The sequence below is a fragment of the Lycium barbarum genome, chromosome 12, assembly GCF_019175385.1.
Source record: "Lycium barbarum isolate Lr01 chromosome 12, ASM1917538v2, whole genome shotgun sequence".
NCBI classification, from domain to species: Eukaryota; Viridiplantae; Streptophyta; class Magnoliopsida; order Solanales; family Solanaceae; genus Lycium; species Lycium barbarum.
Window position 1 is genome coordinate 97,844,909 of NC_083348.1, and position 60,373 is coordinate 97,905,281.

At 34.1% G+C, this 60,373-nt stretch overlaps 6 protein-coding genes across 6 annotated transcripts; 3 read left to right on the forward strand and 3 right to left on the reverse strand.

The window, feature by feature from the left end:
• The first annotated feature begins 11,126 nt into the window (after positions 1 to 11,126).
• Positions 11,127 to 13,472, forward strand: LOC132623375 (F-box protein At1g47056). Its single transcript, XM_060338123.1, has one exon. It carries the CDS (start codon positions 11,305 to 11,307, stop codon positions 12,928 to 12,930), a length of 1,626 nt encoding a protein of 541 aa, XP_060194106.1. The 5' UTR covers positions 11,127 to 11,304; the 3' UTR covers positions 12,931 to 13,472.
• Positions 13,473 to 14,744: 1,272 nt separating this feature from the next.
• LOC132623374 (phosphatidylinositol 3,4,5-trisphosphate 3-phosphatase and protein-tyrosine-phosphatase PTEN2A-like) lies at positions 14,745 to 23,270 on the reverse strand. Its single transcript, XM_060338122.1, has 13 exons — positions 22,945 to 23,270; positions 21,707 to 22,139; positions 20,396 to 20,497; positions 20,256 to 20,312; positions 19,377 to 19,442; positions 17,718 to 17,894; positions 17,534 to 17,620; positions 17,384 to 17,448; positions 17,233 to 17,309; positions 16,473 to 16,519; positions 16,199 to 16,329; positions 15,847 to 15,916; positions 14,745 to 15,684 (listed from the first exon to the last, which is right to left on the reverse strand). Exons 2-13 carry the CDS (start codon positions 22,136 to 22,138, stop codon positions 15,181 to 15,183), a joined length of 1,815 nt encoding a protein of 604 aa, XP_060194105.1. The 5' UTR covers position 22,139; positions 22,945 to 23,270; the 3' UTR covers positions 14,745 to 15,180.
• Positions 23,271 to 24,272: 1,002 nt separating this feature from the next.
• Positions 24,273 to 27,425, forward strand: LOC132621280 (protein RER1A-like). The gene is made up of 3 exons (XM_060335489.1): positions 24,273 to 24,791; positions 26,866 to 27,046; positions 27,159 to 27,425. The coding sequence occupies exons 1-3, from the start codon at positions 24,430 to 24,432 to the stop codon at positions 27,210 to 27,212; spliced, it is 597 nt and encodes a 198-aa protein (XP_060191472.1). The 5' UTR covers positions 24,273 to 24,429; the 3' UTR covers positions 27,213 to 27,425.
• Positions 27,426 to 27,609: 184 nt separating this feature from the next.
• On the reverse strand, positions 27,610 to 30,297 carry LOC132621278 (UPF0481 protein At3g47200). Its single transcript, XM_060335487.1, has 3 exons — positions 29,555 to 30,297; positions 29,004 to 29,415; positions 27,610 to 28,587 (listed from the first exon to the last, which is right to left on the reverse strand). The coding sequence occupies exons 1-3, from the start codon at positions 30,114 to 30,116 to the stop codon at positions 27,939 to 27,941; spliced, it is 1,623 nt and encodes a 540-aa protein (XP_060191470.1). The 5' UTR covers positions 30,117 to 30,297; the 3' UTR covers positions 27,610 to 27,938.
• Positions 30,298 to 31,699: 1,402 nt separating this feature from the next.
• On the reverse strand, positions 31,700 to 35,011 carry LOC132621279 (cysteine proteinase mucunain-like). The gene is made up of 4 exons (XM_060335488.1): positions 34,485 to 35,011; positions 32,690 to 32,925; positions 32,459 to 32,596; positions 31,700 to 32,150 (listed from the first exon to the last, which is right to left on the reverse strand). Exons 1-4 carry the CDS (start codon positions 34,936 to 34,938, stop codon positions 31,887 to 31,889), a joined length of 1,092 nt encoding a protein of 363 aa, XP_060191471.1. The 5' UTR covers positions 34,939 to 35,011; the 3' UTR covers positions 31,700 to 31,886.
• An 18,807-nt stretch (positions 35,012 to 53,818) lies between these two features.
• On the forward strand, positions 53,819 to 55,556 carry LOC132623095 (probable WRKY transcription factor 15). Its single transcript, XM_060337802.1, has 3 exons — positions 53,819 to 54,661; positions 54,946 to 55,071; positions 55,166 to 55,556. Exons 1-3 carry the CDS (start codon positions 53,949 to 53,951, stop codon positions 55,323 to 55,325), a joined length of 999 nt encoding a protein of 332 aa, XP_060193785.1. The 5' UTR covers positions 53,819 to 53,948; the 3' UTR covers positions 55,326 to 55,556.
• Positions 55,557 to 60,373: the final 4,817 nt, after the last annotated feature.

Below are 60,373 nucleotides of genomic sequence, written 5' to 3' on the forward strand. Positions count from 1 at the left end.
GATGAGGCGGCTCGCCGAGGAGACCTGCGAACCCACTCAATTGTGGAATGTGATGATTTTAAGTCCGATCTCCCATGCCAAGAGGCGATGGGTGCAGGTTTGCTCATGGTACATACGAGCATTCCCTGCACCCACATGTGCAATCGAACTGTTTGCACCAAGAGACCATGCTCACTCCACCAAGCAACTGAGATGCCAATTGTCCTCCCGAGTAGATTTAATGGCTGGTCTATTTTCCCCCTTTCTTTGAAAGTCTTTTGTTAATTGTAACGTTTGTCTTGAATTTTAGGTTGTTCCGTACCACCCGGGAGATGGTAACGTCCAGCTAGACAATAATCTCGAGGCTGAACTACCTGCTACCGTGAAAAGGGTTCTTGACAGTGTCTTTGATGAAGAATGAGAAGGGAAAGTTTCTGGGGGAATATTTGAAAGCACTATATTTTTTGAGACTGGTAGCAAATTTTGACAGAGCTTTAACTATGTATTATCCATTCACTACGTAAATATAAAGCTGTATCCCAACTAAAGATTCCCGACTAACCCTTAACTATGCGGGGTTGGAGAAAAGGTGCAGTAGAAATTTTCCGTTTTCCTGTTAATTTTAGTGCTGTGAACATATTTTGTCAGATTCTTACTTAAGGTTCTAAGTAAGGGATTTGATAATAATTGTAGGAGTTAAGTGGGCAATAACAATTTAAAGTCACTACCAATAAGAGGCGGGTCGGATACCAGATTGCAATTAAAAAAATGGAAGAATTACGACATGTCGATTCAAATCACACAATCTGGAACAAAAAGAAAAAAAAATCTTACGACCACAAGGGAACAAGTGGAGAAAATTAAAGCCACGTAAAATTAATTTCGGAGCACGTTCAAGAATTTAAATCCCTTCCTACAGAAAATGAAGGAAAAAAAAGAACACAACCAAATGAAAAGACAATTTTTTTTTAAAAGCACTAGTATAGATAACTTGAACCAAATCATCAATTAAAGAAACAAAAAGTAAACTCCCAAAGTACTCCCCATTGTTGTAAATAGGGTCATTTGGTTCAAAATAATATTATCTCACTTTCTAGACGGGTAATTGCGAAAATTTATCTTGGAATAACTCCAAATCTCTGTAACCAAATGGCCTCATACATATATAGGGTGTTAGGATTGAAGAGATAATAAAGTGCCGACGTATGGGTGGGGGGAGGGGGGGGGGGAGATTAGAAAAGTTTCCTATTTTTTTTATAAAAATAAAAAACATATAAAACAAAAAATTTGGGGAGGGGGGTAAAGAAAAAGTTTCTCACTTATATATATATATATATATATATATATATATATATATATATTTTTACTATATGAAATAGAAAATCCTGGGGGGGGGGGGGGGGGGGGAGAGGAGGCAGGTGGTTGGGGACAGGGTGGGGGAGATAAGAAATTTTTTCTTATTTTTTGTAAAAATAAAATATATAAAACAAAAAATTTGGGGGAGGCGGGGTTTCTTCTATTTTGAGGAAGTTGTTATTGAGTCTAGTGAATTAAAATATGAATACCCATATTTTATGGGTCTAAAAGAAACTTGAAGTCCATCTTCATCACTTTGAATATGAGTGACTCACTAAAACAGACTAATTTTTTAAATATGGACTGAAATTGCACCTCTAAATACAACCCGGTCATTTGCAAAATTCAATTGTTTGACTCTGGAAAACAACTCTGAATGTTTGAGGCTTAAAACAAACTAACATGAGTGCTCGAACGAATTAGCATTTGTTTTGGAGTTCAAACCATTAATTGCCTCAGCGAGTTCCCCAAAGCCTTATTATATAAGGATGTGACCATGTTCTTATAGGAATCTTCAATAATCTTTGTGTTGACCACATGAAAAAGGAAGAAGATGATACTTTTAGGGAACGTAATTAACCTTTTTATAATTCAAAATATGCACTTCAAATTCTTAACTCTTAGGGTTGGCACTTAGCACCATGCATGTCATTTTCTAACTTCTAAGCTATAATTTTAAGAATAGAAATTTATGAGTTCAATAGAAATTACTTGGTTATCTAAATTAAACTTCATATTTACACCGAAGAAAACGAGTGGTCAAGCCTTCGTTATCTCTCAATTGGACATTTCCTTGATACGTGCACCCAAAAAAAAGAGAAGGAGAAACCATGATCAGAGGAAGTTAGAAAAGTCAATTGAACATGGCAACCTTGGAATACAATGTGTCTTATAAACACATGCGAATATATTTTAGTGATTTTTGCACCACACAACAACCCAATAAAATTACAAAAGAAAGTAACTCTAACTTTTATTTTTCACCAGTTTTAGATAGAATGCAGTTTATAATCATTGTATAATTTGTGTATAATCACTCTATACATTAAATATACCCTAGTTATACACTCATTATACACATACGATACCCACAAACTATTACGGCTAGGCGAGTGTAAATTATTTTATCCAGCCAGCTTAAAATATTAAGATCCCATCCGGCTGATTTACGCAACTATCCTCTTTTTAGTCCACTATTGAGATTTTGTTCCTATTTCTAAAAGTTGTGAAATTTAGTCCTTGGACAGACTAAACATTAGAATATTTTCTGACGTCTACAAAACTTAAGACCGTTATTTAACATTTTTTTTTCATATAATTTTCAGTTTGTGCAAAATGGATCTTTAGGCCACGGTCTAAAAAGTCCATAAGTTGTAAGAAAAATAAAAGATGACTATTACTAAATAGTTGTCTCCTCAAGGGCTAATTGACGAGAATTTCTGCAAACTGCCGGCATATATTGGGCCCATGAACTTCTTCTGATGTGGGCTTTTTTGACCCAACTGGAAAAAACCGCAAAAGTGAAAACAAACTACTACTCTATAAGGTCTGGTGGCAATAAATCCAACATGCATGTTGGACATCTGGTTTATCAACTTGAGAGAAAGCTACAGTAAATGATATACTATTTGGTAACGATGTTAATACGTTACATCATACATGTATAAACAATTCCATATTGTATTTCAATTCGTAATACTGAAATAATGTCAACATTATCTCTACAGAAAATAAATAGGCAAACCAAGCAAAGTATTAAACTGACATAATTTTTCAGTGGTATAACTGCGTCGTAGGGTATAAAAGTCAAACATCGTGTGACTAATATATACACAGTGCTGAATCATGCTAACTATGATGCTAAGGGACTACATGAAAATGACTTTCGTTAGACAAAAAAGTCAGTCGAAACTCACGCCAACGCTTATGCTAAGGGACCAAAATTTGCTGGCTATATGTTGAAACTAAACGCAAAATTCATTGTTGCAGTAAAAACAAAAAAATATCAAACCGACAAATTAAGTATCATGAATGGAATTGCCAACTAAAAAGGTATTCCCTTCAATCTCAGGTAATATATATGTTGTTGGGATAAAAAGGTCGTTGGTCCAACAAGAAACTATGATGCCTACCCATCATCATCAATGATCAAACTACGAAATAATGGAGATATTTTATGTATAATTGATTCAATATGTTAATTGAGTCGGATGAGATATATATATATATATATATGAGATGCGTATTTGATAAAGAAACGACTCTTAAGCCTAATTCAACCCTCATCCCTAAATGAGCAAGATGGTGTCAGCTATGTAATAAAGAATTAGAGTTGCTAAGGATGATTATCTGATTGCCTATACCTTTCAGTTCACTTGCCTGCAACCACTGCCACCAAATAACTGGCGTCGAGTTATGTTTTAACTTTTAAGTCGTGTCTATTTTACCATCGCCCCCCCCCCCCCCCCCCCCCGGCCTAAAAACTAGTGGCTATTTCATTGATAGACATAAACACCTTCTTAATTAGGTTCTTTGGTCTTCCTTTTGTATCCTTTCAGTCAATTCATTCAGCCACACTGTACTTATATTGCTGCAGTAATCTAATCATTCCTTCGTCTCCAGGAGCTAGAGTTCTACATACGAATTTAGCAGAATTTAGTAATTTTAAATAAAATTTTGTGTTTGATTAAGAATCTACTTAATATGTATAAATGAATATTTACTTAAAACTCAATAAGCTGTTTTTCTAAAATTCAAAACCCATAAACTCAAAATTTTGAATCTGTCTTTATTTTTTTATATATGCTTTTCCTTAAAACATGTCTTGATTCGAGTTACCCGAGTCAAAAAATAGAATTGCTAATTAAAGTGACTAGGCCACTTTGAATTCTTCTCGAATATGTACCTTGTTAATCTTCCCTGGTCCGACGCATTTGACCCATTATTAAACAAAATCATGGATTGCTTCGAAGCATATATACTATTCCTTCTACTATATTAAATAACACTAATGCTTTTGGTTCAAAACAATGAATTGGAGTTAACGAGATGGTCTCCATATACTTCTTTTCTTTCTAGTCCTTCTCATTTTTTAATCAAACTTAGTGAAAAGACAGTTCCATTACACTTTAGAATATGAACTAATCCCTTTGGAAATATTCGTGATTTGTGATTACATAAATACAGGTTTTTGGCTTAAGCTATTAAGTTCGGTCGAATTCGTAGCTAGATGTCTATCTCAGATATATCTTTCCTGTTTATTAGAAGTTTAAACATGCTTTGGCTATTGTTGGATGAATACAGCGAGAGGCGTGTCCCTTGATAACATGGTTCACGTTGTGAAAGGCTCCGCTAATGTATTACGTCAGACTTATAGTCGTGTTTGATAAATAATGATCCCTGATTTTTCTTTTCAACAAATGCCCCCACCATACGTCTGAAAATAAAGAGAGCATGACACGTTTAAGGAAGAAAACGTATGACTATCCGTAATAACTTAGGCTAGTTTGTAAATATTGGATAAGATATAACTACATGACGAGATGATAAATAATTTTGATGGAGGTTGGGACTAACTCACTTGATGGGTGTTTTTACTTTCACAATTAAGGTGGAGGTCTCAAATCATATGATGAGCAGGTAACATTCCTTCCCCGTTAATGTAATTTAAAAAAAAAAAACAATTTTGAATATTTGGTTTAGACAATACTCATGCATTAAATTTGAAAAAAAGAAAAGAAAGAAGAAGAGGAAGAGGAGGAGATGAGAAAAGGACCAAAATCATCCATAATGTTTGGGTTTGGATCAAAATCATACATATTCTTTCACATGGAGCACTAATAGTACATTATGTTTGCATAAGTGGTGCACTTTTAGTCAAACTCCCAAATAAATTTAACGGAAAAGAACAAAAATGCCCCTGAACTTTTAGAAAAGGTATAAAAATACCCTTTATTCATCTATTTTGCTAAATCTACCCCTCAATTCAAATTTTTGGCTCATTTATTCCCCTTGACTAACGGACAACACTAATTTTTTTTTAAAAATAAATAAATTGCACATGACATTTTATTACTGAAAAATTGATTTATTCTTTTACAAAGAAATCTGAAACCTTGGAATTTTTTTAAATTTGATTTTTTTTAAAATTTGGAAAACTTTTTTTTAACGAGTAAAACCTTGACTAACGGACAACACTAATTTTTTTTCTTTTCAAAATGTGAAAAATTGGATTTTTATAAAAACCTGAAAAAATTAAATTTTTTATGGAAAAACTATGTTTAAAAAAAAACCAGAAAACTATCTTTTTTTAAAATCTAGAAGAAAATTATGGAGTATTAGTTTTGCACATTTTACTTAAAAAAACAATCAGTTTTTCAGATTTAAAAATTGAATTTTCTAAAAAAAAAAAATGGGGTTTCCACCCATTAAAAAAAGTTTTCCAAACTTAAAAAAAATCCACATGTTTTAATGAAAATCCAATTCTGTTTTATATATATATATATATATATAAAAGACTTACTACATTTGTTTTTTAAAGAAACGGATGTTGAAAAATTATTTTTTCTTATTCTACAAATAACGATTTTTCAGATTTCTTTGTAAAAGAATAAATCAATTTTTCAGTAATAAAATGTCATGTGCAATTTATTTATTTTAAAAAAAAAAATTAGTGTTGTCCGTTAGTCAAGGGGAATAAATGAGCCAAAAATTTGATTGAGGGGTAGTTTTAGCAAAATAGATGAATAAAAGGTATTTTTATACCTTTTCTAAAAGTTCAGGGGCATTTTTGTTCTTTTCCGTTAAATTTATTTGGGAGTTTGACTAAAAGTGCACCACTTATGCAAACATAATGTACTATTAGTGATCCATGTGAAAGAATATGAATGATTTTGATCCAAACCCAAACATTATAGATGATTTTGGTCCTTTTCTCGGGAGGAGATAGTCATCATCAATAAGGAGGTTACTACGTTATCAACTTAACAGTATTATATCCCTATTTTTTACTTTATTTTGGAGGGGTGGGGCCTCCCTAGTCCCTATGTATTTTGAAATTTGCAACTAGCCTTCTGTAGCATAAAGAATTAGTCTCCTTTTGTGGTTTAGCTAGAAACCTTCTTTATACTCTGGACTTCTGGGTTCTGGCCAAGTATATTATATGGCTTCATTATCTCCCTGGAAAATTCGTGGTAAAAGTCATAACTAGCCTTCTTTCAAATTATAAGACATCTATATAGTAAACCAATCGGAGTTAGTACTCTTTCTTTCTCTATTTAGTTTAGAAAAGACGTGAATATCACGTCGTGTTAGAAAATGAGGTGTCCTCGAAGGATGGGTTCATAGCCTAATTTGGATTTTGGAGTCATTGAAAAATCGAAGAGAAAATATTGAAAAACATATGGTGCCAACAAGAAAGAGAATGACAAGATAAATAGTCTTCACAAATAAAATTTGTGATACATTTAGAGTTAAACAGATCCAAAATTATGAGTTTATAGATTTTAAAAAATGAAAGTTATTGAGTTTTCAATAAATTATTTATATACATTAAATAGAAAATAATACAAATACATAATTTTGATCAAAGATGCTACATTCTACGGAACCTATAATCAATGCTCTAGCTCCACCTTGCAAGTTAACAAAGTGGTGATTGTGTTTTTAAATATAGTGGGATAATTGTGATCCTCATATTTCGATTTGATTTTTTCAAGAAACAATTTACTTTTAGTAGATTTATTTAGCGCTAATATATTTTAATTGAATAACTTCGAAAGGAAATTACAAGATGGAGAATTGAACTCCCACGAATAGCATGAAAATTCAGACACTCTGAGCTACTAAAATTCCCCATGTTATAAGCATATGCAAAATGCGTAGAGGAATTCTTTTTGAGGTCTCTAGAGTCTAGATAAGTCTTGATCCATTTTGGTGATGACAAACAAAGAAGCATGATGCATGGTCGTGTTAAGTACTGTGCCTTTCGTCCGCCCCAGAAAGACACGTAAAAGAATAGGGGTGGAACAAGTCAAATACCAAAAAGGAAAAAATCTGTTGAAAAGAAAAGATACCAAAAATGGTATCATCTCACAATATAAAACGTGTCCGGTCCGCCAAAGAACAGGCCGCAAATGAGGAATCCTCAAGTCTGCATTCTCATTCCATGTACAGGAAATGAGGAATTGGTCTTGTGGGTAATATTCTCTCTCCAAAGCCAAGTTAATAGTAGTTTGGTTTGGGTCACATCGCGGGCACATTAAGAAATGAATATCTTTATTTATTAAAAAATTCTTAAGAGTGACTGGGTTGGTTCAACGAAAGTTTTCATGTAGAACATTTGGAATCGTTTTTCTCTCGCCAATAACCTTCTTTGTCTGAGCTCATTGCACTAGACTTGACTAATGCGGTTTACTTTTCCTGTATAGTTTGAGGGCTATTGCGCTAGGAGCGGATAAATAATAACCTTCTCTGTCTGAGCTCATTGCACTAGACTTGACTAATGCGGTTTACTTTTCCTGTATAGTTTGAGGGCTATTGCGCTAGGAGCGGAATTTATCCAGAGCGTTTCTAAAGGTGGTGGCTATGAATTTCCTAGTTTGGAAAAAATAGACAAATGAAAATAAATTACTAAATATTTTTGTCGCTATTAAATTTAAATTTAAATTTAAATCTTATAATATTTAAAGTACTTCATTAGTCAATAGACCGGACCTTCTAATGCTTCTCCAAAAACAAATTATAGGTATGGAGAATTGGTGGAAAATGACTTTTAAGACCTTCCACTAAGGAAAACTAGACAAAGGGATTAGGTAAATTTTCGACTTTCAGTAGCCTCACAGCCGTTCAATTAGGCGTCCCCCAACCTTTAAGTAAACACACAAGTGCAATTCGTCCAAATTTGCGTGATACTTTATACATTCTGGAATATTTGCAAAATCGTTGATACTTATCTGCTAATTGAATATGTAGTAATTATTATTTAGTACTACAATACTACTTAGGACTCTATATTACAAAACATAAGGGTACTTTTTCTTATTTATAAAATATACCAATAAAATTATAAAGTATACCAGATTTTGATTTAATGGGATCCCATAATTTTAGGTTTTTTTATAAGGAAACGAATCTGATTACAAATGTGAACTTAATTTTAGGATAGTTACCAATCAACTTCTTCTACTTTTTTAAAAGATTTCTCTCTCCCCACCCCCCCCCCCCCCCCCCCCCCCCCCTTTCTCCCTCTCCTTCTATAATAGACACCATTTCTAGACCTAAAATTCATTTTCTCTCCTAGAATAAATTTTCAAACCAAAATTACAAAGTATTTGTTATTACTGACCTGTGTATTAATTGGATATAAAAATTGGTTTGTATCGTTTTGAGATATGTGTGATCATTGTGTGTTTGAAATCTTTATATATTATATAAACTGTAGTTTTCAAACATGTTGAAAACTAATATATGTATGAAATGTTTATGAAATTTGCTATATATCATTTAGATATATGTGGTATAATGTGTATGAAATGCGAATAAATTCGATATGAATTAGTGTATGGAATCTGGTTTGTATCAATTAGAAAACTTATTATACATATATACTTTCTCATAATCTATACATACTTTGATTAGATTTTATACAATTTATTATATGTACTTTATCATAATCAAAATATACATACAACTTTTACACATATTTCATACATAAAAATTATAACGAATTTATACAGTTATACATATTACATACAAAAATTTATACATATTTATTTTCCGGTGTATGAACTTTGTATGGAATCTGATTTGTATCAATTATAAATTTATTATACATATTTTCTCAAAATTTATACATATTTTGATTATATTTTATGCAATTTAAATGTACTTTATCATAATTAAAATACACACACGATTTTTATACATGTTTCATCTATAAAAATTATAACGAATTTATATAGTTATACATATTGCATACAAAAATTACACATATATATTTTCTGGTGTATGAACTTTGTACATAAAAATTACCTATTAGAATGGACTTTTTGAGTACAAGTTGGAGGAAATTAGGGAACAATATCTCTTAATTTTGAATAGAGAGAGAAAAGTGGATAAAATAAGAAAAATAGTTTATTTAATATGTTTTATTTACTTCTTTTTAATTTACCTGTTTCGTATAGATTTTGTAACAAATCTATTGATATATTTTGTAAACTGAAAAGTATCGTCATATTCTGTAAATATACTCACTTACTATGTACATATATATTTTTTGCCTTTAAAGATCTAAATTTATCTGAGCCTTCACGAAGATGCTTAAGACATAGGAGTAACAACATGAAGAATCCAAGATCATATTCTAGCTACTACACTTAGTCGTTTGGTTCATTCAATAATTACGCGGAGAATATAATGTAAGGATTATTCATAAGACGATTAATAATGAAGTACCTTTTATAAATGAATTACTTACAATAAAAATATATTTTGCCTTTAGATAAGTCTCATTACTAATATATGTATTCTTATTTCAAACTCTATAATACGTAATAATACATACATTTCCATACCTTTGATATTTGCCCATCATCCATTAGTCATACGACGATTATATTTTTCTAATTCGCCCAACCAAACACTACATTACCTTATTTAGAATTTTATGCTGAAATTACCATGTATCACGACCAAATTAATGACCTCTAGAGTAAGCCTATTTGCTCGGGCCTTGATGAAAAGGTCTACCTAATACCCTTGATTGACTGATTGTAGATTATAGCGAGTTCGGTGGAATAGTTGAAAATATGTATTCCCTCCGGATAAAAAAAAGTGTTCACTTAGTCTTTTGTCTTGAGTCAAAAAAGGTGTTCACTTATCAAATCAAGAAAGAATTAACTTTATTTTTTTTCTTCAGATTTGCCCATATTAAGTGTTATATTATCAAAACTCAATGCTTATTTAATTAGGGGTAGTTTAGTCAACTTATTTTTTATAGGAGTTAATATTTTTTTAAGGTGTGTATAAATGGCTAAGTGAACTTTTTTTTTTTTTATCCCGAAGGAGTATAAGCTAATTGGGATCCATAGTCATCACCAAATTAAAAAAAAAAAAAATCCCATTCATCATAGTTCTGGATTTTAGCTTTAATGTGATGGAAAAGGAGGCAGCGGAGAAGAGATATTAATAGCAGCAATTTTGAATTTTCATCTCTGTGTTTGTCTTGACATTTGAAAAGAAGATTAACAAAGGTCACCAGCGATAAAGCTATTCAAAAATTCAAATATTGAGATGACAAATTCCAGATTAGTAAACAATTATTACAAGGGTTTGAAAGGTTATGTGGAAATATGAAGAATTGGTTAGGCTGAGAATTATTAATTGAGGTAGAGATGCGTTAGAATTACTTAATGGAGGAAAACTGTAGCAAAATAATATATGATTAATTAGGGCACGCCTTTATTAATTAAGAATATAAGTGAAATTTCATTTTACCCTTTTAATAATAGGTCAACTAATTTATAACTATCAGTCAATGATCGGAAGTTGAGGTAAGAGGATGAAAATATCGATCCTTCAATATTAAATGAAGTATTTGATTTTTAGAGTAAAGTTGAAGGACGGAAATGATTTTCACCCATTATAAAATGAAGGCAAATGAATTATTTTTATATATACATGTGAATAAAGAAATAGAAAATCAAATATGGGGTAGTACAGAAGGCCAAGGGCATTTTGGTCCATATAGATTCTTACTATATTCCAATTGTATTATTAGTCGGCCATTGACGATATTGACGAGGACGCGCACAATTCCTCCTCATCTTCTTCCTCTCTGTGATATTCCAGCCTTTTAACCAGTCAAATGTCAAACCCTCCTTCATCTTCCTATTAAATAAACTCTCCCCTTTTCTCTTCTCCCCAAATCCATTTTCCAACCCTAGATCTCTCTATTTTGCCTCTTTCAAAATGGGCCAATATTCATCCACCCACTGCGGTGGTGGGCCTAAACATCAACACCACCGTTCCACTTCCGACCAATCCCAGTTAGAATTTTTCTCCCTTGTAAATTCAGATGAAGATGAGGCGACGATTCCATCTTTTTTTCAAGATTACACGTATAACCTTCCCGATGAATGTTTAGCTTTGATCTTCCAGTGTTTAAGCTCAGGTGACCGCAAAAAATGTTCCCTTGTTTGCCGTAGATGGCTTTTAATAGAAGGTCAAAGCCGTCACCGTTTAGCCCTTAACGCAAAAGCTGAAATCCTTCCCTTTATTCCCACTATCTTTTCCCGTTTCGATTCCGTTACAAAACTTGCTCTCCGTTGTGACCGGAAATCCGTTAGTTTAAATGATGAAGCTTTGACCCTTATATCCCTACGTTGTTCTAATCTTGTTCGCTTGAAACTACGAGGTTGTCGTGATGTTACTGATGTGGGCATGTCTGCTTTTGCTAAGAATTGTAAGAGTTTAAAGAAATTCTCTTGTGGGTCTTGTATGTTTGGTGCTAAAGGTATGAATGCTTTGCTTGATTACTGTTCTACCCTTGAAGAATTATCTGTTAAGCGATTACGGAGTATTAATGATGGGTTTGCTGCTGATCCGATTGGACCCGGAGCTGCTGCTTCGTCGCTTAAATCTATATGTTTGAAAGAGTTATATAATGGGCAATGTTTTGCTCCTTTGATTATTGGTTCCAAAAATTTGAAGACTTTGAAGTTGTTGAGGTGTTTAGGTGATTGGGACAGGCTTTTTGAGACAATTGGAAGTAATAGGGAAAATCATGTTGTTGAGATTCATTTGGAGAGGCTTCAAGTTAGTGATATTGGAGTTACGGCGATATCAAATTGTCCGAAATTGGAGATTTTGCATTTGGTGAAAACACCCGAATGCACGGATGCTGGTGTTGTAGCAGTGGCTAGAAAGTGTAAATTGTTGAGGAAGCTTCACATTGATGGATGGAGGACAAATAGGATTGGAGATGAGGGTTTGGTTGCGATTGCTGAGAATAGTTCAAATCTTAAAGAATTGGTGCTTATCGGTCTGAATCCTACGTCGACTAGTTTACTCGCAATAGCTTCGAACTGTCAAAAGTTAGAAAGATTGGCACTTTGTGGTAGTGACTCTATTGGAGATCCTGAAGTATCTTGTATTGCCACAAAATGTATGGCCTTGAAGAAGCTATGTATTAAGGGATGTGAAGTGACTGATGAAGGGATTGAGTCTTTCGCTTTGGGTTGCCCTAATTTGGTGAAAATCAAGGTTAAGAAGTGCAAGCACGTGACGGGTGATGTTGCATGTTGGTTACGAGCTAGGAGGCAAACGCTATCAGTGAATCTTGATGTTGGGGAAATTGATATTGAACCTGTGGATGGTAGTGCAAGTGATGGTGGAGCACTAGAAGAAGCAGTAGAATTTCAACATACCGCGACTACACTGCCCATAATTGGTACCACTGATATTCCATCTACGAGCAATGTAGGTCGATCATCGGTATCTAGGTCATGGTTTGGCCTTTTTGGAGGAAGGAGCCTTGTTGCTTGCAGTGTCCGCAGGTGGTCAAATGGTGATGGTGATTCCAGTGAGAGCTTATGAATATTGTGTGTAAAAGTTAAAACTATCGCGACACAAGTTCATGGCACGTACTGTCCGCTTTGTCTACCGTCTAGGCCACATCGAGCCCCAAAAGCGCGCGTACCATGTGAACTTGAGTTATGCATTATAAAACTCTTCACTTTCCTCTCCCATTTCGATGTGGGATTCGCCTAAGGGGTCATGCACACCTCATCTCAAGAAGCTTGCCAGCCTAGAAGCCTCTCAATCATGCTTGACCCGCCCTCATCAGCCCGCCCTCACTCCTCCTGCTTGACCCACCCTCATCAGCCGCCCTCCGTCGGGGGCGTCACAAGTCAGAGAAAACGTACTGTTAATTTGTTAGCTGTAATTGGTCATCAATGGTCCGCTCTCAAGTCGTTTCATTCATCTTTTTATTTTTTATTTTTTTTTATTTTGGAATTTGTGGTCTTCATTACATTGTGCAGAAATACATCTCACCTCCCAATTTTGTTGAACTTTTGTCTGTATGATAATGTCTATTCAAATTTGGTGTAGCAATAACCTTCATGTTGTTTCTTGGATGATAAAAGCGTATGCCGCATCTTGCAAAGCAAGTTCTCCCTCAACATGCATAACTTATTGGTATAAAACGAATTGCCTAATGTCCCCTTGGTGTGTGTATGACCTAGTGATCAATGAACTAGATTGAAAATCATGAGATCGTGAAGATTTGATATCCTTGTATCGCTAAGTGGTTAATGAACTAGATTGAGTTGTGAAGATTTGACAAGGAAATGGCTTTCGTTAGATGTTTCAGGATAAAGATTTATCATCTACGAATTGTACAATTATGATCTGCGACTCTGAGGATGTGTTGGTTAAGTATAAATATGCCACATCTTGTTTGATGATGTTATATTTTACACCTGTGCTCCACGGAACTCCTCGACGGAAGGAGCGTGTGTAACTTTTTAACCAATTTTGTTATTTTCTTTGCGTGTTGCCATGTGGATTGCTGATGCTTATTCCTTATGCTAATTTCACATTCCAATGTACCAGCTAAGTTTTGATTTACTGTAATCCTGTATTGGTAAACATTGACGGGCTTTAATTATTTCTAGTTTTGAGATTCAGAATGAAAAGGCTGTCTCAACAAGAGAATAAGTCATTAAACTATCTGCAAACTGAAGATATGGGTTATTAATTACTACAAGGATGAATTAGCAAATTTAAGAGTGTTGACTGCGACGAAGGCCAACAAACATTCTGTCAGTTATGTAGTTATTAAATGGATGATCAAGGTTGAATCACCAGCTCGAAAAGAAGAAACGGTCTAAATAATGCGTCTATACTGGCTGAGGGTCTTGGCCGTCTTTGAGGTGGATTTATGTGATTGACTGAGTTATTAAAAGAAACTTCCCTTGTTTTAAATTTAAGAGTAGAAAGTCATAATTCATCGTGTCACTCTAAGTTTAGTGAGAGAATGATCCCCGGTGGCGCTTGAGTAATTAATTTGCCCCTTTCTAATTTGTATGCAACTTTTCTCCGTCTCACAAATCGTCAATATATTATTAGTCCACATGTGGACAACTCACAACTGGATGCTTGATTGAGAAGGGAAGGAGAGAGGTTCTGCCTTTCAAATTTCAGGAATTAGCAATAGACAAATTAAGCATTTTAAGAACTCCCAAGTCATACAATAAGTTTGATTAGTTCAGTTCTTGGTACATGCAGGGGCGGATGGGGTATTATAATTTGGGGTTCAATTGAACCCCAAACTTTCGATGTGGTGTACAAATTTATATGTAAAAATTTACTAAATTTACATTAAATAGTAGATATAAACCCATAACTTTAAAAATATAACGGTTCAATGCTAATAAATTTAAAAGGTTGAACCCAAGAGATTAAATTCTAGATCCGCCTCTGGGTACATGGTCTGTGTGTTCATAAGACAGCCCCCGATATCTAAAAAACAATAGAAAATAGACAGCCCCCGATAATTATTCACCTTGAGGCAATATAAAGATAAAGATAATCTCGGACGAGCCAAAGAAACGGAGGACAATGATGCCAATATGCAGCTTGAGGATACTGTTGCAGGTTCAAATCACTGTGAGATTCACTTAAAGGCGATTGAAAACTAAAGAATGAACTCTGCCAAAAGAGATGCCGAATTCTCCAACTCGAACAAAATAATTACTACCATCTTTATGAGAAAATAAAGATTAGGACTCTCCAATGGATCTAGAGTGGATTTTGAAACAAGGATAAAATAAATTTTGTGGCTTATTCACTTTCATAATCTTCATCGTCTCCAAAACTGAACACAGATGCATCTGCTGCAATGGCCTTTATATCACTTGAGCCGAGATTGGGAAGGGCAGCTCTCTCAACTGTTTCACTCTTGATCTCACTTGCATCAGTTTTAGGCTCGCTTGTCCTAAGAGAAAGTTGTTCGGCATTACGTGTTAGATTGGCTATCTGCTCCTTTTGGGAGCTAGAATCAACACTTGCAGCAGCAGTTTGTGAGGTGCTTGTCTGACTTCTTGTACTCGAAGGTGTACCTTCCTCCCCTTCACTATCTGAAAATACATCATCACCACGATTTTGGCCCCCGGATACTTTGTTCTTGTTCAAATTAGCTTTAGTTCCTTCACTGGATGAAGAAACGTTTCTTTGTCTCGGGTCCTTTCCTTTGGCAGCACCATCAGCCTTGGACTTTACTGGAACACTTCCATCATAATCCACCATCACAATCTCAACTTGGAATCCTGGAGATGGTAGTTTCCTCTGAAAGACGTATAGATTGTGAAAGAAGAGACAAATTCAATTAGAAACTAGATCAACGTAAAACACTATATCCATGGGAATAGAGGATGGATCTTCAGAAAGGATATTGGCTGAGACCCTTAATCATAACAAAGTATTACAGATGAGAAGCATATCAATTACCTTATCAAAGCCATCCAATTCTGAGGCATCTAAAATCAGTCTGTTTTCCATCATTGACGTGTTTAACCAGCTGTAATGGAAATAAGGATGAAGGATGAAATTCTTATGCGCCAAAAAAATTATTCATCTAACATTTTCTTATACCGTTCTTCTCATAAGGAGCAACATATGGGTAGTGCTAGGAAGAACAGAATGCTTCATTATTGATTAGTATAAGAAGTCCCAAACCCCTCTCATTATTTTCTTTTTTCTACTGTGGGTCTCCGTACTTTTAGATTATGATAAAAATAGATCCTTGAATGGCATGCACACGTATAAGAAATACTGAAAAGAATAAGGATCAATTGCAAACCAGTAGAAATCTCCTTGGCGATCATGAAAATAGATCTTGAAGTCGCCAGCCAACTCAGTTAGACCAGGTTCACCTGGTAGAGCAAAAACCATAATTCCTTTTCTCTGTGTTCGTATCCAAAAATCTTCAGGCTGCAACAACCAATGGTACAACAAATAAATATGAGATACCACGACGGGACAAATACTTTGAAACTGAAAATGGTTTTTTAAAATAAATGTAAGCAGAGGAAACAATTAAGCAAGCTCCGTACAAAGAGACTGAACTAATTTACCATAAGGTCCTTAGTCTTTGGATGCTTTTTTGTTGAGAATAGGATGCCTGCAGAAAGTACAACATAAATATTGTGCTGGATTGAGTTTGCTCTGCAAACTGATGGGAGAAAATGCCTCCTACTTAGTAGAAGTATCAATAAAAGCATTCAAACTCAGATCTGCTTCATGAAGCATTTTGACTAATACAATGTGCAACATTGAACAACTCAGCATTTTAAAATAGAAGAACGCAGACTAGCCACTTGACTATCTCAAATAAGAAGCCAATGTCCCAGTATATTGTTCGGTAAAAGGAATCACTAAAAGCATTCACTTGGAATGTGACCCATATGAGGTTTGCTTCATGAAGCATCTCAACAGATACAAGGTGTAGCATTAAATGTCCCAGCATTTAGACTAGAAGAATGTGAAGGCCACTTGATTATCTGAAGACACGTAATTTCAACTACTAAGGCCGCAGCATCCCTAACCACCACATCACACTAATGCTCAGCTCTTTTACAATCAACCGACCCTCCAGAACTTCTAAATCTGTATTGCAAGGAAATTTGAGTGCTCATTTTGTCCGGTCCGGGCTCGTGTGAGATATCCAATTACATGTCACTTTAAGTATGTGATTACTACTTTTTATCATATCTTTATGTGTCCCAGGAATATTACCTAGTGTTGACAAAGAAGAGATATGTCTAATCAATCCATTATTAATAATAGGACTACAGATGGATGTTATTTTGCCAATATTTTGTGCAAAAAACCTACCGCTGTGACTAGATATAGTAATTGAAGGCCTTATCCAGGATGAACATTTGTGGAATCGAAATCCTCTCAGCATGCACCTGCAGCATGATGATGACTTAAATACTTCTTGAAGATTAGATCAAGAACTAACTATAGGTAACAAGATATGTACCTACGGCCAGGCGGAGCTTCACCACCAAATTGAGTCAAGATGCGCTCAAAATATTTTACATACCTCTAGGGAAAGCAGAAAAGTCGTTAGCTAGATCAAATGAAATAAATCACTGTATATCAATATATTTCATTGGAGCTGTTGACTAACAATCTGACTTGGAAGAATAAGAGCCTTCCCATCTATGCATCTCTTTTGGTTATAATAGTTGATGCATTCCTCAGCTGTTGGGAAAAACTGAATAGTAAAAAGGGTAAAACAAAAAGTATGAATGAGAGAAACTAGGCAAAAGTTTCAGACCACAAGCTAGTATTTTCCATGTATTAGGTGTCACCTTCAAGAACATAAGGAGGCTACAAATCATAAGTCCTGTTCTCGCCATTCCAGCTTTACAGTGTACAACTACCACATTTAGAATGTCCTCCTTCAACCACGCATATGCACTTAGGCAAAACAGTTTAATAAGATGAATTGGCGGGCAGTTGTGGTCATCAAAAGGAAAAGATGCAACCTGTTCATATTCAACAAAAATCATCAAATTGAAGATGTAACATTATGCAACTGCAAAAAAATTCAAGACTTTACACCAGCACAGATTCTTCAAAGAAATTTCAAAATGAACAGCTGCTCATCAAAATCGTTCCAGAAACAATCTTTCACCACTTGCTGTTCTATAACTCGAAAGTGAGCTAGTACAAAATAGAAGTCTTAGGTAACACTATCATATCAGCAAAGGAGATGTTCCACTATCAGCCTTCCATTTTAGGTTTCTGAGTTAACCAGATGCATATTAGAATGTGTTGCCTGCATATCTAGAAACATTCAGTATGTGGGGCACCGGATCTACCCCAAGCATCCAACTGATCTAGAAGCATGAACCGGCCATTTGGATCAAACTCCTCTAAAGGTGGCATTGTACCAGTCCATTAGGTTATTAGTCAGGTTGAGTTTATTTTGGGATTATTGCTTCCTATTTGTTTTACGATTCATTCACTGCTTGTTAGCAAGCAGTTGGACCCATAAAAGTGAAGGAGCTTTTCATAATAGGTGAGAGCAGTCAGCAGTACCCCAAAAACCTTGCCTTTTCAATTACTCTAGAAGATGTATCAATCTCGTTTATGAATGTTATTATGGCCAGGCATAGCCAGGACTCTTTCAAGGCTGCTAACAAGGCAGGTGTTTGAGAGTAATCTCCCACATTCACATAATTTAAATAACTACTTGAACCTGTGATTGACTGAGTGTTAATGAGACAAGACAAGAGGGTGTTGCTCAGGTGGTAAGCACCCTCCACCTCCAACACAAGGGGTGTGGGTTCGAGTCACCAAGGGAGCAAAAAAAAAGGTGGGAGCTCCTAGGGAGGGGTAAAAAAAAAAAAGACTGACTGTTAATGAATTATCAAACAACAACATGTCCTTTTCCCCCCGCTAAACCTACGAGTAGTCACATAACATCAAGATGTTAAATATCATTAGTGCAGATTCTTGGTGAATGCTGATGAGATGAATATCGTCCACAGATGCTAACGGTATAACTTGCTGTCTTACACAATATATTTTAAAACAGATTAAGAAGCTGGCTAAGTATGTACTCCAGAATAGTTTGGTTCTATCTTTATAATTTATAAAACGAAAAATAAGACAGTGATATCAATTTGCTTGGTGATTTTCTGGTTCTTCCATTGAAGCTAAACAGCATTTGCTATCACCACCAACATGGGGGTATCGTCCTAATAAAACCTTTCTACTAGTCATTGTGAAGGATGGGTAGATTTTTAGAAGGATGCACAGTTCTAGATTCAGAGAAATGTTGACTGGGTCAATATTCTAGTAGTTGAAACAAACCCAACTAAAGAAAATTTCCTAAGCATGATATTTCGCAATGAGCACATACGACTGTTTTTTCAATAAAATATCAAACATGTATCTAGTTATCCGCCTAACTTCAAACTTCAACTGAATCAGAACTTAAATTTATAGGAAGAAACTTTCACCTTTCCCCCAAATAGTGAAGCATCGTACAATCTCTCTGAACAAAGATTGTAAACTTTGTACTTTCCCTGCATTCCAGGAGAGCAGGAGTTGCAGTAAGAGACAACACAATGAAAAGAATACAATAAGCCATCAAGTAATAAACTTAACCACCTATAAGGCTATAACTACATTACATTTAAATAGACAGCGAGTAAACTTATAATGCACATCTGGAGTCCAATCCCCAAATTTTCACTGAAGAAAGATTACCGGATCTAATCAGAAATAAAGCAAAATAAAAGGAGTATTATCAACAAAGGCACAAGATATAAGGTGATATGAATACAAATTACCATTTTCCAAAAAAAAAAAAAAAAGAAGATATAAGGTGATATATCCTCCATCGAACCAGAAAGCCTGACTTGTCTTGCTTAAACCTAGTGGACAAGAAAAAGAGTATTTCTCTTTCCATCTCACCCTTTCCTCTAGAAAAAGAATGAAAAAAGAATACCTACATATTATTTTTCAACCCCAAGAGAAAACACAGAGCTGTTTTAGTCTTTGGGACACATTGATGGCAACACTCAAATGCTACTGCAGTTCTCCCTTAGCAAGTCTCTCTTATACACTACTGCCATTACAAAAAGCAAATACACCTTAAGAAAGCAAAATTTTGAATCTTAACACCCCTAAAAAACTACAGAAATTGTTCTAATGGAAGTTGACAACTGAAGATCCATAAAAACATCATGATGAGCAGTCACTTTAGCAACCATGGAGCACTCACTTCTCTGTAAAACCGTAGCTAGGGTATTTCGAGAAGCACTAGTTTTTTAAAAGTATAAGATACACTTCAATAGAGTTATTGGGGAAAACAAGCGATTGATTTAAGGAAGTACCTGATGATGAGTCTCGAAAAATTTGATCACTTCCTCCATGTGATTTCGATAGAACCCCTGTATCATCCATCCGATATGTTAGAGATACAGGTATGGAATAAGTGGAAAATATCCAAAAAGAAATTATGGGCGATCTTTACCTCAACATATCCAAAGAAACCCGAGCTCATGTCGCCTGCAGGAAAACCCATAGCTATGATATTCTCTGTTATGTAAGTCATATCCAAATCAAATCCACCCTCCTGTTTTATTTAACCAGTTTACATCAATAATCAGCTAATATCTATAAACAGATACATTTATCTTGCTTGCTTTGCTTACGGACTCAGCATATCGACATCAAAATTGAAGGAAAGCTTTATGAGCTCTGAGGTTAAGCTGTTGGCTGTGTCAGCTTCTCTGAAGAATATATGGGATTGCGAAACATCTCAATACTCAATTTAGCTTGTTATTCAGGTTGAGTTTATGTTTTGGGATTACAAAATATATATTCTTTTTAAGAAGTCAACATCATTTTGGCATAGCAACAAGAGGAAAGGACCATGTCAGAAAAAGGGAGATGCATCTAGGGACTTGAATTATGAATTTCAGGAGCAACTCGTGCTTTTCTACATGGGATAAAGTTACTTTTTGCATCTGCATGATGTATGAATGTGCAATAGCAAGAAGGTTTAGCTCACTCTATAAGACAGCATAAGCAAATAAGTCGTCAAACAGTGTCAAAACCATGTTGAACGTTTAGTCTTCATGTGTCAGTAAAACTTTGTTGCATCTACTTGAGAGTCCACAAAGGATGTCCACTATTGAGAAAACAAATCTAGGGAAAATGAAAAGTTTCAAATCTTATTTAGTAAGTCCAAAAGACACCTTTTCCAAACAAAAGAAGATGAAAGGGCATCTCTCTGGATGTATATGTTACTAATTAAGATGCTGCGGCATTTAGAAACATTGCGCCCCACACAAGAAGAAGCCACAAATTGTTTCCACACAGCTTGTTTTCTATTTTTGGTGGCTAAATGGCACTCTCAAGTTCCAAGGGCTGACCAAAGAAAAAGGATTTCATGGGCTTTTATCAGTATGATGATCATGGAAAGAGTTGGGGGAATGTCTAGAGTTGCTAACTAAATGTTATTGAGTTCGTACCTCATACAAGTAAGAAAAACTTAAGGGGTAATGTATTGACTTCAGGGGCGGATCCAGCATTACACTGCCGGTTTCATCTGAACCAATACTTGCGATGCTAGCATAAATTTATATGTAAGATTTCACTAAAATTGCAACAAATAGTACATATGAACCCATAACTTTTACAATATTTTGAGTTTAATGCTAAAAACCTTAAAGATTGAACCCATAAAATTTAAATCTTGGATCCGCCTCTGATTGACTTCATATCTCATTTGAATAAGAAAAACTAAAGACATAAACAAAGCAGTAACATTCTGATCTACCTGGTATCTTCGCTTGTTTTGAGATACTGCATGCCGTGCCTTAACTTGCACAGCCTTCACAGCATTCAGAGATGTGTCAATTAGCCCTTTAGTGATTGATTCAAATACACCAGATTGCCCGGTCAATGAGCTGCCTCCAGCGCGATCATTTGCCTCGGAAGCTTTTGAAGTGAATGGCAAACCAAGTCCAGTAGCAAAACGTGAGAAGCTAGATGCCCCAGCATCTCCAAACGCTGACCCCTGCTGCCCAGGTGCTACAGGCTGTGGAAAGTTCAAGGTTTTCGCCCAAGATGATATGGCTGATGCAGGTGACTTGGATGTATCCTGGGCAGGGGCAGAATTATCTTTCTGGGAAGCAATTGCCTTGGGAGCTTCAGCATCAGAAGGCTTCCCGGGGATTGGTGGAGATGAACTAGTGGATTCAGATTCCATTCTTGGAACCAAACAGAAAAAAGAAAGGATAATCAGACTTGTGAAGCACCACAATAAAGAATCAAATGGGTAAATAGGTGTCATCATATGACACTGTTCAAATGGCACAATGGTCTCTAGTCATCAATCAATGCTAAGCTTAACCTAAAAAGACTATTCGTGCTGAGGGGAAAGAACAAACTGTTAACGAATAACAGCCAAAGTTTTTAAACTCAATTGTAAATATTTGTTCCTCTCGTTATTTGGACGTGGGCTTATACACATTGATTAAAGCAAATTCAGAACAAAGAATCATAACTCAACTTCATTTTATCCTGTAACTTTAGTCGTCCATTCACTTTGTATTCAATGATACCAGAAACTATTCGAGGCTAGTTTCTGTACCAGAAAGTCCAAATACGGAAAACCAAAAGCACTCAAGGAGCAGAAAATATTGCAACATCCAATAGCCTCTGCTGCGTAGCTTTCAAAAAAGCTAAGCTATGCTAACCATGATTCATTTAATTACTAGAAAAGAACACTTAATAACAACAACCAAAAAAAAAAAAAAAATAGCCCGTCAATCCTGCAATTGCACCTTTAGTTGCCTAAACAGCCATATTAGCAAAACAAAAAGGCCTAACATTCGGACTAAAAGTGAAATATGATTGGCACCTAACAAGTGAAAAATAAGCATGGATCCAAGCACTAGGAAATGAAAATGAGATCCAGTGCAAGGTGAGAAATGTGCATTATCGATCCAGAAGAATGAAAATGTGCATTGTCAAGTCTAAAAGTGATTGAACCAGATAAATCGGATCACTCACGGGAAGTTGGTGCAAGCTCTAAATTAATTGTTTAGAGGCTTTGAATTTTTTTCTCTGGTTTCGAATTTCAATTGAATGCCAAAAATGTGGTACACGCACTCCGCCAACCATTCAAGGCGGTGCAACGGTTGCCGGTGCCTAGTGCTGTTGTTTTGGACAAATTTATCCAGATCGAGATCCTTTGTAGTTGTAGTCAAAGATCAAATTAAATAAACATTTTGATAAATGAGCTCCAGTGTTTCTCTCTTACATTTACTCCTCCATCTCGCCTAAAGCACTCTTCCCTCAATTTCATGAAAGAATTGTCTTATTATAGATACTAGTATTCTAATTCTTCCGTGATCTTTCACTTTTTAATTATATTTAATCTACAAAATTGAATAAGTTAACATGATAATTTCTTTATTGTAAGATTTTTAAAATATGTATTACCAATTGTGGGAAATATTTTGTCACTTCTGGACATGGTCAATTTTCATTACAACTATTTAATGAATGACGTTAATGTGAGTGCATAAAGATTATGATTTCTTTATTTCTCTTCCCCGCCTAAAATTTACAAAACAAAATGTTTGTAAAGTATGTCAGTATAAGATACAAAAAATTTGGTGTGTGAGTAGAAAACACTTATGTAACATATTGGAAGGAAGACCGTCATTCTATTATAAACATTTATAACATTAGCGTTTTACACTAATGTCATATCATTTTTTTTAAGAAAAAAAAAAAATTGTCAAATTTTGCACCAATGGGTAAGCGATATCTAAACAAGATAACTAGATAACCCTATTACTCAAACTCGAATGACCCAATCTACTACTAATTCTTTTTCTATTTTATTACTATAGTCATTAGTCTATGTAGTACAATAGCTCACTCTCAAGCTTCTTTCTTAGTATTACTTGGATAAGAAGGAAGAAAAGCGAGACCGCCATTTTGAGACTAAATGGTTGCAACTTCAAGTAATTTTGATTCCATCCGCCAAATTTCTTCCCTACTCTTCACTTTCTTCACTCACCCAAAAATGATAATTAGAAAAAAAATAAGGAGGAGAAAATTTTCACTAAGTGCATATACTAAAGCAATAAACCACATGATATTTGTTGTTTATATAGAGTTTATCATTTTTGATAATGAAAAAAATATACTATATATTCTTAAAATTAATTTATCACTTAATCATATTTAATTGGTATGAGTTTTGGGAGGAAACAATTGGTCAATAGAGATGAGAAGATTTTTGCCTTTGTTTGACTCTCTGCGTAAGTTTTCGAATATTTCCAAATTGAAAGGGCAGGGCAGGCGTACATAAATAAATAATCTTAAAATTGTGCAGTACTTGTGAGTTTCCCCAAAGAAAACGCAAGAAGCGTGCGGGCATAACCATACTCTCTCCAGTATCCCTAGTAAAACACAATACGCCTGACGGCGTAAGTAATTAATTAAAGCGATTTAAGAGAAGAAGAAAAAAAACACACTCAGATCATGGACATCAACGGTAGCAGTGATGCTTCCTCATCAACTCCATCCAGTGGTCTTACACAATTAACCACATCTGCTTCTCAGTCATTTCAGCACTTCCTTGACAAAACGACGCCGTATTTACTCTATCGTTGGATCGCTTTCTTTTTCATCGCTATCCTATATGTCGTGCGAGTGTACTTGGTGCAAGGATTCTATGTTATCTCCTACGCCCTTGGCATCTACATCCTTAATCTCCTTATCGGATTCCTTTCGCCTCAGGTTGACCCCGAATTCCAGGATTTATCCGATGGCCCGACCCTCCCGACCCGACAAGCCGATGAATTTCGCCCTTTTGTTCGTCGCCTCCCTGAATTCAAATTCTGGTGTGTTTTCTGTTAATTCCTTTGCTTCGTATTTTTTGCAGCTTTTGTGATCAGAGATTAACACTTGAATTTGTTACCTTCTGTTTGTTTTGGCAGAGGGACGGGGGAATTGAAATGGTTAGTGTAGATTTAGAACTCCTGCTTAAGTAGATTATACTGAAAATAGTAGACAATCAGCAAATCTTTCTGTTTGTGTACCTTATTATTTTGAAGTCTGAGTCGAAATTCCTATTTGCTTTTTCTTTAATCTAGGAGCAACTATTTCAGCTTCCCATTGATGATTTTTTTCCCATTGCCTATCAACTTAAACCTGCAATGGCTTAGCTAGACTAGTGAGGATTTGAGATCTTTGACGGTTAACATGTGTTGTTTAACTGTTTTTTTTTTTAAAAAAAACTTTGATGTGGAGTCTAGTGCTGCAGGTGCTGATGCTGATCCTTGTATTTTTGTTAGTGAAAGATTTGATGGTGTATGTGAGATCACCAATTTCCTGTCACTTGCTTTTCATTTTTATAATTCCTTAACTCTAAGTTATATATCTGGTGATTTCGAAGTAAGCGTTGTGATCTGATTACATGCTGGAATTCTAGTGGATCTTTATAAAGTGTTACTCAATACCTTGAAGTTGATACTCGTCTGGTGGTGTGGTATTGTTGTGACTTGGACCCTTTTAGTTAGGAATGCTCCTCTCTAGTAAGTCTTGATTACAAACATGGTTCTTTCCAATTGTCAGATGGCTGTCATGTCTCTTGAGCTAGATATAGAACAGCAAGACTAGTGTTACTTATGATTCCCGTGTCAAGTAGTGTAATTGTAAAGCATTTTTCTCTTTTTATTAAAAAAAAAAAAAACAGTTTGCAATGAAATGCGGCAGATATAACAAAAATAGTTAAAACCTCATCTGAAGATTCTTTCTCAAGACTACAGATGTTGAGCCAAGAGAAGCTGATACTCTTTCTTTCTATATATATATATATATATATATATATATCTTCGATACGTACACGTGTGTCTAAGTGCATAATTGTAAGCAAATTATTGCCTTACAGGATCATTATAAAAGGGAATAGCCAAAAAGAAACAGGCCAACCGTGCATTGCTTTGCTTTATATATAGTCAGTGATTATGGGAATTGGGAAATCATGGTCTTCTCTCTCTATCGATTACCATGTGTAAACTGGATAAATTTGTAAAAGGTCAATCTATGCACACGTCTTGATTACATTTTCCTTGTCACTAATCAATTCGATCATCACATATTTCTTGTGTTTGGGCATAGAGTATTTGGGTTATGATTTTCATGTAGGGGTTAGCGTAGTATGGATAGACCAGGCATGCATGATCCAAGCCGGATGTCCCTTTCATTCTTGATTGTCTGTCCTCTTGTGGCACTGTCAGGAAGTCCGTTAGTAGTAGAAAATGCTTCCTCTGGCAGCTGGGTGAAATTTCTAGCTAACCATAGGAGCAATTGATTGGAACTCCAGAATATAGCATACTTTCCAAGTACAATTTATACTTCCTTTCATAGAGAGTTCAACATTCTGCTGGTAGAGTGGTGATAGTCTGATAAGGTTCAAATGAAACAAGGATGTCACAAGGCTTTATAAAACTATAGGACCAAAATGGTACTGCTGCTCAAGTATTAGATATTGTAATATACATGGGCATGTATGCGGGTGCATGCTCCTTGATAGTGATGTGACTTATTTAGCATTTTTGGATAGAAGATTTTCACCCTTCACACACTGTTTTGACTGGAGTTGCTGAATGATTGTTATTTATACTGTCATGCTTCCTTAGATGTCATAGTCTTGACCTGCCTTTGAGTGACTTTTGTAGTTTTTATAGGCCCCCAGAGATAGAGCAATACTGCTTATCTATGTTTCAATGGTTATTTTAGATTTTGCTTGGCACTCAGATATCAGTCGATACAGTCCCTTGTTCGACTTTCTTAACCATTTCTCTGGGCACTGATCTGTTCTGATTTGAGTCGCAGTATCACTCAATTAGCAGTGTATGTCTAATTTCTTAACCATTTCTCTGGGCATTGATTTTTCTGTTTTCCTGTGTGAAGGTACTCAATTACCAAGGCTTTCTGCATTGCCTTCGTGTTAACATTTTTCAGTGCACTTGATGTGCCTGTCTTTTGGCCAATTCTCCTTTTCTACTGGGTTGTGCTGTTCACACTTACAATGAGAAGACAGATACGACACATGTTGAAATATAAATATGTGCCATTCTCATTTGGCAAGCAGGTATCTCAGCTTTGCATATCTAAATATATTTCTCATGATTCCTCCTTTGTTTTCATAATTATCCTTTGTGACTAAGAAATGTGTTTCATCCCAATTCCCTCCATCCTTTCAGCGGTATGACGGCAAGAAAGCAGCTTCATCGGAAAGTGAAGAACTTCTCCCATAGACCGAAGCAAACAGGTCCTCAGCAGCTGTTTATTCTATGGAATTTACATCATGCAGCTACCAGTTGTCTTTCTTTTCCTTTTCAATAGCCAAATATTTTATAGGATGTTACTGGAAGTGGAAGAAACTGTTAGGGGAATTACTATTTATGATCCTTACATCTTTGTCTTTCGGGGCATTTTTCATAGTGTAATGATATCTTAATTTTCTACTATTTGCTTAGCTTGCTTTTAGCAAATTATGCTTTATAAGGACCCTGATGTCATGTAGTACCTTTACTTAGTTTTCTACGTAAGACTGCAAGGAAGCCTGCCAATGCTTTTGTTAGTTATCTGCAGGCTTCTGCTGTGCCAGAAGCTTCTCTTTGGGGCAAAATAAACAGTTAATAGTAGGTGGTAAACAGTAAATCAGTGAGATTAAGAATGTTCCAAATGTAAGTTCTTAAAAAAAATCAGAGATCGTTGGAGCATTCTTCACAATTACAAGTGTATATCAACTTGTATTTTGGGCACGGTCTACCAAAGACCGCACAGTCGCACACGAAAAAGAAAGAAAGAAAAAGAACTCTCCTGGTTTTCCATCGACCAGTCAATGTGAAAGCACCAAAAAGGAAACAATAATTCAAATGCCGGTTTAGCAAAGGCGGTTGTGGCCCAGCATCTTGGCACAATGTATACTAACTATTGGGTATGAATTGTAAAAATCAGTCTGAAGAATTGAGTGAGAACTATTGAGGTGGTCTGTAGTAGCCATAGACTCCATAAAATGTTTGAGCGAAGGTGAGGAGTATCAACATAACAGCAGCAGCAAAGGAGATAATTGCCCATGGGGTGTTGAAATACTTGTGCCTTAAAGTAGCACGCCAAGCATTCCATCTATGATCATAGTACCGGTTAATTTGACCAGATAACTGCGAGAGATAACTGTCATTGATGTCGAAAACAACCTCTTGACAAAGCCGATTGAAGAGGTCAGCAACTTCAGCGTCATTGCCAAGCCAATGCTCAATTATTCCACAATAATGGAGGTATTTAACATCCTCTGGCGAATCAATCAAGTTGTCCAAGAAGATAACGTATGAAGTTATGTCATTGGTGCAGTCAAGATGGCACTGCTCAAAAGCAATCAGGTTGAGGAAAAGTGACTTTGTACCATCATGAATTAAAAGCCGCGGCATTTTGAAGATTCCATTCTTAAATTTTACATCCCAGAAACGATCAGTCTTCCTTTTCCTGAACTTTACCCCAGCTTCTTTCAGCTCTGAAACACTATGAATCATTTGCTGTCTTCGCTTGTCTGCCACCCTATTCGAATGCGACCAACGCTTGATCCACGTCCTAGGTGCTGGCTTAGGCCCTGTCTGCAAAAGGCTCCTCCTGAAAATAGAGGTGTCAAAATCAGCTAATTTTTAGTAACCAGTCGAACTTGTTCAAGTTTAAATCGATTGAGTTATGACCCATGTGTTGACTTCTGCGAGAGATAACTGTCATTAAAGAATATTGGATCGTAAGGGGTCAAATAGTGTAACCCAAACTAAAATGTACAAAATCAAATTTGGAGATTGAAAATTATGTAATTTCGAAGAACTTTAAGCTAACAGCTTAAGAGTCCCTTCGGGGACATCCGATTTTTTTTTTTTTTTTCAAAACAAGCTAACCGCTTAAGAAAAATACATTTTTATTTTTATTTATAGAAAACTAAACAAAGAGGGTTAGTTAGGACGGAAATTGGATTATGCCTGTTATTCTACCCAACCCATCTGGACCCAAATAAACTGTGATGGGTTGAATACCTGAAAACATCAAGGCAATGAAGTCCACCAAGGTCCCCCAATGGATCAAAAGAAGTAGAACGTCCCATTGATGACTGAAACTTATTCAAGTCACTCTTTGTCAATGGCTCATCAGTTGGCATCAATGGATCAAAAAACCTCAAAGCTAACCTTGCTACAATACCTTTCTCATCAGGCATTTCAGATTGGATCCCATACAACCGATCAAGAATAAACAATGGAATTTGATTCTCAATCATAATCATATCTCTCTGAATCGAATGCATTGATCCACGCATCGCAAAAACCGGGTCGTTCCTCGCATAACCGAGATGCTTAAATCCACCAGCAACTCCTCGAAACAATTCCAGAACAAAACAGCTATCAAGAACCATCATTTCAACAAACTCATTGCTGCTCATTGCAATTGTGCCTGTGGGACACAAAGGTAAAAACACGATAATAAAATTATTTATTAGCATCTTAATAGCACTGGAAATTAAACATTACTGCGGTATTATCTAGGCAATATCCTAAGAAACTATTTCAGCAGTGTGAAATGTCAACAGTACCTTCATAACAGGCACGCGCTTTCTCTTCGAGCTCTCTAACAGCATCGATATACATTTTAATCTCCTGATTTGTCCGCTTGATGATGTGGTAAACGGCTCGCCATTTATGGCGATCCATATTCCGTAGGCGTCTTTTGCCATGGTGATAAGGACCTAAAGAGACAATTTGAGGAATATAAGCTTTATCATCATCTCTTCTTAGACTTAAAGGGACTCTGTAAATGGAAAGTTTAGCCCATGATCCAGCATCATTGTCTTGCTTAGCTTGCTCTAATTTGTCCTTAATGCTAATTACCCATTCGGATTCGGGTGATTTCGGACCTTCTTCTACATTAGGAGCATTGTCATCAACTGTAATTTTCAAAGAATCAACCGGCTGATGTTCTTCTTTTTGTAACAGGGGTTGTTGTTGTTGTTGCAGGGGTAATTCTGGAAAATCAATGGATCTGCTGGTGGTGGGAGAAGGACTAGTAGCATTTTGAAGTCCTGCATCAACTGTTTCTTTGAGCTTGAGAGTTATCAGGTACCAACTCAAAAGCTCTTTGTTGAATACTGCAACCATTTTTTTTTTTTTTTGGTAAAATAGAATATGAACTTTTGGCTTGTTTCCTACTTTTCTTGAAAAGATTGGGTGCTTATATTAAAGCAAGAAAGAATAGTTTGTTGGATAATTTTATTCCTTCAGGGCAACTTTAGCAAACTTTAGCTTGTAAGCAACATGTCGTTTTCAATGTAATGTAAAAAGAAGTGATGATTGTCGGATGTTGAAGTTGAACTAATCCAACTGGGCAGTATGCTGCCCTTCTTCACTTTTTAACTGAACTAACTCTTCGCGTTTTTTACCTAAAAATAATACTACTACTTACTATAGTTCTATAGTTTGTAAGTGCTCTTCCTATTAATTATTTTCATAAGGTTAAACTCTCATTAGAGTTGAACTTGGTAATTTGTTGCGTGGTCAAAGGTCAACTTGTTTCGTGTTTGATGACGTGCCACACATATATACCAAAAAACTAGGTAATATTTTATTTAGACATTAATTTTTTTTTAGCATAAAACAAACCGGAACAAAATTATTCCTCCGGATAAAAAGAGTGTTCACTTAGTCTTTTTTTCTTGAATCAAAAAGAGTATTCACTTATCAAATCAAGAAAGAATTAACCTTATTTTTCAGATTAACCCCTATTAAGTGCTATGTGATCAAATTTCAATACCTATTCAATTAGGGGCAGTTTGGTCAAATTACCTCTTTTTGCCTAGAAGTTAAAATTTTTTAAGAGGTGTACAAACGGTTAAATGAACATTTTTTTTTAATCGGGAGGGAGTATTAAACAAGGAGTACCACATCCGCCTTAATCTATTTGACCCACCAATTAAGGTGTAAAAGAATAAGAATTGGCACATGCTGTAATAAATAATATGAAGTGGCTGATAATATTTGCTAAAGCCAGCTGTTGACAGTTCACACATATGACCCATGGAAAATACTAGTATCGCTCCAGTTCACTACTTAAGGATGTTTATTGGCCCATTGCCTAATCCTTTCACTTAAATTCTAAATAATTGCCTATAAATAAGCTGCGTTTCTAAAAAAGAGTCTTCCGTTGAGGGATATGGCAGGTTTATAATTATAGAGAAAATTTTCTGCAACTTTTGAAGACTAATTAGGCTGCGCAACAGGTTTCAACGACCGATAACTCAAGTTATGGTTGCAATAGGTTCACTTTTCCAAGAAAAAAATCGGTAAGTTTCCTAAACTGATTTTTACATTGAATCACTTCATAATCAAATCACACTAAAAAATAAAGTATTTTTTATGTGAACAACGGATAATTTATTTTTTTTAAAAGGAGGCACGGAAGTTATTAGGCCAGCTGATCAAGTCACCTCTTGATCAAGAGAAAATGTTTCACAAACTTGTCTTTTATAATTGTCCATATTCGTTCACGTTCTAATTTGTCAAACAGACAAAATCAAGGAACTTTCCATAAACTATTGGAGTTTTGGTTGCATCTGTGTAGGGTAGGGGGTAGATGTAGCTCTAAAGAAGTTTATATTAAAAGTTTTGACAAATCTCTCTTTAATAATTCCATATTCGTCCACGTTCTGAATTTGTCAACACACAAAATCAAAGATATACCTTCATTAAGCAAAACACAAACAGAGAAATACATTGCAACCAACACTCAACTATTGTTCTTGCGAGTACAATATTGCCCTTGAAATTGGAAATATTTACAATAATTAATAATCAACTAAAACAAACATCATAAAATATCACATAAGCCATGAATCCCCCAAAATGCAAAGCAGCTGAGAAAATCAGACTTCTTCAGATACTGCTAATCATTTCTTCATTTGAAGTAATACGTTTATTTATGCCATCCTTAATAGGATAAGAAGCCTCAGTCATAATTCCACACTTGCCCAAGTGACTGTTCTTTACATTACGCTCCATTTTGACATAGCCATTTTCTCCCCACCTTGTACCCCACGAGTTCCTCACTATCCAATAATCCTTTCCATTTTCACTACCGTAACCAACCACCACAACACCGTGGTCTACTTGCTCTCCACATTTTCCCGTAAACACGCCCTGATAATAGAGACAAATCAAGAATTTAAAATCAATAAATTCAGAACGAGTATTACTTTATTATATATGTACGTTCATTCTTTTGCTTATGTATACACTAGTTAATTGACCCGCGTTTGTGCGGTTGAACATTTCATTGTGTAACTTAATTGATGTAGAAAAGATATGAAAAAATTTATAATACAAAAAAAAAAAATGTATAATCTTAGACAAATATTAATAAGATGAAAAGTTAAAAGTATAAGGATAAGATCGATATGCAAAAAATAAAATGACAACGGACATAAAAGGTTTGAGGTTTGAATTACCGAGGAATAGAGCTGGAAAGCCCTGCCAGATGCTTCAATTGCTACGCTAACAGGTTGATGTGCGACAGCTTTTTGAAGTGCTCTTTCATATCTAGGCACATCTTCATAACCATCAATGCTAACAACCTTATAATTTTTCTGTAACATTTCAACTTAATCAATTAGAATCTCTTAATTTTCAGTAAGCAGTCATTCAATATTTATGGAACATTTTATATAGTATGGACTAACCCGAACAGGATCGCATCTGCCTTCAACGCCGCGATAAGGGTAGTGATTTTCAGTGTCCATGCCACCGTTGGAGATGATAAATTCAAAGGCATAGTCCATTAGGCCGCCATTACAACCAAGGTTATGGGCTTTGTCACAATCTACAAGTTCTTGTTCGGATAGTGCGATCATTTCCCCTGTTACGATCTGGTTTATGCCTTCCACTGCTGCCACTGTTGAGAAGGCCCAGCAACTTCCTGTAAAAGCCCAAACAAATTATGAAACATTAGGAATTTTTACTTGTTGTAACTTCTTTTGAGACCTAATTATTAATAATAACTATCATTTTAGTTATTTATATTTAGTAACAAATTTACTTTTCTAATTTACCATCCATAGCTATATCAGTAACTATACACATACATGGTTAAACAAATCTCTTAATAAAGGCATTGACTATTATTAAAATTGATTCCATAATTTTAGCTTTCCTTTCCTTCTTCAACCATGATTCTCCTTCTCACTTCCCTTTCTTCTTCAACCATGTTCCATTTCCTTCTTCCACTAAATCCTAAACCCTAAACTTCTTCTCAACAACGACTATTATTGTTAACTTCTTCTTTTCCACTAAACCCTAAACCCTAACTTCTTCTCAACAACGGCTATCATTGTTGTTGCAGGTTCTGCCAAACATGTTAGATTCTTTTTTTTTTTTTTTTGGCATCAAAATATGGCATTTATTAACATACCTTCTTGATGCCTCAATGTCTTTCAATGTTATTTGATTCGTTAATTTTCTACACTATTATTTTTGTTTTCGTTAATTAATATGCATGTAATTTGTGTATTTGAATCAATGATGCATATGTTTGCATGTTTTTGTGTATTTGAACCAGTGATTAATTGTTTATCGAATACACATACGTTCAATTTTGTATATGAATGTTTTATGTACTGGTGTATTTGAAATAGTGACGTATTTTGTTGTATGTATTTGTTTATTTGAAATAATGATCAACTGGGAATAAAATGGACATCCTTATCAATTTAATCATGTAAAAAACGCTTACCGATCACTTTTTAATCATATCTAACACAAATTAAATTTCAAGACAATATCCTAGAGTTTCAGTTATAAAATTCGAAAGTCCACAACAGTGATCATTTGTGAATTTTATGCCTCCATCCCCATCTTTGTGACCCGAAGGTTCGATTTTTAGAAGCTTTTTTCGGAATTTGAAAGCTTAAAGCATGCAATGGGAAAAGCTACTAGCTAGTGTTTAATAATTGAAAGATTTAACATAATTTAACTATTTATAACATGTCTTGTTTGATATAAGTTCTAGGTTAAGATTTCGGTCACGTGCAGTTAGAATAAATTTTGTTTATGCTATCTAGGTAACCAATCAATAGTTACATTCAATTAAGAGGTTATTTAACAACAACATACTCAGTACACATAAGGTCTGGGGAGGATAGCAGGTACACAAATTTTGCCTCTATCTTGGAAGGTAGAAAGGTTATTTCCGATGGACCCACAACCCAAGGTAAATGAAGAAGTTATACGCAATTATATTTTAGTTCACTTTATTGTGTAACAATTTTTTACTACTACTCTATCATGTTAAGTATGTTAAGTTGATCTTCAACAACGGATCTTCGCTACAATCCTAATGTGTAGCTGGTTAATTTGAAATGAATTATGTGAAATCCTTAAGTTATACCTAACTTAAATCCTTAAATAATAAATTCATATCTATTTGGTTTTTAAGTCAACCGCATAATTTGTTACTACAAAACTAAAAAGAAGACGTACCACAACCCCCTTGATTTTTAATAGGAGCAACAGCACCTCTCTTCCTCCAATCCACAGAATGAGGCAGCAGCTCGTTGGGCCGAGAAGCATAACGCTGGCTTGGGATTTTGGACTTCACAAAGCGCCGCCTAGCGTCACTTCTCGTGCCCAAATACATGGCCCGGTACTCCTCGTTCGTAAGATCAGCAAATTGGTTTAATCCTACCTTGTACGTTCGATGCTCAACGTTGTTATGTTCCTCAATGAACCTCAAATTATCCTTAAAAATCTCAAATCTTTTTTCTTTTTCTCCCAAGGCATTATATACTTTCCCATGCTCTGCCAGCCACTGTTCATATATTTCCTTCACCTCCTTATCTTGGTTAACTTTGTAGTCTATGATGGACATGTCAATTGCATACGATAAGGACGAAAAGAGGGCAAAGAGAAGAGCTGTTATTACGGTTTTAGCCATGGCTGACAAGTGCAAAGGAGAAACTTACACTTGTAGGGAGAGTATTGTGCAGAAAGAGAAGAGGCTTAAGGGTTAAGGCAAAACACTTGGGCTTATATAGATGGAGGATTTGGATATTAAAATGACTTTTTTTTTTGATAAATTATTTTGGGATAATAAAAAAAAATAAAAAAAAAAAAAAAAAAAAGGTGCTGAAAGAATTTATTGTTCTGTTTATATTGGGAATCAAAACGCCAGGAATGCGGAGCAGAGAGTCTCGTGGGTTGTGGAAAGCCAACTGATTTGTAAGACCAAACCGCCAAACCGCCAAATCAAGACCTCAGTAACATGCAAAAAAGATTCACTGTCAGAATTCATCTTGCAAATGAATTTTACTCTTAACGAATAACAAACTAGGAGCCTGTTATGATTGGCTTATTTTAGGTATTTTTAACCCAAAATAACTTTTACGCACTTTTGTAATGTTTGGTAAGATAAAAAAATTATTTTTAAATACTTATTTTTAAATCAAAATAACAAAAATAAGTCAAATATTATAAGTTAGGATTTCTAACTTTGACTTATAAGCCATAAGTCATAAGCCCATCCAAACAGACTCTAGGTCTTCAGCCAACTGATTTTGTCATGCCAAACTGCTAAAGGGCAATTTCCACGATTGCCCTTATTCGGGGGTGGTCTTTAATTTTGCCCCTCAAATTGTTGGTCTTTAATTTTTACTTTTTGCATAAAACTTCGGAGTTCCTGATTCAAACTCCTGCTCAGTTAAAAATTAAAAATAAATTCTCAAAACAAGTTTGACTGTAAACTCTACTTAAGGCAAAGTTTTGCCTTCAGGCATAAGACAAAACTCTACTTTAAGGTAGAGTTTTGCATTAAGATAAAAAAAAATTGGCTTAGTTGGAATTTTGCAAAACTCTGTCTTAAGTTCTAACTTTAGCCTAAATAGACCTAATTTTGCTATGAAAGTTTTGAGATTTTTTTTTTTACTGAGCCGAATTCGAACTCTGAACCTCAAAAATTAAAAAGAAGTGCATTTGAAGGGCAATCCGCGCAAAAAATGACTGCGAAGCCACCTAACTTAATGATATGTAAAATAGTTATTATATGTGTGTGTCTAACTGTGTATATTCTATGTATACCAAATTTTTTTATATAAAAAAAAAGTATAGTGATTCAACCGGCCATTTGTCTCAATTGGTCTTGTGCACTGTTTAATCTAGGAGTGCAATGATTTCAAGGGTTTTTTTTTTTTTTTTTATGTTTTCAATTGATATTATTTTCGTATTGATGTACTTTTTCCATTCCATTTTATGTAAAAGTATAATTTGAAAAATTAAATTATTCTTTTATTTAATTACAATATCTCTTTAAATTTTATAAATATTTTAATTTTTTTTACTATATATTACTTTTTATATAGTTATTAACTATGTATATTTTATTTTCAAGAATTTGAAGAATCTAACTTTAAAATCACATAAAAAGTTAAATAATTTGATTTTGTACTCCGATTTCTATGACATAAATTGAAATGAGAAAATATTATTTACAAATATATTTCATAAATAGGCTATATAAATCCCTTTTTGTGATTTCCAATTTTCCATATACATGTATTCAAACAATCAGTAAATTAACAGATTTGTGCAACCAGCAACCACAATCAAATTATTACTTTCTCTGTCCTATAGTAGTCGTTCACATTTATCTTTTGCATGTCCATTCAGAATTATAAATAAAAAATGTATTTATACAACCTTACACATAAATTGCACTCTAATAAATATTGGTTATTCTCAAAAATACATAATATTATTAAAGGTAAAATAGGATAAAAATAATTAATTGTACCTTAATTTCGTAAAATGACAAATATTTTGAGATAACTATTTTAGTAACCTTGACAGCTAATATGGGATGGAGATAGTACCTTTTTTCATTTATAATTAGAGGTTTCGTTGAACCTTGACAATTTTAAAAATAATTACTTTAGTAAGTAGTTTTTATTTTAGTAAGTCTTATACTCTCTACGTCTCATTATAAGTGTCACCTTAACTAAAAAACTTTGTCTCATAATAAGTGTCACCTTAGGAAAACAAAACATAGATTGGTTAGTTTTTTCCGGCTCTACTCTTAGACAAAAATTGACAAGTTAAAGTAACATCTAAATGATGATTGAAAAAGTCACATAGTAACTTGGTATTTTTGGATTCCCACTATAAAAAAGATTACTACTTGTGCATGCTCTAATCAAGAGGAAAAAATAATTTATTCTTATTATATAGAGGTAATTTAGTAAACTTTACATTGCATTATTAATTTCTTAATATGTGTGTGTTTTTTGTTAAGGTGACACTTATTATGGGACAGATGGAGTACAACGTAAATCTAACTTGATCATATTTGAGTAACTATAAGACATTGGGGTCGTTTGGTTCAAAGACAAGTTATACATGGATTAATAACGTAGGGATTAGTAATGTAGTGATTAGTAATACATGAATTAGTAATACCAGGATTATTTTTGTTGGGTATTTGATTCATTGCACTAAAATTGGACACAAAAGATATGATTTGAATATTTATTTATTTTTAAAATTTAAGAAATAATTTGTTACAATTATACCCTTGGATGCTTGGTCTTTATAGGTTTCTTGGAACAAAACAATGCTAATTTTGTCATTTTAGTTTTTTATTCATGGATAAGCTATTCATGGATAAGTTATTCCATGGTGGTGATGGGATAAGATAATACATCCTTTGGTGTATTAAATAATTTATGTATTAATTATACATGTCCCAAATTATTAATCAAACATGATATAAAATAATACTGCATCTAATACCATGACTATTTAAGTTAAGAACTCCAAGCTCTAGGTGAACAAAAATCAATGTACCGAACTACCTTTCTTGACCAAGTTCCTTCAGTTATGGGTTGGTGACTTTGTCTGGTCAGATGCTTACGTTGGAACTGCAACAGATGCGTTGAGATGCGAGACGCTGACTAAACTAACGGTGCTTTAGCCAATCTCCATATTTCGGCTGGACTTTTATTTTTAGTTTCTGCGAATTACTCCCTTCGTTCAAAATAAGTATCATCTTGCAAAATAAGTTTTATTTTAGGAATTCAAGATAAAAATTGATTAGTATTTTTAATTACGCCTTTCTTATTAAAGAAAAGTATTCCTCTTTAATATTACTCAAAACTCAAAAATATCAAATATGATAGTTTATTAAATTCTACATTATGTTTATTGATTTCTTAATGATGTGATTTTTGCTAAGATGACATTTATTTGGGACGAATGATGTAGTATTTTTTATTTTAATTCAGCATTTGATATTTGTATTGTGCTCCGACTAAATTCATATTTATTTAAAAAATTCATATTAAAAGGTAAAGTTCTTCTAACAAAAGAGTGTCCGTACCTCACTGGGCTCCATTAAAGATAAAGAAATGCTTACATGCAATTTTTGTTAGGTGTTTTTGCAAACTAGTAAAACTTAGGCTCGAAGGCTAACTTATTTTCTGCAAGTCATGTTACTAAACAATCTTCCTTGGGAAGTAGCTGGGCGGTGATTTATAGGTGTCTGTGCCGTCAGCCTTTGTGAATCTGCGATTCATCATTCAAGATTGTGTTGAATATTATAAAGATTAGCACCGAATCTTAAAGTGGCTTGATCTCGCAACCAATAAGGATGTTTGCCCTTCGTTTGAAATTCTTAAAGGAAAAAAGTAAAAGCGCCTTCTATGTTGGACCCTTCCGAAATATTTTCAAGTGTTCATGCAGCTTACCCTGATGAACCTGATAATGCTATTGTTACACGATTGGAAAGATTTAGTATTAAGATGAAATTTTGTATTGTATGTATATGTACGTAAACACAAGTGAAATTTTTAGGAAATACTAATCTAGTTCATAATTTCCTTATATAATACTAATGGATTAAATGAGTCTGTGTATCCAGAAATACTAATTTAGGAGATTTATAGGTTTCTTTTTAGCGAAAGCGGATCTACAACAGCCACAATTGGTGTCCCAGTCGTCTGAATTTCCTTGATCCATAGAAGACCCATATTTTCTAGTACTCATAATACGTTATAGATAGTGTTTAAGAGAAAAAACAAACTGACCTAATGAGCTAATCAACATCCCTTATAGGTGGACGTGATCCAATAACTGTTTCCAACACTCTGATTTATGGTTCCACGGATATCTGCCCACGAAAGGGAGTAGGCAGATAATTTAGAAGGGTGATGTCAAGGCGGTTACAACTTCAAAGGAGCCATTGTCGACCAGAGAGGTGTTTCAATCTGATCACCACATGCATCACCATTCGGTTAACTGTTAAGATTGAACACCCTATTTGACTCAGAGGCGTATGTAGCCTATATGGTTGAGGTTCAACTGAACCCCAAACTGTGGATGCAGAATCTAAATTTATGTGTAAAAAATTATTAAAATTGTAATAAATAGTAAATATGAACTCCTAATTTTAAAAATATAATGGGTTCAATGCTAAAAATCTATAGATTGAACCCATAAAATTTAAATTCTAGATCCGCCTCTCATCTGATTACATACTTATGCAGAGAAGGAAGCGCTCAACTAATTGACACAAGACACGTCTTAATCTAGTTACATATCCCAAGAAAAACTTGATTAATATTATCTGTCTTTAATTTATCGTAATAATATTATTGTACTATTGCGAGGATATTGCTTATGGTAATAGTAATAGCAAGCAGCTAAGTTTTCTTACACTTTTGTGTCTGTCTTTAATTTATTTCAAAGCAAAATTGTCAAATTTGTTCATGTATGGTTCGCAATTAAGTAAATTTATCATACATTAATCTTTTGTTTAATATTACTAATGTCGTTGTGAAAGAGTCTAATTTTGGCCTTGACAGCTACTGGAGCTTTAATTTAATAAGTAATATTAAAATATCATAAACAGTTAGTACAAGATAAATTTGGATTTTTTTCCTCGAATAATTTGGACGCGTAGAGTCCATTTATATTAGGCTGGAACTCCGTTAATCATAAGGCAATTGCACGATTCCCTTATTCGGGGGTGATCTTTAATTTTTGCCCTTCGCTGAAAATATCCGGAGGATTTGGGTTCGAACCCCAGCTTATAGTCGAAAAAAAAATCGCAAGACAGAGTTTTGTAGCAAAGTAGGCCTAATTGGGCAAAAGTTAGGCCTTCCTTGCAAAGTTAAAAAAAAAAAAAAAAAATAGGCCTACTTTGCTCCAAAACTCTGTCTTGCGGTTTTTTTTTTTAAACTGAGCCGGGATTCGAACCCAAAACTTAAAGGTATTTTCGGCCACTTTTTTAAGCTAAGGCCAAAAAATAAAGACCAACGCCTTTGAAACGCCATCCATGCAAAAAAAATGTTAATCATATTGGTAGTGGGTAAACAAGTATTATGGACTTATTAACTTAATATATCCTGAATTTCCCTAACATTTGGGAAAGTCACACAAATACAACTTTTTCAAATGGTAATTAAAAAGATTACAAGTACTTTCAAAAAATTACATAAATACAACTTATTCATAATTTTAACTTCTTAATTATAAAAATACAACTTTTTACATTCCTAAAATATTAATAATACTTAATTTTAGGAGGTACTACCATTAATGCATATCCACTTTTTACTTTCTCTTTCTTTCAATATCATTAGAATGTAATTTTTCAAATAAACATAACAAAATCAACTTCAAATCCCATATTCCATCTACTGTTGTAAAAAGACTTTTTTTCTTTCGTTTCCTCCTTTTTATTCTTCTTTTTTTAATGTCACTTGATGATGATTCAATTATTTTTTTGTGACTAAAAGAAATTATTTGAATATATTAATATTAAGAAAAGTACATGAAAAGATATGGTATATGGAAATATGGTATAAGAAATGTACATGAAACTATACTTTAAAAAGTATATGGTATATTCAAATTGGTATATTTAACTGAAAAGATGATAACAAAATATTTGTGAATATAATAGTAGAAATTAGTATATTTAAGTTTGTATATTATATATAGTATATAATATAATAATATTATTTGTGTATATAGTATATAATATTATGATATACCTAATATATGAATATATTACTCTATGTGCCAACCAATTGTACTCTACAATAACATATAAAATATACAATATACAATATATAGAAAGAATAATATAATTACTTGTGGATTATCACAAAAATAGGATCTTAATTAATAATTGACACCCCATCCCATAAAACGTGGCTTCCTTTCTGCCATCACATATTAATTATTCAATTTTTTTTTCTCTCTTCCATGAAATAGGAAAATTAATTCAATTAAATTCATATTTGTATATATTTAATATACTAAAAAAATATATGTCTAACATAAACAATAATGTATGTGGTCAAATATATATATAAAATACTTTTTATTTACTATACATAATAAATTATTTTATATATAGTATATACTAGTTAATATACATAAAAAATAATATTATATATATAGTATATAATAGTGAAATATATGTAATATATAAGCACAAGAATATATATACTTGCTCAAGGAGTTATATAATATAATATCATATAAACAGTAGTATACCATTTTATGGATTAAAATGCTAGCTGAGTATATTGGGATATTTAGAAAAGTAATCAATGTGTTCTGATATGTATTTAATTTGGTTATCACTAATATAGGAAACTCCTTGTTATCAGCCTTTTATTCATAGCAACATTGTTTTATTTATGGTATAAAATCAAACATATACCCTAAATATAGAGTATATATTGCAGATTATGTAATTTAGTTAATAGTCGTAGATTACGAAATATTTTACTTATTTACTTGTATTTATGTAACTTCCGCCTGTTCTATCCTAAAAATGTTAAGCAAGCCTTTTAGTTCTGGAGCTGCCAAAACATAAGACCTAACAACTTTTTTTTGCGTGGTTTGCCCTGGGGTGGTCTTTAATTTTGCCCTTCAAATTGGTGGTCTTTAAGTTTTTTCCTTCGCCGAGTACCCCGAGGTTGTGGGTTCGAATCTCAACTCAGTTAAAAAAAAAAATCGCAAGACAGAATTTTGCAAAGACACAATTTGCATGTGCATAATTCTTCCTTAAGGTAGAAATTCGTAAATTTGACCCATGTGTTAATTCTGCCTTTAACGCTCAAATTCTGCCTTAAGACAAAATTTCAGCGAGGGACAAATATTAAAGACCACCCCCAGCAAAGGATAATCCTGCAAATTGCCCCCCTAACAATTGTATGTTGTTGGCAATAAAAGTACGGAAAGGGCCTGTGGAATAGCATATTGGGTTTGGACTTTGGATAAATTTGGATAACTGCATTAGATATCCGCGGAACCTATCCAGCCCGTTTGATGTTCATAGAGAAATGGGCAATTCGCAGGATTTTCCTTCGCTAGGAGTGGTCTTTAATTTTTGTACCTCAAAATGATGGTCTTTAACTTTCACCCTTCAAGCAGAATTTCAGAATTTGCCCATGTAAATTTTGCCTTGCGAATTTATTTTTTCTTTTTTTACTGAGCTAGGGTTCTAACCAACAGCCTCGGGTAATTAGGTGAAGGACAAAACATAAAGACCACTAATTTAAAGGCCAAAAATTAAAGATCACCCCAAATGAAGGACAATCCGCGCAAAAATACAGTAGAGAAATCACTTCCCAATACAGTCCATAAAAAAATGGATTAATTTCCATACGCTTATTATAACACTTGTCTAAGGTAAACATCGTCTCAACCAATATGGGAAGTTTAAATTGGCTGTTTTCATGTATTCTGAATAAAAAATGGAGCTTTATGTCGTAGATTTTAGTGTTAGTTTTAATTAAAAAATATAACTTAATTATAACTAATGGCTATGATCTCTACAAATGTCTAAATAGATTATCTGCATATAATTATGCATCCTGCATTCCATTCAATATTTTCCTAGCTCGCTACAGAATCTACAGTATTTGTACAATTATTCATCTTTCAAGTGGTCTCAACATCCTAAGATATCATATATATATATATATATATATATATATGCTATTTTAGATAATGCACTAACATTCATTAAATTGATCCGCAAGCTCATGGAAAGTGACTTTCAGAATAATCTGTTTTGGTCTTTAAATAATAAATCTCTTTATGTAGAAATTCATGTTTGAGCAATCTCTTTGGTGTAAGGTAACTCGGCACTTTAAATTGTAAATACCATTCCGGTCACTATTAGAGTTATGGATGAAAAAATTAGTTTATGAAAATATGACTCCAAGTTTTATTTGGGAATGTTAACCACTCCGCACAAATTTAAAAATTTAAAATTGGGCTGATTTGATCTAAGTGTGTAGTCCAAATTGGCCTATTACAATCTTTGTCAAAATATTTATGACTTGTTTTAGATCACAAATTTTAAAAGTTTTCCTATCTTTCTTAAACTCCATGCCTAGTCAAACTATATCACATAAATTGGATGGAGAGAGCATATATAGATTTAATAAAGAAGAAAATGAATTTTATTGATTTTGTTTGCTTATTAAACAGATTAAAAGAAGACAAACAAAGAAAATTAGAACTTTGTACTACATAGGTGTGGATTGGGAGTAATGACTCGTTTAGCCCATTTTGAGTCGGCTAATTTCAACTCAACTAACTTTTGGGTCGGGTTGAGAAATGACTCATTTATTACTTCTTTGACCCGCTTAAATTTAACTCAAAACACCCATTTGCTACCCTTGACTTAGATTATTGATGTGTCGTGTATGTAATACCCGATAGAGTTTATCTTTTGCGTATCGTTCTTATGCTTATATATATATAGACTAACTTTTGCGGGTAACGCATAGTAATAGAGTACTTAAAGTTTTTAATTAAGCTTCATTCATGCCTCTATTGGATCAGTATGAAATTATGTTTAGGGAGAAATTAAAAGTGCCACCAAAAGCTTAATTATCGCCGTATTGGTAAAAAAATATTATTACCACGACATTACCTTGTGTGCATGTTTTATTTCTTGGCTAAATCAACTAATTGCATGATCAGGTGATCTATATTTTTCAACCCATTGACCAAGTACAAGTTAAGTTGGTTTATGAACAGAGGAAGAAGTTTAACTATAAAATCATGAGCGAACAGTCTTTCCTTCAACGCCAAACTTGAAGATGCAAAACCATATCGCAACACACAACCCTATAATATAAAGACAAATTTAAATTCTATACACGGATATTATAGTTATTGCTTACCCTAATAAGTTTTTTGCACTATCATTATACATAAATAAAATTTTATAAGCACTAGCTATTTTTTTCTTTTTGTTGTCCGTCCTTGATGAATGCCAGCTGGGTGTTTACCGTTTATGCTATTTTGACTTAGATTGCACTCTAGTGGCAGATGTTTTGTTTTGCTTATTCTCTTATGTAAGATTCTTGATCTGCCTGCAAAGGAAATTCACGAAAATGTAACCTAATACCTAAGGGAATACGTAGGTTCTCAGGTTTACTTGTTTTCGAATAAACTTTAAAAAAGGACACCATAGTCAACAATGAAGTTGGAAACTTGGACTAATAGAGACAGCGATTAATTACTACTCTCGTAAATTCGTCGATCAATGTGGAGGAAATCACGAGTGACCCAAATTTTCCTGTTTGTCCACATTCATATCCTCAATTGATTGCAAAAAAATTAACTCACACTCTATATTCATGTATCAAACCAATATAAATGCACGACGCCACAACATTTATGCATACACTTTTATGACATATAGTTAGTTCAATAAGGTCTTTTTGTCACACTATTTTGGACACAATGATTCAAATGGGGTAGATTCATATGACTATTTAGGTCAAATTTAATAATTTATTCTTACTTAATGTCATTTCTATCTTTTCTTCTCAAAATTTATCTTAATTTAAAATTGTACAATAGAGGTTATGGTGATTTTTACATAAGTGGCCAAATTTGGGTCAAATTGGTGTGGCTATTTAGCAACTCTTGCATATATATTTTCACAGTTGTAATCAGTAACGGAGTCGATGAATTCTAATATAGTGATTCGAAAAGAAAAACAAACTAAAATGCACCTTGATTATTATTCCATATGTTCACTTTTGCTTGTCACGTTTCGCTTCTCAAGAGTTAATTTAACTGAGTCCGGAGCCTAAAGGGTATAAAAATACACGGTATTTATCAAAAGGGGATGCCCAAAAATTTATATACCAAAAGGGGTATATCGTGGGCTGATCCACGATATACCCCAAAGTTTTTTTTCCGCTGTCAGAGCCAATCAACAAAAAATTTTTTTTAAAAAAACTTTGAACGTATAACGTGGACTGATCCACGTTTTACCTCTAAAGTTTTTTTTTTTTTTTTTTTTGCGCGAGCACTAAAAAAAAAAATATTGGTAAACTTTTTTTTTTTGTGCAACACTTAGTGTGTTTTTTCATACTTTGACCAATGATTAATCGTGTGTGAAGACTCCGAAACGTCAATATTTTATATAGAACCTGATATTTTTTTCTGCGTACAATAATGTAGGCTCAATACATCAAGGATACGTAGACGTTCGGATCGTCATTTTAGGGGTTGAAAAGGTGCCCGAAGTAAGGTTTGTTTGAAAAAACTTAGTGTTTTTTCATACTTTGACCAATGATTAGTCGTGTGTGAAGACTCCGAAACGTCAATATTTTATATAGAACTTGATATTTTTTCTGCGTACAATAATGTAGGCTCAATACATCAAGGATACGTAGACGTTCGGATAGTCATTTTAGGGGTTGAAAAGGTATCCGAAGTAAGTTTTGTTTAAGGTTTAAGTGTTTTGTTTTTTAAGGTTTTGATTTAAGTGTGTTATTTTTTAATCACGACAAAACATTATTTTGAATATAAATATAATTCTACAAGATATAGGGAGAAAAACTAGTTGTAAAGTGGTCAAACTTTAGATGGTCATAACTTTGCGCTCGGACGTCCGTTTTACGCGTTTTTTTTTTGAACTTGCGTATTTTTTCGAGATCTACGCAGACAAACTGCCACAAGGCGATTTGGCTGAGCCGATTTTTAAAGAAACTCCTTTTATCCCATTCAATTTCGATTTTCCCCCAAATTGGCGTGAAATTTTCAGTTTTATTTACTTATAAGATGATGATACGCAATAGATTTCAACGTAAAAATCACGGGGTAATGTATCTGTGAATGTCAATTTCACTTCTGCGGTTTCAATTTTTGAAAATAAAGCTGATTAATTTTCTCGACATATAAAGTTGACTAAAATAACCTTACAGTCAAACACTAAGTTTTTTCAAACAAAACTTACTTCGGGCACCTTTTCAACCCCTAAAATGACGATCCGAACGTCTACGTATCCTTAATGTATTGAGCCTACATTATTGTACGCAGAAAAAAAATATCAGGTTCTATATGATCTGATCGGATCCCGGACACGCGAGAGCTCAGCCCGGGAGGAATGCATGGTTCCCTGGCGCTTCATGGAAAAGTGGTTGGCTGATTAGTGAGGTCTTAAAAACGTCATAGAATTCATGATCGGTCATTCCATTTTTTAAAAAGGCAACAAAAGAGAGAAAGGAAGAAATCAAAAAGGAGAAAAAGAATCATACTTCGTCTTCGTCCAAAATATTGACGTTTCAGAGTCTTCACACACGATTAATCATTGGTCAAAGTATGAAAAAACACACTAAGTGTTGCACAAAAAACAAAGTTTACCAATTTTTTCTTTTTTTTAGTGCTCGCGCAAAAAAAAAAAAAAAACTTTAGAGGTAAAACGTGGATCAGTCCACGTTTTACAAAATATATTTGTAAAACGTGGACTGATCCACGTTATACAAAATATATTGTATAATGTGGATCAGTCCACGTTGTACGTTCAATTTTTTATTTTTTTTATTTTTCGTTGATTGGCTCTGACAGCCGAAAAAAAACTTTGGGGTATATCGTGGATCAGCCCACGATATACCCCTTTTGGTATATAAATTTTTGGGCATCCCCTTTTGGTAAATACCGTGTATTTTTATACCCTTTAGGCTCCGGACTCTAATTTAACTAATCTTTGGAGTTAAATTGAATTAGATTAATTTAATATTTTTAAATTAAAATTTAGATGCTCGAAAACTGAAAGAAAAATCCTATAAGTTGCAATTTTTCTCATATTAATATGAAGAAAAAATACATCTTAAAATATTAATCAAAGTCCAAAATTCATGTACTTTCACTCTCGAAAAGCGAAACACGACAAGTAAAAGCGAACGGAGGGAGTACATTACAAGCTCCACCTTCTATATCAATGGGATTTAAAAGCTTATATATGTGCAAAAAAGTTACATTTTTATGCTATTTGCTCGTAAACTTTTCGACGAAGTGAATTCTGATCAACCTCTTCCTTATACATGATTCTACCCCTTATCCCAGCCTAATTTGGTTGAGAAACAACTTATCCCGGGATAACTAATCTCGGGATTAGTTATTCCACCCTCAAGGTGGGATAAAATAAGGCTACAATTCCCGGATTAATTATCCCAGATTTTTATTCCAACCAAACATGGAATAAGGAGGCACTAAAATTTTATCTCGAGACTATTTTTGCTTGTCCTTCGCACCAATCGACCCCTAAGTGTATAAATATTGAGGATAAAAATTTTGGAGCGGAAACATTGCAGTAGGAGGTAGGTGAGGCCAATTTGCGCTTGCATGGCCAGTTTTTCTCGCATGTGCTTGTTGAAAATGCAGCCTTCTTAATAGCGAAGATTCCGGAGACCGCAGTCTATATAGTCCGCAGCAAATCTTCTTCTTTGACTTGTTGCTGATTATAAGATTCTAGCTTGGATTTTTATTACCTAACACTTCAATTTTTGAGACTCAACCCTCTATAACTCTCTTAGGTTTAGGCAGATATATAGGCGCCGCTTTGATGAAAGATGAGGTTCCCAGCCCCACTTAAAGCAATAAATATAAATAATACTTTTAACCCCACTAAATAAAATGTTTTGCTATAGAATTTTGATCTAGAACCCATAATATTCAAATTTCATATTAGCCATTGATATTACCAGTCACTCTTTGATAAAATGTTCACTGTATGTCAGACTCATTAGAATTTGATCAATCATATTTTTTGTCGACAAGGTAGCCTATGATTCTATTTTATGATTAGTCCTTTGTTTTACTTTTCTTCAGTCGTGTATCTCATAGCGTGAATTGATGTATCATATATTCAATGGACAACTCACCTAAAGAGATACTGATAAGTTTTCACAAAAAAATGCTCAACTGCAGTACTGTCTCGTGTGAAAAGTTTGTTCAACAAACATGTTTGACTCGAAATGGATTAGATTCCTATCTTAACTGATTTTGTGCTTAACCCATTTAAACATCTTAAAACCTGCTGAAATATGGGATGAATAAATGAAGTAGAAGTAGCTCTTTTTTAAAAGTAGTGGTGCTCATTTAAATTTAAATGGTTAGGATTTCATTTATGTAAAGAATTGATTTTGGGAAAACTTAACCACAAAAGCTACCTCATGATGAGAGGATTGCAACAATTTTAATATGGGGTCATCGAAAACGATGAACGAGGCAGATCTGGCTCTGATACAATGTAAAAAATAGATCTTAGGCCTAACTCAACTCTAAAAGCTAGCTTATGAGAGAAGGAATATCCAAGTCCACATAAGGAGACCATGTACCCTTTAATACACCGATGTGGGACTCTTAACAATTTACCTCAATCTTAAACAATTTGATTGTGCCGTAAGAAAAGATTAACCGCGAATTAAATCAAATCAAAGTGCATTTTGGCTTTTTATGTCGATTTAAGTTGATTTATCGATCCACTTGAATATTCCGTTGTTCTTGGACATCCATGAGAGTTCCGGAGAATAATTTCACTACCAGATTAGTGTTAAATATAATAATTTCACTACCAGATTAGTGTTAAATATTTTAAAACAGTGCTAAAATAATTTTGAAAAAAGTCTGTCTATTAGAAATGTTAAATAATAGTAAGAGATATGACTATGTGAAGGAAGAAACGAAAGACATGTTAGCTAAGTCAATTTGAACGAGTCCTAGCTAAGCTGGTTTTTATCATTTTCCTACCATTTGGAAGAGAAAGTTTACAAGAATGTCTAATTCTATCCGAATAAAAATTATCCTTGTTTTTCATTTCTAATTTAAACTACTTTTTTTAGTTAAGTTAGTCAAACCTATAATCATTTGTCAACGGAATTCTGCTGGCTAAACCAATTGAGGAGGTAAGACTAATAAATTACTCCATACAATTCTAGAAGATAAACCACCTCCCGAGATAAATCACATTTAAATAATAAATTAATGTTGTGCAAAATGGAATTGAAACGAAACTCCTTTATTCAAAAGAGTAAAGGCAGACTAATGGAATTGAAACAAAATTTCAGGCCCTGCTGAGTGCTGAGTAAATGAGTATAATACAAAGACACAGAAAGATTCAGAAAAGTCAACTAAATAGGACCCAAAGAAAAAACGAGGAAGTAGAAGTAGTACGTAGCCAAATACCACCAATTAATATGCAATTTACCTCCAAATCTTATAATTTGGTGACATCGTTAATTTTTAAGTTCTTAAAGTTTTGAAAAATTGAGTTGAAAGAATTTTTAATCAAACAAATAATTTTTGCAAAACTAAAATTAAAAAATCCAAAATTCTAGTTAGACACGAATGGCGGACCTAGAGAGTAGAAGGGAGTTCATGTAAATCTCTTTCGTTTGAAAAATCAAACTATATATACAACAACAACAATAACATGCCCAGTGTAATTGCACAAGTGCCAAGTGGGTCTGAAAAGGGTCGAGGGTAGGCCAGTGGCGAACCCAGAATTTAAGGGTCGTGGGTGCCAATGCAACACTAAAAAATAGCTGCAATTAATATTATCATTACTAAAAATTGAAACGCTAAGTAGAGGTTCGAACACAAGGCGTCTGCCCGTCCGAACCTTTAAAGCTCCTCCTGGAAATCAAAGCACTCAACTATCTTATTGGTTTCCAGGGTGCTTTTTTTAATCTTTATACCCAAATTTCATAAATAACTATACCTAGTCTATGTCGGGTTTAACGGGTGCTAGAGTATCACTAAATTATACTCCATATAGGTCCGCCCCTGGGAATAGGCAGACTTTATCCCTATCTTGGAAGGTAGAGAAGTTGTTTTCAATAGGCTCTCATCTCCATGAAAAACATTTCAAATCAGATTAAAAAAAAAAAGAAACCTTGATGAACATATTGATTCTTTCTATTTTTATATATATATATATATATATATATATATATATATATATATATATATATATATATATATATAGAGAGAGAGAGAGAGAGAGAGAGAGAGATAATAAACGTCAAACCTTGATCACAATTTCACCTCCGCCATTGTAGGTAAGCTCGTTAACAGGTCCAAACCGGACCGGACTGGCAACCTGTTAGGAAACCGACCGATTTCCGGTTAACCGGTTCCAAAATTGGAAACCGGAACCGGCCGGTTATAAACTAAAAAAAAGCCCTCTTTGTTTTTTGTATAGTCTATGTATATTATAGTATTTCTTAATATATTGTAGGTATATTTATATGTGTTATATAAGTTTATAACTAAAGTTTATATATTTACTAACTAACAATATATATATATATATATATATATATATATATATATATACTATATATACTTATATATGTTTAAGTTATATGTATACTATATATACTTATATATGTTTAAATTATATTTATCCTAGAATAAATGTCGAACCTTGATCACAATTCCGCCTCCGCCATTGTAGGTAAGTCCGTTAACAGGTCCAAACCAGACCGGACCGGACCGACAACCTGTTTGGAAACCGATCGATTTCCGGTCAAAAAACCGATCCGGCTACCGATTGCCGGTTAACCGGTTCCAAAATTGAAAATCGGAACCGGACGGTTATAAACTAAAAAAAAAACTTTTTGTTTTTGTTTTTTGTATAGTCTATGTATATTATAGTATTTCTTAGTATATTGTAGGTATATTTATATGTGTTATATAAGTTTATAATCTATAATATCCGCTCTACAAGTACTTCTAGGAATACCCTCAAACATTTTATTGTAACAACGTTGAATATAAGTAACAAACCGCAAACCCGAAGGAAAGGAAAATGGTAGAGCATCAAAAACAACCATTTTAGCTATTTCTATACGCTCTTTTTTCTTGTCATAGCTAAAATTTCTACCGGTTTGTGGGTCTATTGTTTGTTGATTACCCCCCCACATTTTAACCCGTTTTCTCTCCCCAAACATCCCTATGTTTAGATCTCATATGGCCCGTTAGTGAATCCGTCCACCATCCTTACTAGTTTGTTGCCTAAAAACACATAAACTGTATGTAGCTGTTTGTCTTTTCTTATCTTTAGTCATAAATTTTCAAATTCTAGCGGTTGGCCTACGAGTTCTTGGCGGTTTGTCTTGTGTATATGATTGTGCAGGACCTGTATCTCCTATGAGATTTTCAGGGGCTTGTGTTCCAAAATTGAAAATCGGAACCGGACGGTTATAAACTAAAAAAAAAAACTTTTTGTTTTTGTTTTTTGTATAGTCTATGTATATTATAGTATTTCTTAGTATATTGTAGGTATATTTATATGTGTTATATAAGTTTATAATCTATAATATCCGCTCTACAAGTACTTCTAGGAATACCCTCAAACATTTTATTGTAACAACGTTGAATATAAGTAACAAACCGCAAACCCGAAGGAAAGGAAAATGGTAGAGCATCAAAAACAACCATTTTAGCTATTTCTATACGCTCTTTTTTCTTGTCATAGCTAAAATTTCTACCGGTTTGTGGGTCTATTGTTTGTTGATTACCCCCCATATTTTAACCCGTTTTCTCTCCCCAAACATCCCTATGTTTAGATCTCATATGGCCCGTTAGTGAATCCGTCCACCATCCTTACTAGTTTGTTGCCTAAAAACACATAAACTGTATGTAGCTGTTTGTCTTTTCTTATCTTTAGTCATAAATTTTCAAATTCTAGCGGTTGGCCTACGAGTTCTTGGCGGTTTGTCTTGTGTATATGATTGTGCAAGACCTGTATCTCCTATGAGATTTTCAGGGGCTTGTGTTTCATCATCATTAATTTCATTAAAAGTGCCGGTATAGTGTTGCATTATCTCATGATCTAAAAGTGGATTATTTCCACCAATATCAATAACTAAATTAGGTGTTTCGTTCACAAATGTGTCCTCATTAAGCCCACCCTAACAATATCACTACTACCGCCACCACGTCTCACTCTCTTCGACATTATTAAATAGAATTAATTTAAATCGCACGCAAATAAATCAGAAGAAAATAAATTACAACAAATTAAATAGCGAAAAATAAAGATAGAGTTGGAACGAAGGTACCAAATTGCCGGACTAATTTCCACCAAAGTGAAGGCAGCTAGAATTGCAAATCCACCAAAGCTTTGGAGCTACTTCGGATTGTTGCAAAATTACCAACTTCACCAATAATTTTTTTTTATAATTGCAAAATTAATAATTGAAACTAGAATAAAATTTTAATATTTAATTGAGAGAAATTTAAAGTGACTAATTGTTGCAAAGTAACTATAATTGAGAGAAACTGAGAGACAGACAAGAGTGAATTGGTGTGGATTAAAATTGAAAATGGAGAGGGGTTTATATAGGGGTGGGGGATGGGTTAAAGTGTATAAAAAAAAAGTTTGGGGGGTTTGGGAGGCCAAAAGGGACGTTTGGAGCCGTTGGCAACGATAATTTTTGTAAAATGGACCGTTGCCCAACGGTCCAGTCCACTCAACATATTTAAAAAAAATAAAAATTGACCGGTTAACCGGTCCCAAAATTTAAAAATCGGACCGTTATAAAAACCCCGGTAAACCAGTCCACCGATTCTGATTTAACCGATTCACCGTTTCCAATTTAACCGATCCAATTACCGATTTTAACCGGTCCAACCGGACCAGTTGACAGGCTTAATTGTAGGCATAGTAATATATTGTATTCATGCCCCTATTTTTCTTTGATCATCCACTATGTTATAACAAAAAAAAGAAAAAAGAAAATACGGTAACCAACAACAAATCCTCCAAAGCAAACACGACTATCTCGTGAATCGGACGGCGTTGTCACACTCCTTTGACGTTGATCAGTTCAAATTTCCCCTAAAAAAAACCATTGGGCCCACCAACTTCTTGGTCCCACTGCTATTCCCCAAAGAAAGGTCAATGGACCATCAGTTCCATGACCCATCCCATTCGTTTCAGACCAGAATAATCAGAATCAATTTTATTAAAGCAACATCATATTCTCTTCTTTCACATCCCTCGAGAAAAAATAAAGTTGCTTATTTACCAGTAACAAAAAAGGTGACTCCTATAATTCAAGAATTCAACTCTCCCCATAGGATAATGTGACAAATGGTAAAATTTCTTATTATGTTGCTTTTTGTTACTACTTGACTTATAATGGCAGAATCACAGTAAAAAAGACTGAATAATGAATATTCTTTTTTCAGCTTGAATTAAGATATCAATTCTCTAACAAAAATTTATATACTTGAGAAATTATATAAATATAATAAAAAACAAATTTTCTCATAATAAGCATGTATAAGAGATAACTGCGACAATTGTATTAACATTTCATTTTTTTTTTTTTTGAGCTTAAAAAAGTAAAAAGTAAAAAGAAAAGAAGCCCTATGTGTCCGATCGTATTCGCACCTAAATTTGACGAGGCAGAGGTTAGATTAGAGTGACAGGTAAGTCACCTACTGTTTACTTTATCATTAGCTTTCTCTCTTTCCCCTTCTTTTTATAATAACTCACCAAAGCCATCAGTTTGACTCTTTATCAACTCTCTCATCTCTTCCTATCCCATACAATTCATTTGATGTTTCTATTGTCCAAATCACTATACTCCTCAGTTCTCTAAATTAGCTATAATGGCTGTGGAGCTAATGATGGATTACAGAAACACTAGGAATACTACTAATTGTATCAACTTCGTGTCCAAAATGGAAGAAAAAACAGTGGTTCAAGAAGCTGCTTCTGGTCTTGAGAGTGTTGAGAAACTCATCAGATTGCTATCTCAGACTCAATCTCAACAAATCCAGCAACAAAAACAGGGCCATTTAGAGCAAAAAAATAAGTCTCCCATGGAGATTGAAATCGTGGCTGATACAGCGGTTACAAAGTTCAAAAAGGTAATTTCACTTCTAGATCGAAACAGAACTGGCCATGCCAGATTTAGAAGAGCCCCTTTGGCTACATCTCTTTCTCCTTCAAATTCTAGCAAAGAGATAGTTGACACTAAAGTGTATTCTCCTACTCCAATCCAACAAGTCCCTTTAATTTCATATGACCACTATAGCCCTATGGTTAAACCAAAGACGATTAGTTTCTCATATTCTCCAGAGATGTCTCGTACAAACTCGTTCAATATCTCGTCGTTAACAGGGGAAACAGAGAGCAAGCAGCAATATTCTTCATCTTCAGCTTTCCAAATTACTACCAATCTTTCTCAGGTCTCTAATTCTGCTGGAAAGCCTCCCTTGTCTTCTTCTTCTTCACTGAAAAGAAAGTGCAGTTTATCCGAAAATGGTGTATCTGGCAAGTGCAGTGGATCCTCTGGTCGATGCCATTGTTCCAAGAGAAGGTAATTAAATTCACTCTAACCATTCAGTCTTTGTGAAATTGCGTGACCATCCATCTAAAAATTAAGTTATTAGCTATGATGTATGTTCATTTACTACATTATATCTTTAAACGCGTTACGGTTTCGATGACAGCAGTGAGAGAACCAAGAACTCTATTTAATTTGTGTGGTCATTTTGTCAAAAATCTTACAGAAAGTACACTTTTATGTACTTAATTATGTCAATTTCAATGTGGTCTAGTACGGCTGTGATAGTGAAATAATTCTTTAACTTAATTTGACAGGAAGTTAAGGCTGAAGAGGGTAGTTAGAGTACCAGCAATTAGCATGAAATTGGCAGATATCCCACCTGATGATTACTCATGGAGAAAATATGGACAGAAGCCAATCAAAGGATCTCCACACCCAAGGTAAATATACTAGAGAAAATTCATGAATATCTTCTATGAGTTTTCAAACTTCTCTTTTTTTCGGTATCTAAATATTTTTTCCGGCTATGAACAGGGGATACTACAAGTGTAGTAGTGTAAGAGGGTGTCCAGCACGTAAACATGTCGAGAGAGCTATGGATGATCCAACTATGCTGATTGTTACATACGAAGGGGAGCATAATCATTCACTTTCTGTTGCAGAAACAAGTAGTCTCATTTTAGAGTCTTCTTAAGTTAGAACAAATGTAGCGAATAGCTTTGTTTGCCCTGCAAAAAAAAAAAAAAAAAAAAAAAAGGGGTTGTCCGATCAATGTAAACTGGTTGTTAATCAGACTAGTTGAGTCTGTTGAGTAATTCAAGTTCCATCTCAAAGGAGATTAAGCATCGTAATTAAGTATTTTCTTTCTTCCGAAACTAGACTTGTTTTTAGTACATTTAACTAATTTTATGTGTTGATAGTGTTTTATGCTTTAGTATAATTGAACTTATTAGTAGTGGGTTATCTAAATCATTTTTCAAGTAACTAGTTTCATTTTTTAAAAAGCGTTTGGGGTAGGGGGTAATGGATTAGGAGTGGTTGAATAATTCAAAGAAATAGCACATGCAATTTGATTTCTTTATTTTGCTTTTTACTTTGTTGCTTTCGTCTTCGGATGCCCAACTTCCCTTCCTTTAATTTCTACTATTGGTCAAACAGAGAGACATCATCTAATGGAGTAGCTATAGCTTATCTTTTTCTTTTTAAAAAACTTCATGTTATTATCATTATTTGCTTAGATGGTCTAAATGGTTAATCATCAAAAAGTAAAAAGCAAGAAAGCGACTTGGTCAAAAATGATGATGCCGTAGTGGAACAACCTTGTTGATCTATATGGTCTCTTTTGATGTCGTGTTTGGGACGGTTGACTAACAAAATGGAAAAGGAGTCGGACACGGAATTACTTTTGGTAGTTGGGAAAATGGGACGGCTAATTTACTTTCTACTTGCCATACTAATGACAAATAGTAGTAGGGGAGGAGAAACGTAAATGCAAATATCTATCAACCACATTTTGCATTTACGTTTCTCCTCCCCTACTACTATTTGTCATTAGTATGGCAAGTAGAAAGTAAATTAGCATCGGATAGATATTTGCATCCTGTGTTTACATATGTAGAAGTATGTTGATCCCACATCGGTTGGGAAGTTCAATTTTATCTATTTGTACGATCTCTCGGGCGGCCCTCGCTTTATGAGCTAACTTCAATGTTCATTTTCTTATAATGGTATCAAAGTCAGAGCATCTAAATTTTAGTTTACCCGATGTTAGACCTCATATTATATTGTTCACGATCCAGATGTTTAATACTCGATGTGTTTACATATGATCTTGTCCTCACCACATGAGCTAACTTTTAAGTTTAATTAAGTTAAGATTCAATGTCCATTTTTTTTAATTACAGTATGAGTACGTCTACTTTCAAACTAGATACGTAGAAGTTAAGTGTGCACTACACTATACATGTATATATTTCGAGCTGGAAGTATTAAATTCATTTGAACTTGCAACATCCACCCTAAAACCGCCTCTAGTTTGCACTTATGATCTAAAGAATTAATTGGCAATACATGAATGCAACATTACCACATATATACTTGAAAAGTTCTAGATGTTTTGTTGCTTTCAGAATTGGAATTGAAGCAAAAACAGTTGGCTGTAGTTGTAGAATTTAGACTGAAATATATGAGGAATGATTGGTGTGAAAAGTCTTGAACGCCACGCACATATAAGAGGAGGATTGAATCATTGAAATCAATGTTTTTGGTTCACAAGTCAAAGAAGAGCAGATGGGTTGATTGAAGAATTCATGAGTTATCATTATGGTTCAGAGTATGGGGGACCTACTCTTTGTTTTTATGCTCCCTTCGTTTAATTTTCTCTCTGCCTTCGTCAAAGCTGCTGACTATATATCATGCATGGGAATCGTCGTATAGTATGGGCGTATCCGTCCGAGTAAACCTTCGTGATCATTTTTGTGGTCTTATTTTCTGCCCTTCTTTCGTTGATTACCCCCTACCCCACGCCATATATATAGTTTGAAACTCTGTCGTACGAAGAAGCATGCACTAAGATAAATGGATTTAACTTATGTGGATTTACTGTATAAAGAATATATCTAGTATATTCCCACAAGTGAATCTGGGAGGTAGAATGTACTCAGACTTTATCCCAATCTTTATCTTTGTGGGGTAGAAATTATTTACTGTATAAAGAATCTCTATATTATCAGTATATTTTAACTACTTGCAATGGTAATTTGATCTTTTTTATTTTTTATTTTATTTTTATGGGCAATTACTGATAATTATCATTGAAGTGGATACTTAAAAATTATTTTACATTATTAGTGTATAGAAGTTACCTGCCATATGCAGGGCGGACCTATGCCCAATGTAATGGTGCTCCAACACCCGTTAAATTCGACGCAGTCTAGATATAGTTATATAAAAAATATATGAAAATTGGGTAGAAAAACTCAAAAAGCACCCTAGAAATAAAAAAACACAGCCGGGTGCTTTGCTTTCCAGGTAGAACTTTAAAGATTTGGGTGACCAGGAAACTTGGGTTTGAATCTCTGCTCAGGATTTTATTTTATTAAATTTAATGAGGCACCCACGACTCTTAAATCCTAGGTCCGCCACTGGCCATATGAAGAAGTATATGCCCACATAAAAATAAATTAATAAGTTTCTTTTGTAAATGCACAATATAAATCTATGTACATCATACTAAAATGACCTACAACAATATATAACTATATCTAGTAAGTCTAATAAAGTTACTTCGAAGATTTGCTGTTCTCAAGCTCCTTAATGGATTTTCTAATAGTTCTGTATTTGGCACATTACTAATTATTTGGTACACCCAGTTCTCTTAGCTAATCGTGAAACCAATGGGTAAAGTGTGGTGCCCTGGACTAAAAAAGTGATTTATGTCGCTAATGGATGTTCTATGGGAATAGATCGTAAATACTAGGATTTTTTTTTGTAAAAATAATAATAATGAGGCTTAGTGTTTGTAAAGAGTTAGAAATTATGTCTTGTTGAAAACTATTAATGAAGGCAGCTTAAACAACCGTGACCAGTAATCTTTATTGGGTGTTGAACGTCTCGGCCTAAATGTTTTGGTCAAAATCTAAATAGTAAAAGAAAGTCTTATTTTATACTTTTAAGGAAAAGAACCATGACTATTGACTAAGATAAAATACCAGAACAAATGCCCGCTCCAACTTAAAAAAGAAAGCTAAAAAATTAAAAAGAGGACAATATGAAAGAATGTGTTCGACTTACCTTTTGGTGAATGTAATGGGGCACGATTTATTTCTGTATCTACCATATAAACGGAAGATAGCACCCGTATCAATTTTTTTCACCCTTTCTGTTTCCTTTTGAAAAATACCAAACCATTCAACAATAACATATCTAATGCAATCCCATAAATGAAGTCTGGGCGAAAAATTATTCGGATATTAAAAAAACAAAAGCAAATTGTATCTTGCACCATCAATTCACAGTGGCATAAGCAGTTTATTACTAAACAATCACTATATACTTGGGGAAAAATAAAAAGAACAGTCCACTGTAACCTGAGTAACATTTAGTTACACTAATTTACTGAAACTTGTGAGTTTTATTGATAATTTTTCTAAAATACGTTGTACAGACCTTTGTTCAGGTTCCTTTTTCAAATTTAGATGTTTATTTAAATAAAATTACTTCTTTCGTTCAGTTGGATTTGATGTTGTTTGACCGAGGTATAGCTTAATATCCATTATACTTGCACGTATATTCTATAGTGATTATTAAAAATATATATAATTATAATGGAAAATTTTAATTTGATAGATTACAAAACATCATATTAAATTTTTAGATTAAATAGTTAAATATATTTAAATTCTTAAAGGTCTTAAAAATTAGCAAAAAAAATTACTGTATTACTGGTGGAAGTGCATTAACTAAATTAGAATATCACAAAATTAAAGTGTTCCACGTAAATTGGAAATTGGGATGGAGGAAGTAGATATTTGTGTAAGTTCACTGCAATTTTATCACTGTAGGTGTTAAAAGTTAAAACTCGTACTGAAAGGGAAAAAAAGGTGCTAAAATGGGTCATTGACACTTTTGACCCTCTTTTGTCCTGGTCTTTAACTTTTACCCCTCGTAACAAATAATTTTTTTCGCCAAACATAAATTTATATTTTCGCATAATAATATCTCACAAGTTATATCATATATGACTTTTGCCCTCAAACGTTTGATTGCTAAAGGAAAATAATTATAGATCGGCACATTTGAAGGAAAACAATTAAAGACCAACTGATTTTAAAGGAATTCGTGAAATTTTCTGAAAAAATTGAACAGTTTGTACCTTCAGATCGGCTGGTCTTTAATTTTTGCCCTTCAAAATCGAACCTATGCTTAGGAGGAAATAAGAGTACGGGGTATAACTTGTGTGATATTGTTACACCCCGAAAAAATTTTCGTTATCAAGACTGTAGACGGCCTAGTATAGGCCAAAGGAAGAGTAAAGCTACGTCAGGATTAAGAAGGTTGTGTTATAAGAAGGTAATAATAACATATATATGACATTTGGAGACCATATGGTGTGAATTAGTTCATATGTTAATTGACGAAAAGCCCTTACCGCTGCTGGCTAAGTGGGGCCCACATGTCGGAGTTTTATAAAGGACATATGAAGATACATACAAGTAGCATATGAAAAGTTGAGCAAGTCATAAGAAGGACCCATAAGCTAAAAATGGGCATAAGCCCTCTAAAAGGACGATTTAAGGAAATATTTTCGGATGATCTGACTTCGAGGGGTAAAAACGGCATTACAAGTTTGGAATTTGGGAAAATGACCAGAAATAAAAGTTGTAGATAATTGAATTAGCTTTCCAACCATAGGTCGTAGGCCCTCACAAGATATCGGGATAAAGAGTTATGACCATTTTACTGAACGAAGATCAGTCAGAAAAGTTTAACTCTGCGCGAACGCGCAGAAGGAATTTATTTAACTTTGCGCGAACGCGCCCACAGGGAGCGCGAACGCGCAGAAGGAATTTTATGTCAGTTCCAGCAGAACCGAAAACGATTATAAAAAGGGGGAGACCCCCTCATTTTCAGCCAAAACCCACGAAAAACACCCAAAAAACTTTCCAAAAATCTGGAGAGTTTTCTCCAACTCCCCAAACCAAATTTTTGCCCAAACCAGGTATAAATTCCAAATTACAGTCC

Bases quoted from the DNA above. Each gene is read 5' to 3' on its own strand.
- LOC132621279 (XM_060335488.1), bottom strand. From the start codon at position 34,938: ATGGCTAAAACCGTAATAACAGCTCTTCTCTTTGCCCTCTTTTCGTCC. The intron at 32,926-34,484 runs GTACGTCTTCTT...GGGCTTTTACAG, and splicing joins TAAAAATCAAGGGGGTTGTG to GAAGTTGCTGGGCCTTCTCA. The intron at 32,151-32,458 runs GTAATTCAAACC...CTCTATTATCAG, and splicing joins CTTTCCAGCTCTATTCCTCG to GGCGTGTTTACGGGAAAATG.
- LOC132623095 (XM_060337802.1), top strand. From the start codon at position 53,949: ATGGCTGTGGAGCTAATGATGGATTACAGAAACACTAGGAATACTACT. The intron at 54,662-54,945 runs GTAATTAAATTC...TTAATTTGACAG, and splicing joins TGCCATTGTTCCAAGAGAAG to GAAGTTAAGGCTGAAGAGGG. The intron at 55,072-55,165 runs GTAAATATACTA...GGCTATGAACAG, and splicing joins AAAGGATCTCCACACCCAAG to GGGATACTACAAGTGTAGTA.
- LOC132621280 (XM_060335489.1), top strand. From the start codon at position 24,430: ATGGACATCAACGGTAGCAGTGATGCTTCCTCATCAACTCCATCCAGT. The intron at 24,792-26,865 runs GTGTGTTTTCTG...TCCTGTGTGAAG, and splicing joins CTCCCTGAATTCAAATTCTG to GTACTCAATTACCAAGGCTT. The intron at 27,047-27,158 runs GTATCTCAGCTT...CCATCCTTTCAG, and splicing joins CATTCTCATTTGGCAAGCAG to CGGTATGACGGCAAGAAAGC.
- LOC132623375 (XM_060338123.1), top strand. From the start codon at position 11,305: ATGGGCCAATATTCATCCACCCACTGCGGTGGTGGGCCTAAACATCAA.
- LOC132621278 (XM_060335487.1), bottom strand. From the start codon at position 30,116: ATGGTTGCAGTATTCAACAAAGAGCTTTTGAGTTGGTACCTGATAACT. The intron at 29,416-29,554 runs GTACTGTTGACA...TGTGTCCCACAG, and splicing joins AGCGCGTGCCTGTTATGAAG to GCACAATTGCAATGAGCAGC. The intron at 28,588-29,003 runs GTATTCAACCCA...CTCTATTTTCAG, and splicing joins CATTGCCTTGATGTTTTCAG to GAGGAGCCTTTTGCAGACAG.
- LOC132623374 (XM_060338122.1), bottom strand. From the start codon at position 22,138: ATGGAATCTGAATCCACTAGTTCATCTCCACCAATCCCCGGGAAGCCT. The intron at 17,621-17,717 runs GTGACACCTAAT...TTTACTATTCAG, and splicing joins GCCTCCTTATGTTCTTGAAG to TTTTTCCCAACAGCTGAGGA. The intron at 16,520-17,232 runs GTAGGTTTTTTG...TACTTTCTGCAG, and splicing joins TACTATATCTAGTCACAGCG to GCATCCTATTCTCAACAAAA.